Here is a 72089-nt window from a genome sequence, read left to right as displayed (position 1 = left end):
TTATGGAATCTTTCCAGAACATTTATCTGCATTCTCTTTCATAGGCCACAACTACCTAAACCCCAAATACTCCATACTAGTCCCATTTCACCAATAGGGCTTCATAGGGGGTATCACATATCCAGGTAGCCCCGACGATCCCCGAGTGCCCTGCCTTTGTCATTTCCTAGTTTCACTATGTGTTAATCTTTTAGTCACTGTTCTCTGCATAAAACAGTCCCCGGTGTCACAAATATGTGGCTGCGTTTGCTGCCATCGCCATGGGCAGAATTATCAGGTTGGCGGGTGGGAGCGATTGGCAGGTCCGGGAGTGGCCGGGGAATGGACTGCCTACCGTGATTGGCCCTCGACCGCGATTTCACACTGGCTGGCCAATTAGCGGCCAGCCAGTGTGAAGCACGTGCTAAAATGCTCAGCGCTGCTGGGGTGGGCCGGGAAGAGGATGGGCGAGCGCTGACAGAAAGCTCCCTGAAGGCAGAGAGCTGCATCAGGGAGCTGAAGACTTCAAAGGTATTAAATGAAGATTTTAAAATCAGAAAAAAATGTCCAAGAATCACAAACAGTTACCTGAACATATACATTATGAAAATTCTGTCCATAGACTTTTAATTTTTTATCCCTTGTGAAAGTTACTATTGAATCTGTTTTAATCACCCTTTCATTTAGTGCATTCCACATCATCATAATTGTATTTTTTATAATCCTTTTCTCTCCTCTGGTTCAATTACCAATCATAGGGGAGGCAATGGTGTAGTGGTATTGTGGCTGGACTAGTAATCCGGAGAACCAGGATAATGCTCTGGGGACCTGTGTTTGAATCCCGCCAAGGCAGGGAATTTGAATTCAATGGAAATCTGGAATTAAAAGTCTAATGATGACCATGAAACCATTGTCAATTGTTTGTAAAAACCTACCTTGTTCAGTAATGCCCTTTAGGGAAGGAAATCTGCCATCCTTGCCTGGTCTGGCTCCACATGTGGTTGACTCTTAAATGTCCTCTGAAATGGCAAACAACTCAGTTGTACCAAATTGCTACAAAGTCTCAAAAAAGGCACTGTGGGTGTACGTGCACCACAGGGACTGCAGTGGTTCAGGGAGGCAGCTCATCTTCTCAAGGGAAACTAGGGATGGGGAATAAATGCTGACCCAGTAAGCGAAGCCCACATCCCATGAAAGAATAAAAGAAAGCTTAAATCTATGTACTCTTTGAAGAGGGATTTCCTTGCCTCTTATTTGAAAATAAGTGTAGAAGTTTCTATAAGTGTAGAATGATTATTTTCAATAGATTTGAGGCAATTGTAAATGTATTTATTTTTAACATTTTAAAATATCACCCTTGCTCCCTGTGATAGGTAGCCATAGAGACTAATAATATTACCTTTGACTGGGATTTGAGCAATGTTGGTGATATCAAGCAAGGAAGATTGCTCCTGAGGATTTGCTATAAGACAAAAGGGCAACACTGAGACAATACATCATTGTTTTGCTCCCCAGGATGGCTATTGTTGAAACAGTTCACCAAGTGGCAACAGCACTTGCTGGAGTTTTTGTCTTTTTAATAACCCACTTCAGTTTAAACATCTCACCCTCTGCTCAATAAGGACAGCCAAACAGTTCCCTGATTTTTTTTAAAGAATGTCAAAATGTCTTTAGGGTGTAAGGTTACAAACCTGTTCTCTATAAATCTGTGACACAACCTTCCCTCTTGAATCTTGCCATTTCATCCATTCTGTTTTGTTTACCTGGAAGGATTTTGAAACACATCTGTTAGAAATGTCAAGTTAACTGATGGGATCCTTTTTTACAGGTTACTTTCTTTGTCTCTGTGGCAACTGCGGAATGACCTTTAGTCACAATGTCACCTGCTGCTGTCTGTTGCTCTTGATGAAAAGGGATTTTAGCCCATAGAATCTCTTGTAATAACAGGACCATGGAAGGCCGAAGAAGGAATTGTTGAGTTAAAGTAATGTTCATTATAAAAAGCTAGAATTTTCTTAAGATGTGTTGAATCTACTCTATATGCGCTGCCAGGCAACAACTTCATGATATTTGTATTAAACAGGTATGTGACAACTGAACGATGACAAACAGGAAGTGCAGATAAACATGCATTTCTTATAATATGGATAGAGTTTGATTTGGCTCTGCTCATCTTACTGAGTGTACAGTGTTATATTTGACAAACCAAAATATTTTAAAGACCTTAGGAGGAAAAAGGTTGGCTGTCCTCATCGGTCTTTCATCCTGTGACAGAAATAAATTTGGAATTACTGGCCCATTTGCATAATTATTGTTGAAGTGGGGGGAGACACTGACACAAAAAAATGATAGGCGCTGAAGAAAGTCATGTTTTTTACCTCCTTCCACTGCAATGCAGTGCTCCTAACTCAACTAACTACACAATTTTGAAAGAAGAGCCTTGTTACTCGAACAAATCAGAATCTCTCAATGCTATGGTGCAATCTGAAATGGAAACACCTCCTCTGTGTTCCTAGTTCTCACTATGCTGTCTAGTTGTTTTCTCTGACAAAGTGAAAGAGATAGCTGGTCCTAAAATCTCTAATATTGAGTCATATCTAGGTGAAAAACTAATAAAGAAAGAAAACAAAGCTACGCTCAGTGGGAGAAGGGTAGACATCTATGGAGAAGAGAACAAACAAGAGAGAGAGAGATGCATTTTGAAGGCAATGCAAAGTGCTTTAGGGAGACAATTTCAGAGGACAAAGGTGTGATGGCTGAATGATTAGCCCTGAATCCTGGAATGGAGGGAATGATGAACCAACAGTAATCTGGAGTCACAGAAGCAAACACTATGGCCTGAAATATAGAGTTTATTTAGTAATAGTGGGGAACTATGGAGGAATTTGATAATGAAAACAAGAATCTTGAAATTGGCTTGTTAGTTTCCAGAGATTCAATTGAGCCTTGAAAGATGGTGATGGAAGCACCCATATTATTAGACTATTAACTAATATCACAAAAATAGACTAATATAAAGACAAAAAGCAACAATCGGCTCTTTCCAATGTAATGACTTCACTTTCAGTGTTTTTACCTCTCTCCCTAATACTTGCTCTCCTTTATACCTGGTCTGTCTGATTCCTGAACTAATTGATCAGATACTAAAAATATTAAATATAGGGATACTTGATCTATATACTTAAAAGACTTGGGTTCTACTGATTCTCCCTCTGTTGATTATGATACTTGGATGTTACTTTTTAATTTCCTCTGTGTTTGACTTGGCTTTTTAAAAAATTAATTTATGGGATGTGGGCTTCGCTGATTGGGCCAGCATTTATTGCCTATCCCTAATTGCCCTTGAGAAGGTGGTGGTGAGCTGCCTTCTTGAACCGCTGCAGTCCACGTGGTGTAGGTACACCCACAGTGCTGTAGGGAAGGGAGTTCCAGGATTTTGACCCAGTGACCGTGATGGAACGGCGATATATTTCCAAGTCAGGATGTGGCTTGGAGGAGAACTTCCAGGTGATGGTGTTCCCATGTATCTGCTGCCCTTGTCCTTCTAGACAGTAGCGGTCATGGGTTTGGAAGGTGCTGTCTAAGGATCCTTGGTGAGTTTCTGCAGTGCATCTTGTAGATGGGACACGCTGCTGCCACTGTTTGCCGGTGGTGAAGGGAGTGAATGTTTGTGGAAGGGGTGCCAATCAAGCAGGCTGCTTTGTCCTGGATGGTGTCAAGCTTCTTGAGTGTTGTTGGGACTGCATTCATCCAGGCAAGTGGAGAGTATTCCATCACACGCCTGATTTGTGCCTTGACAGGCAATTGGTGAGTCAGGGGGCAAGTTACTTGCTGCAGGATTCCTAGCCTCTGACCTGCTCGCACAATCTTTACATCTGGCTTCCAATTTCCGAGTGCATTTTTTGAATCTCTGCTCTGTTTCCACTCCTTTTTATCTGGCCTTTAATCTCCTGGCGCACTTCTTGATTAATTTCTGGGCCAATTCTCAGCAAACTGTGCCAATACAATCAAACGAAAACTCCAGGCCCTAATTTAATCTTGAATAAAAAAAAAACTACTCTTGTGGAACTTTTCCTCTACTTCAAATTGATTAATTCAAATTGAAATATTTATAACCATAAATTATAAATTTAAATTGTGGGTTAAACTTAATTTCAACAGCAAACAATAATTGGAGGCATGATGTAAATTTGATTATGATTTTGACAGTATAATGCTATGTTAATATCAGCAGAGGTTATAGGAAATGAAATAACTGATAAAAATAAAGCAGGGGGAATGAAAATAGGAGCATATTAAATTACAGAGTATCAGGAATAAAATAGTAAAATTGGATGCAATTTTTAAAAGTGAAGAAATCAATGCAATAATGATCATTGAAATATGGCTGCAGACAGCATAGTATTGGCAGTTAGATCTTGCAGGCTACAATGTATTTAGACATGAGAGTAAAGGAGAAAGAGCTATCAGGGCAGCTGTGTTAATCAAAAATAACATAACGTCAAGAGCAAGAAAGAATATAACTGACAAATAGATAAAAACAGCATACACATGGATTGAAATAAAAGAGAGGAAGGGTTCAGCCACACAATTAGAGGCACCACAGACCACCAAATAGTGAAATTAAGCAAATGCAAGAAGAAATAAGTAGACAAGTATATGAAATTAGTATAAAAAACACAGAAAAGAATCATGGGGATAGAGGGAGCAATGTGGCGGATGAAAATGAAGGGTGGAATCTTGTGCCCTCCCCTATGGCAAGTTTGCTGGTGGTGAGGTTATTTAATCAGGCAAGAGGGTGGAGACCCTGTTGCCTTCCCACCTCCACCCCGATTAGGTCCGTGGGAAGAAGGCCCGTGAATGGCCTTCCCACCCCCCACCAATTGAGGCCCTGAAGTGGTAAATTAATGCCCAATTAAGGGCTTCATCTCGCTGCTGCTGGTATTAACTTGTTCAACCTTGACCACCCCTGGCCTTCACTAACCTGTGGCCCAGGATGCAGCAATAACACTAGGCCTTAGGTGGGTGTTCTATCAGCAGCAACTACCACCTCCTTGGATGCACTGTTCAATAGAGCTGCTGGCCCCTGATTGGCTGACAGCTCACAGCGGGCAGGATTTCAGCCCCTGGGGTCCTTGACCCCAAGAGAAGGCCTGCCGCTGGCCTGTCAAGTGTCTGAGTGGCGCAATGCGGTGGGCCTTCCACAACAGAGGCGATGTGAGGTTCTCACTGACTCTCTGAGACCTCCATCGCCTCCATAAGATTCTGCTTGAAGTTTCTACTGTGCATACAAAACTTACTTTATGGAAGAAACCCAACAAAGGAGGAAGTACTGTTCAACCTAATAATGAGAAATGAAACAGAGAAGGTTGCTGGTGAATATGGTTTAAAATATTGACTGAAAGAGGTATACATTGTAATAAAATATTAGACTGGAAGAAAAAAAAACATTGAGTGATTGAGGATGGAGTTAAGGAAGGTAAACTGGAGATAAAGGGTTAGAACAAAAGTGGACAATATTTGAAGGAGAGCTCGGTGGAGTTCAGGGGAAATATATCTCACTAAATAATAACTAACTAGCCAAGAATGAGATGCCATGGATAAATAACAAGACAAGGCTAACATTGAATCTAAAGGAAAGAGTACATGTAAAGCACATATACAATAATGGAGTGTGTGTGAAAGGAAATGTGATCAGCTAAGAACAGAGGTTAAAAAGACAATTAGGAAAGAAAACAGCAAATTAAAATATCAAAGACTATAAACAGAAATGGTAATGTATTCAATCAGCACATAACTAACAATTGGAGAATTAAAATATAGAGAAGGCCACTAAGGGATGAACAAGAAGATTATACAAATTGGAAGGGATTCTGAATTGATACTGGTCTCAGTTTTAACTGAAGTATCTGACAGTTAATGACAGTAGTAGAAGAAGTCAAGAGGGTTGCACCCTTTTCTCCTGTAGTATAAAATGTTGTGACCATTTGAAATTTGGCATTCTTGCATTTGTCCTTTTGAGTGCAAGATGGAAAGTTTTGGCAACATGTCTCTCATTTCAGCAATATCTAAGCGCGATAGAAAGTAGTTAAACGTAAATAGAATAAGACCCTGTGTCCAGATGGATTGCGCTCAAAGAATTACAAAAGAAACTGGGTAGGAGATAGTAGAAGCAGTTTCTATTTTAGCAGGGTGATTGAGACTGGTGCAGTCTGAAGAGGACCCTGATCCTCAAGTAAGAGTAAGGCCCTTTAATAACCTTGCCTTTAACAGGTAATTATAACTGGAATGGGGAAGACTTAGCTGAACATTAAAGGGTGAGGTCAAAGAGAATGGAAAAAAGGCTGAGATTTTTAGGACGATTGTTTGTAGGAGAAAGGAGGCCCTGAGATGATAATACTATGTATAAAAATGTAATTGAAAAGAGAACAGATCCAGGGGACTGTCAAATAACAAATGTAATTCCTATCTTCAAAAAGGGAGAAAGAACAAATCCAGGAAAATATAGATCAGCTGGCTTAATGTCAGTGATAAGAATTATACTACAATGTTTGTTAGCAGATCAAGGGGTAGAGTTTCTAGTAGTTTGCATTAGCATTATCAGTGCAAGGTAGGCGAAATCAGCCAAAACGTTGGGGAATTTTAAAATAAGTTATGTCAAGAATAAATCTAGTTTCTGTGGTCTTTAACTCTGGTTCAAAAATCATTGTCCCAGCGCTGACACAGCCCACAAAACTGCAATGTCCTCAGGCTGAGATCATGAGGATGACGAGTTTCCACCAATTTGCAATGATTTAAGGAGGCCTTTTAAATTGGACTTGTTTTCTTACATGTGCAGGCACTAGTATGCATATTTAAAAGTTTTTACATATGAAAAACTACTTAATTTACGAAGAAACTGACTGGTGTACATCAATTAACCAGTGAATAGTTCAGTAGTTTTATTTAAATTTGTTTTCAGTGGTTTATAATCAGTTTATTCACAAGTGGTAGACTTGACGTGTTTATTAAAAGTGCTTATTTTTTATGATAAACCCATTTTCAAGGTGTATAAATAATATCGCATCAGGTTAATACTTAAACACATCAGTTAATATTTTTAATGCAATAAAACATTATGTTCTATTATATTGCCTGATTTTGTTGGTTCATAAAAGATTTTAACATTGTGATTATGGAAATGAGAGAAGTAGCCAAGCGCAATGCAATGGCTGGGGTATGGATGGACTTTCAACTGGCCCTCATTAAGATGCTACGTAAGATTCATGGCAACAGTCAGGGCACATAAAGTCAGGGGCAAAGGAGCAGAATGGATTGAAAAACTACAATGAAACAGAAAACTGGAGAAGGGGAGTTTCTTGGACGGCAGAAAATAGGAAGTTGTATCGTGCACTGATCTTTGCTGAGACCATTGTTATTGACCATATACATAAAATACTTAGGCTTAGAAATTCTGTCAAAAATTGGAGATAGTATGAAGTTGAGGCTATTTCTAATCATAGCATAAGAAACAGGACAGGAATAGGTAATTTGGCCCTTCAAACCTGCTCTGTCATTCAGTAAAACCATGGCTGATGTTCTATCTCAATGCCACCTTCCCACACCATACCCATATTCCTTAATTCCCTTAGTACCCAAAAACCTATTGATTTCTGTCTGGAATATACTCACAACTGAGCATCCACAGCTCTCTGGGGCAGAGAATTCTGACTGAAGAAATTTCTCCTTGTCTCAGTCCTAAATGTCTGACCCCTTCTTCTGAGAGCATAGTCCCTAATTCTAGACTCTCCAACCAGGGTCATCCTGATATAAACTTGCTTTATTTATTTAATTTGTTTAATTTATTTAATTAAAACTAGAGTCTCCTTTTTAAATTGCTCCTGTTCCTGCTCTTTTGCTCTGTTCCTTATTTTGTTGTATATATTGGATCATTTATTTTATTATTCACTTAAAATCCGACGTATAAATAAACGAGTTAATTTAATGCAAGTTTGGAACCTTTCAATGTTAGTTCCCTCTATTTAGTTAATTTTACTTTTATCCCCCAGGATCTGATCAATTAATTAAATACTAAACCTAATGATATTATAAATTATACCCTTGATTTCGTTACAAAATAAATTAATCACTTAGCTGTAGTTCCTTGGCTCCACCACTTCTCTGAAGTAACTTTCAAATTTTTTTCAGAATCTTCCTTGTGTCACAGAATGACCTCTCACATTTTACAGCTTCTCTTAGCCATTTTTTTTCATATTTTACAGCCTCCTTTGGAGGACTGCACCTAAATACTGGAAGGCAAACTGGCTTGGAGAGTGGATGGAGAAATGAGAAATGAACTTCATTATATAGCAAAGCACATGTAACAAGGTTTATTTTGATAAGAGGAATAAAGAAAGCACTTATTGCTTGGAAGGTAAGAAACTAAATTGGTTTGCAGAGCAAAGAAATGCTGGAATTCAGATGCATTAATCACTAAAAGCAGCACCAGTAGGTTGATGAGGTCATAAAGAGTGCAAAGTACTGGGGCTCATTTCTAGAGGAACAGAATATAAAAGAAAGGGATGTTGTGTTAAATTCATATAGAAGCATGATTAGATCACACTTGGAGTACTGTGCAATATTCTGATCTCAATATTACATAAAGGACATTGAAGTGCTGGAGAAAGTGCAGAAAGGATTTACAACACTATTACCAGATTTGAGAAGATGCAACTGATAAGAAAGATTGAGCAGGCTGGCACTCATTTTTCTCAAAAAGGGAGGACCTGGAGCAGACCAGATAGAGGTCTTAAAAATTATGAAGGAATTTGAGCAGGTGTATGGGGGAAACTGTTCCCTCTTGTACATGAGTCAAGAGCATAAGGGAAATAAATAAGATAGTCACTAATAGATCACAATTTAAGTACCTGGGAAGCATCTTGTCAGAAGATGGTTACTGCCATAAAGAAATCAGAGTGAGAATAGTAATTCTACAAATATAAAGTATAACTCAGCATAGGAGTGAATCGAGCTGTTAAGAAAACAATTATCAAGAGTGTAATTTGGAGTCTCTTGTTGTATGGCCTGAAACATAGGCCTTGAGAAATGTGGGCATCTGGAGACTAGAAAGTTGTGTGAAATGTGGTTCTAGAGGAGGATGGAGCAGGTCAATTTGAGTAAACACAAGAGCAATGAAGAAGTTCTCAGCATGATGGAGGAGGAAAGATCACTGGTGACTATCATCAAGAAAAAAACAAGGTTGGATTGGCCATATTCTAAGGCATGAGGACCTGCTGAAGGAGATGATTGAAGGGTGATTAGAGGGGTGTAAACCAAGAGAAAGAAAGAGAATGATGATGCTAGACAACTTGAAATTAAAAATGGGAGGACCCTGAAAGCAGCTGAAGAGGAAAGCGGAAGACAACGAGGCGTGGAGAAATAGACAGCAGACCTGCCCTTAGATAGGTCACCATTGCTACTACTAATAGATCAAATGGACAACTTAGATGGAACTTCTTTGCACAGAGAATGATGAGCATGTGGAGCAGACAGCATTTTGTGCATGTGTAATGAGGAAATAGAGGGATATATGTTCAGAGCAGGGTGAGTTAATTTGACCGGAGGCAGCTCATTTGGATTGTAAACACTGAACTGGTTGAATGTCCTGTTTCTGCATTATTTAGGGGAGAAATTTATTCACAGAGCGCGACTTCTACACTATTCATACTGGTGGCGCTACCTCCCATGGGAAATTGATGCATGTCTACATAACACTGCTATATGCAAACAAATTTCACCCTTGTATATGTAGAATTTATGGCCTCAAAGGCCAGATTACATACAGCTGAACCTTAGCTTCAGAATTATGCATTGTGCATTAAAAGTACAATATCCTGTTTTTATAAAACTACATATCCTCTGACTAATATAAGCAAGTCTCATATTTATTAAACATTCTGCCAACCTGCATACAGTTTCAATGTTTCAGTAATGAAAATGGATAATAAAGAACCTCATCACGTCTTGAAGAAATAATCTCAGGCAGAACTAGAATTCACACCAGAGAATGCTAATACATAAGCAAAACACTGTGGATGCTGGAAATCTGAAATGAAAACAGAAATTGCTGGAAATACTCAGCAGGTCTGATAGCATCTGCAGAGAAAGAAACAGAGTTAATGGGTGGAATTTTCCCAGAATTGCACTAAGTGTGGTAGCGGACGGTTAAAATGGAGTCCTACCTGCCGATGAAATGGCAGATTTTCTCGCTGTATCTTCCTGAACCCGAGCCCACCTCATTATTTATTCACTCCTGTGAAACATGCCGTTTCCAAGGTGGGTGGGCTCACATTCGCCTGCTGGCCATCACCCCGCTGCTGCATCACACCGGCCGCCATCTTAAAAAGGCAGCCGCCAGCAAAGGGCTCATCGCCACCAGCTCACCACCGCTGCCTGGGAGACATGGCCAGCAAAGGGAAAGAGACTGCAGCCCCCCGCTTCAATGACAGGTCCCTCGAACGACTGCTGGATGCTGTGGAGGCCCGCCGGGATGTGCTTTATCCCCACTCTGGCCACAGGATGGGCAGCAATGTCACCAACCCGGCTTGGGAGGCCGTGGCAGCGGTGGTCAGCGTGAATGCCCTGCAGAGGAGAACAGCCACCCAGTGCCACAAAAGGATGAAGCATCTCCTCCATTCCGCCAGAAAAAGTCTTTTCATCACTTCCAATTCATAGGGCAGGATTTTATGGTCCCATTTCGGCGGGGACGGGGCCGTAAAATGTGGCGAGACATTCTAAACTTCATTGACTTCAGCGGGAACGTAAAATCCCACTGCCGTAAAATTCTGCCCATACACTCACAAACCCATCATACATCCACAGGGCCCTCTGTCACTTCCAGTGCAAGGAACATCACCATTCACTCTTTCACAAACACCGTCATTGTCCTCATTCCATCCATGGGACCACTTGCCACCCACACAGGACAGGCATATTTATCATCTGGCCCGGCAGGCATCCTAATAACCTCTCCCCATCTCTATCCATGCAGAACAAACTGGCTCACAACGGGAGGGAAAGGTCGCATACAGGTGGAGGAATGCCGGAATTCAAAGCTCTGATGGAATTCAAAATCACTCAGATGTGAAACCTTTCTGCACAAGATAAAAGGCAGGTGTCTCTAGGGCCTCTTCCCTGTGCTCTGAGCAGCCTTCATACCACAGTGATGGTCCAGCCTCACACTCCCTGGAAACATTACTGATGCCTGCACCTCGGCAGTGTTTGTCATTGCTGCCAGAATGTATTGGGAAGGCGCCACAGAGCTCCCTCATTCTCTCTGTGTGCTCTCAGCACCTTTAAGGTGGGGCTGACCCCCATCACACCAACATCTGTGATCAGTGATGCTGTGCACCAGCTCCTGAAGGGCTGAGGTGCTGAAGGCAGGCACAGCATCAAGTGTGTCTCAAGTTTCATGGTTGTGTCTCTGAGATGGCCCTGATCATGGACAGCAAGTGAGCTGCCCTTAGCCAGGCAGGAGTCAAACATTCTCAGAGGCTATGTGAAAATCTATGGAGTATCCTCACTGTATGTTGTCATCATCCTCCTGCGATTGAGCGACTATTAGGGCCTCCACTGCATCTCCATGACAGGAGCATTCTCACAGAGGGTATTGGTGCTGCCATAAGCCACACTGGAGTCAAACGTTCACAACTGCAATGTGAAGATCTACAGGGACACCTCACTGCATGTCATCATCTTTCTCCACAAATCTGGCAGCTATGAGGGCCTCCCAAGTGTGCCTGCCTCATCTAGCCAATGCAAGAGCCTCATCCCCACCATCATCACCACCAAGGACCCCCTCACCCTTGTCCCCGTCAGTGTCCTCCTCATCGGAGGAGACATGCAGTTCCTCCAGCTCCTCCTCAGCCAGCTCCCCAACCCGTTGCAGCGCCAGGTTGTAAAGGGTGCAGCAGACGACGATGATGCATGACACCCTTTGTGGACTGTATTGCAGGCTCTACCAGACCGCTCCAGGCACTGGAACTGCATCTTCAGTATCCCAATGGTGTGTTCCACCAAATTGAGCTGCTGCATGAGCCTCATTATACCGTCGCTCTGTTGCAGTCTGAGGCACCGCACGGGTGTCATCAGCCATGGCGTCTGCAGGTAGCCTTTGTCCCCGAGGAGCCAACCCTGCAGCCTCTGTGGACCCTGGAAGACTGCAAGGATCTGCGAGTGACTCAGGATGTAGGTGTTGTGCACACTCCCTGGAAACTGTGCGCATACCTGCAGGATGCGTTTCTGGTGGTTGCATACCAGCTGCATGTTCAGTCAGTGGAAGCCCTTGCGGTTGATGAAGTCCACCGAGTGTAGCGATGGGGACCTGAGCACCACATGAGTGCAGTCAATCACACCCTGCACCTGTGGGAATCCCGAGATCTGGGTGAATCCAATGGCCCTTGCATCCTGGCTGTCCCGGTCCCGGGTGAAATGCAGAAAGTTGTGTGCCATGTAGAAGATGGCATCTGTCACCTCATGGATGCATTTGTGGGTGGCAGCCTGTGAAATCCCACAGAGGTCACCCATGGGAGCCCTGAAAGGAGCCACTGGCATAGAAATTGAGCGCCTCGGTCACTTTTACAGCCACTGGCAATGGATGCCCTCCATGACCCCTTGGTGCCAAGTCCTGTAGTAAGTGGCAGATGTGAGCCACCAGGTCTCTAGACATGTGCAGTCATCGGCGACATTTGTCCTCAGTCATCTGCAGGAATGGCAGACAGTGGCTATTGACCCTGGATGTCGCTAGGCGCTGACCAGCTACGGCTCACTGTCGCTCTTGGGCAGCATGTGTGGGAGCCCCTTCTTAATAAGGTTGCTGCTCCTGCCTTTGTGCAGCCAGGAGCCTCAGTCACTCTCTCCTGTGTCTTCCAAGGTCTCTGTAGCCATCAGACATACAGCTAGGTCACCAGGATCCATGATTGTGATGTTGTCCTCCTGCAGCATGAAAGAGAGAGAGACGTGGTTATCATGGCTGTACTTAGCGCCTTTCCTGGCCCTGTTTGACTGCCCCTTAACGCTTCCCAGAGAGTGCTGGTCATCCCTCGGTTGGCCAGAGATGAGTGCGCTGCATGGCTGCCCTGTCAACCTGCGACATGGGGGACACTGGTCCAAACCAGGATGCTGAGATTGCAAGGGGCTGTGGGCACCTCCAGCAGTGACTGCTACATGGCCAGCATTGGCGAGGAGATTGTACAACGTGTGCAGTCCAACTGCTCCGAGGTCCAGTAAAGTGATGGCGGACTTGAAGCCTGTGCCGGGTGGGGTGTGGGAGGGGGGTAAGTTATAAGCGCTTAGTGGCGCTTTGGTGCTTCCGTGTTGCTTGTATGGGTGGGCAGGCTAGGAGCCTGATCCCAATCATATCACTGTGGCTGTGCCTGATCTGTCTCAGTTGCTGAGGTATGGTCAGTTTATACAGGTGTCCCTAAGGCATGGCCACTTCCCTCACTTACCCTGCCCACAACCTCAATTGCCTGTGCGCAGGATGCAGCGCTAGGGCACTTGCTCCCATACACCCCCCACCCCTCAGCAGTCGCCTGCAGGGTCAGACATCAGTTTCCCCCACCCCCTGGCGCACCTGAGGCCTGTAAACAATGGGTGAGTTGTGGAGAACGCTGCTGCTCACTCACCTCAGTTCCCCCAAAGTGAAGGCCGCCAAGTGCACGTTGCCTGCGTACTGTTGTGAAACACGTCGGTGTGCTTTCCCGCCGACATGGATGGCCGATAGAGTGGGCTTCCAAGATCCTGGCGGGATGGCCTTTTAATTATATGCTGATGTATTACAACTAGCTCCCCACCGACTGATGGCGGGAAACGTGACCCGCTGTCAGCAGGCTGAGTGGAAGATTGCGACCTGCCTTCACGCTGAAGTGAAGTGGGTCCTGCCATATTTTCCACCTATAGCATTGTCACCTATCACACCCACCGCCAGCGAGCTCAGAAAGTTTCGGCTAATGTTTCAGGTCAATGACCTTTCATCAGGACTCATTTTATCAGAGAATGGTTTGACCATCTTTTAAATAATTTTTAAAGAAATCTTAGCATTTAGGTTTTGCATACAGAAACACACTCTCAGTAATATTAGGAAGCAGTTTGATTCAGAGTGGGACTCCTATGCGAGGAAAAGGCACTGTGTACACTATGTATCTTAATATCAGCCCTTGACTTCACTACCAGGCAAAACACACTATAGCTTGTAGCATTTTTTTTTTGCATTATGACTCTTAAAACTGTCTACAGACTATAGTACTTTTAGCACTGCACATTTCTGACCCAATTTTCTTTGAAGGGAATCCATGTTTCTAGGGTAGTGATGGCCTTGTAGCTATATCTGTGAACTATTTTTGTTCAAATCAGTGTCAAACATCAAAAAGGCTATAAAGACTGTTCCTCTGTTACCAACAGTCCCCTGAATTGTCTTACTATATGTAAAAAGGACCTAATAAATGATAAAACCTAGATAAATCTTAAATTGGAACAAAAATCTATTTCAAACTTGTAGCTTTTTTTTAGTTAGTTTAATTTTGGATCATTTTTATTGTGCTCCGTGTCACATAGTTGTGCAACCCAGAAGGGTTTGTTTTGTGCTCTCAGTGACCGTTAGTCGTTTATTCTGCAACTCTGCCAACACACATTCTGTAAATTCCCCAACTGTTACATCATTCACTGCAGAGATTGGCTGTCTTCAGTTTGTGCAATATTATTTAAAAAGTTAATGTTGAAATGCCAACAACTGCAAAGCAAAAAGATTCCGTGAACGGCAGATTGCATTTGCAGATAAGAAAGCAGGTTATCAGGCAAACATTGCCGCATCATGTTTTTTCCCTTCAACTAAATAACAAGAAAGCTGCATAACTCAAATGGCTTAGTTCGTGGCTAAGTTTGTGTTTCTTTTATCTTTTGGAAGCTTTGGGCGGGAGCATCCCAGATTTGCACTAAGTGCGGTGGTGGGCGGCCGCAATGGCGGGTTTTCGCATTGTATCATCCCAATCCTGCCTCATTAATCATGCATTCCTGGGAAACAGGCTGTTTCGCTGGCGGGCGGCCTCCGATTCACCCGTCACACTGTCACCTCTCTGCTTCCTCATGTTGGGCGCCATATTTAAAGTGCAGCCGTGCACACACCTCTCAGTGCTTCCAGCCTTGGACTGCTGTACAGAAGACATGACCCCTGAAAGGCATGAAGACTGCATCCCCCCGATTCAGTGACACATCCCTGGGGCGTCTTCTGGGGATGTCTTCTGGACACCATTGGAGCCTGCCACAATGTCCTCTACCCCCACTCTGGCTGCAGAAGGCCCATCAGAGTCATCACTCCAGCTTGGGAGGCGGTGGCAGTGGTGATCAGTGCCAGAAGAGGTTCACCATCCAGTGCAGAAAGAGGATGAATGACCTCATTCGTGCCGCCAGGGTAAGGCAACCATCTCACCCATCTAAACTCACACACTCAAGCCCATCACATATTCACTAGCATCTCACTCACTGCCAGCTCAAGAGACATCACCACTCACTTTCTCACATGCGCCCTCACATCTCCATCTGGACTCATCTCCTCTGGAGACTGCCTCCTCAGCCCTCACCCTCTTGAGGCCACCTGCACAGATCAGCATGTGACCCCACACATCACCCTGGGATACCCCACTTCCCCAGTACAGCCCTTGCCTTGCAGCCTCTTCCTTTGCCTGAGGGCATTTCACCCCCTCCCCCAAGCAGGCCCTAACCTTGCAGCCATTGAAAAGCTACCCCCGCCTTATGGCTGGCCTGGTAGGTAGAGACAGGCCCCGGGTCCCTCTGTTGCATCGCCTGCAAAGCCTGACGCTGATGATCTCGAGTGCAGCCCGAAACAAACCTCAAAGTCCCAAGCGAAGTGCAGTTTTCCAGGTGCACGTCGATTATGTTCAGTTGTGAAACAGGTCGGCGTGCAAGTGCCCGGATGATCCAATAGGGGGGGCTGATTCTGGTGAGCGGGGCTTATAATGATATTCAGATGTATTACAATGAAGCTCCGACGTGTGGTGGCGGGAAACGTGGCCGCCATTGACAGGCAGAGTGGATGATTGCAAACTGATTTCATGACGTCGTGAAACCAATTTTTGGCCTTCCCGCCATATTGTCTGCTCACACCTGCCATGATGCCCAACGCCCACGGGCATGGAAAATTCCACCCTTTGAAAAGAAATTCCTGTCAAACTTAAGCTACTGATAGTGTTATAAGACACTGAGCTACACAAGTTACACACAGAGCCCTCTTATACATTCTGCTAATTTGCAATTTTGGGCATAAATTGTGCTGACGAATTAATCCTGTCTTGGATACTAATTACAGTGCTCTACTTTCACTTTTTTACTCATCTAGATATGCCATTGTATGTCTGCCAATCTTGTGCCTGTGCAAATAATCTGAAGTGGTAAATATAGCACTACTCTTGTATATTTATATAGCAATTGCAGGCAGTTGTCCATTATATTATTATATTATTAACACTATATTTTTGTTGTATAAACTTCCATTTGTGCTGGGGATGTCACATAGCCTTCCCTTTTAGACAGTATAGAGTGGAGTTACACACAATTAACAAAGCAATTTAGATCACCGTGTTTTGATCTGCTGAGTGAAAGGAGGATTTAGTATTGACACCGAATAGATTTCGCAACACCACCATTGCATTACTGGTAATCTTAAAGACATTGGTGCAGACACTACGGCCTTTGGTAAAGTACCAGTATCAAAATAAATCTTTCGAATCACTGCAGCAATATTCTACTCGGGAGCAGATTCTGGAGGCAACTGACTGATCCATGCGCCACACAATTTCACTGATTTAAGCAGTTTTTTTTACAATAAACAGGGGCTCCATATTCAGTTGGTACCCTATACACGTCCACATCATTGAGAGATACCTGGCAATTTGTCTTGTTTGATTCCTGCTGTGGCTTTTTCTTTTTCTCATAGTTTTCCTTGTGTAGTTTATGTGAGAATGAAACATTGGGCAGAATTTTCTGCCTGTTGGGCGGGCGGGCCTGGCCCAATCTCCGGCGGGCGGGGAGCCGATCCCCACCGGAGAAGCGGGGCCCGCCGCCATTTTACGTGGGCGGGCCAATTAAGGCCCACCCAGCGTGACATCCGGCGGGAAGTGCTATGCGCTTCCTGTGCAGGCCGGGGGGGTGGGATTCCCCAAAAGCGAGAGTGCGCTCTTTCGTGCATGCGCACAAAAAAGTGCACAGCTCCCTGAGGCTCAGTGCTGCCTCAGGAAGATCGCTTACACTTTAAAAAATATTAAAAATAGAAAAAAAAAACTCCCTAACATGTCACCCTCATGTGACAATGTCACATGAGATGGGACATGTTCATAATTAACATAATAACTTTATTACAAATTTTAAAACCCTACATGAAACCTCATCCCGCCGCTGGATGAGGTTTCATGTTTTATCTATTTGCCGCCAGGGCTCCTGGCCTACCCGCCAACCTTAAGGTTGGACGAGCAGGTCCTTTAATTGTTTAAATGGTCCTGTCAATGGTCTCAATTGGCCATTGACAGGTCGGCGGGCACACAGCTGATTTTGCTGTGCCCCCACCTTCCTGAAAATTTAAATGGGGCGGAATGACGTCGGGGGTTCCGCCTGACATCATCCCGCGTCATTTTACACGTCGGTGAGCGGGCCCCACCCCCTGCTCGCCGATGGCAAAATTCTGCCCATTGTCTTGTTTGTTGATGTTCTGTGTGGCTTCTGGGTACCTGATAATCCTTTATGATTCCTTTCACAATGTTTCAGGTGATCTAAGTTTTATGACAAGTGAACACAGTCTAATATAATAAAAGTTTCAATAGGGATATGAATGCACTGAAGCAAAAAAACTTCAACACTTCTATATAAATACAAAGAACATTAACCTCCGCTGCCCGGGATTGGACACCGACCGCGAATTCACGCTGGCTGGCCAATTAACGGTAGTCAGTGTGAAAGGCACGCTGAAACGTTCAGACTGCTGGGTGAGGGTGGGAGGAGGGCGAGCGTGGAAGTCTGCACATGTGCGGGGGAGTGCGCTGAAAACTCCCCGAGGGCACAGAGCTGCCTCAGCGAACTGAAGAATTGTACAAAGGAAAATAAAGATTTTAGAAATGATATGAACATGTCCCCACATGTGACTCAGTCACATGAAGAGGGACATGTTTAAAATGGAGTGGAAAAATGGTTTCCGTTTTTTAATTTACCGTTGGAAACCTCATCCCACCTGTGGATGAGGTTTTGTAAAAAATGCAAAGGCTGCCTGGCCTATTCACCCTCCCGCCAACCGAATGGTTGAACAGGCAGTGAAAAATAGAAATTAATCACTTGCTTAAGGGCCTTAATTGTCGGTGGGCGCACCGCCGACACTCATGCACGCCCACCGACTGAAAGATTGTGAGAGTGCGCGATGATGTTGGGACGCTTACCCGACGTCATCGCATGTGATTTTACGCCCGATCGGGTTGGGTGTGCGCCCGCCTGTGGGACGTAAAATCCTGCGCATAGTTATGGGTAGAGAAAGGATAAGAGATGTAACTCTGACAGAATGACTATTTTGCAAAGAAGAACCTATTAAATTAGATGGATGAATGGCATAATTCAAGGACAACATAGTAGAAATAGAATAATGGATATAATGGCAAAAGCAATACGGATAAAAATATCCAATGCAAGTTGTGTCCGGCATCTGTTATTTCGCAAGCTACTTGTTCAGTTTTTGAGTGCACTTTTTACTTTGTTAAGAGGCAATGTTGCTGCTCAAATCAAATGGTGGTGGAAAATGACCCAATGAGGTTATTCAGGTGGAAAATAAGTGCAAGGCAAAATGCCCTTTAAATCATTTTCAGCTTGGCTTATAGGCTTCTCTTATTATGACTTTGTTCTTCTACTCCTTGCTTAGACTTTCTGAACCTATCTACCTATTTATTCCCTTAGATATTCTGATATCCTTTGTCACGTTAGTGGCTTCTCCAATACATTTACAGTATATTCTGTATATTCAGTCCTCTACTCTTCAAATTCTCACCTGAATATGCTTTACATAGAAAACTGATCTTAAGTCTTCTCTAACTAATGTTATTGTTAGTAGTAATCTTTAAAAAAATCTCTCCTCCATTTGTGTTTTACTATCTTCCCTCACTTCTTCCTTCCTTCCTACTTATTACATCATTCTTCTCTCTCACGATTGTTTGTGTCTCACTCCCCTAATGTTTGGGTTTCTGTGGTAACCTGAGGTCTGATACACCTTTAAGAGAAGGTGAACAGATTGATCACATGACTGTAAGACCCAACAGAAGTGTAGCATGGGCTACCATGTTAATGTTAGTCTAGAGTAGGGTCTGGCTGGGGAAGCATACATGATGTTAATGCTCTGCTGTCTGTGTAAGTAAATAGCATCTGTCATTTCATATTGGTCTCTGTGCCTGCAGTATATTGTAATCGACTCACCTGCCGACAGATAAGCGCGCAACCGGTGTGCAAGGAAAGCAACCCTGTAGTAAAACATAACTAGTGACGAAGCAAAACATGACCAGTCGACGACACCAAGAAAAGCTGCAAAAACTCAACTGTAGTAAATCAGCTGTGTCTTGCAGGCCAATTGTAAGTACATTACAATTGTAAGCGCTCACCGTAGTTGTCCAAGTTCTCTCCCTCCAGTATGCCACAATTTGGCTGTATTGAACCGTTTGATCAGACCACCAATGACATTATATTTCTTTTTGGCTAATGACATATCGAGGAAGGAGAAGAGGTGGGCGATCCTCTTATTGACATGTGGCAGTAAAAACTACGGCCTAATTCGTAGTCTAATGGCACCCAACACTCCAGATTCCAAGAACTTTGATGAGTTGGTGAATCCTGTGAAAAGCCACTTTCAGCCGAAACCCTCGATAACAACGCAGCGTTTTAAATTCAATTTGAGGTGTCGCGCCCCTGAAGAGACAGTCGCTTGCTATGTAGCAGCCTTAAAACAACTGACAGAGCACTGTGAGTTCGGGGCGTCAATTAATAATATGTTAAGAGACCGATTAGTGTGTGGGATTAACAAAGATGCCGTTCAAAAAAGGTTGTTGTCAGAAACAAATTTAGACTTCAGTAAGGTGCCGGAGTTGGCGCTCGCAATGGAAAACTCAGTCAGCGACTCAGAATAAATCAAGGGAGCACAAAATGGCGCCATTCTTCACGTTGGGAGGGAAGCACCGGTTAGAAATGGTGCGGAAGTGCAGGGCTGCACGGAAAGGCGGGAAACAGCCGCCATTAACAGACCAGCAAAAAGCAATGGTTTAAAGGATAAAAACCATATTAATAATAACAAATTGGAACCAGAAAGCCTACAAAGGAACGACAATTTAAACAAACCGAGTGTTTCTACTACCATCGCAATGGGCAGATTATGCAATATTGTAAAGAAAGATTGAGGCACAATTTCAAACAAAAAGGCAGAAGCCGTGAAATTTATATAATGGAGGAACCAGAAGAAGCAGAGTCAGATATTTACTCGCTACTCAACTTAAAAATGGGTAAAACAGAGCCAATCTACATGACAATAGAAGCCAACAGAAAACCGAATGGAGGTGGATACAGGCGTATCCACGACAGTCATCGGGGAACAAACATTTAAGTATCTGAATGGAGGAGGCCACTCACTAAAGCTGGAAAACTCAGGTGCCAGACTAAAGACAAGTACTGGTGAAAACATACAAGTAAAAGTTATATGCAAGGTTCCAGTACAGTATGGAAGCCAGTCTGCTAACCTACACTTGTCAAACTCTACTTGGAACGTCAAACTCTACTTGGTCGGAACTGGCTCACGAAAATAAAGTTGGAGTGGACTGAGATTTTTCAACTCAGAATGAAAGATCTGGAAGAATTATTACAGAAATATGCCTCTGTCTTCAGGGAAGAGCTTGGGAAGATTCAGGGGCTGCAAGCTAAAATTCACATGGATCCTGGAGCAACCCCCAGGTATTTGAAGGCGAGGTCAGTCCCCTGTGCATTATGAGAAAAAGTGGATATTGAACTGGACAGACTGGAAAGGCTGGGAGTCTTACAACCTGTACAATTTTCTCAATGGGCAGTGCCCATTGTTCCAGTACTAAAGCCTGACCAGAGTGTGCAAATATCCGGGGACTACAAGTTGACCATTAGCAAAGTGGCCAGACTTGATAGGCACCCCATACAAAATTTGATGAATTGTACTTCAAGCTGGCAGGGGGAACCGCATATACAAAACTCGACATGAGCCACGCTTACCAGCAAGTCGAGCTAGAAAAGGCTTCTTGGGATTTGGTGACTATCGACACACATTGGGGGTTATACCTGTATACCAGGTTACCCTTTGGAGTCTCATGGGCTTGTACCATTTTCCAATGGATTGTGGAAAACTTATTTCAAGGTCAACCCCATGCGGTGGTTTATTTCAATGAAGTCCTAGTAATAGGACTAACGGCTGAAGGCTACCTGGCTAACTTGGAAGAGATATTGAAGCGTTTCTCATAAGTCGGAGTACGCTTGCAAAGGGAAAATGTATCTTCCAAGCAAAAGAAGTGATTTACCTAGGTCATAGGGTCAACTCGCAGGGCCTTCACCAAGTAGAAGACATGGTGAGAGCTATTCATGAGGCGTCTGCCCCGAAAAATGCCACAGAACTCAAGTCCTTCTTGGGAATGGTTAACTACTACAGTCCTTTTCTCCCAAATTTGTCAACAGTACTGGCTCCATAATAGGGGTTACTCAAGAAAAACCACAGGTGGACTTGGCAAACCCCACAGCAATAGGCTTTTACGGCAGTAAAGTAGTTGCTACATTCATCGGCCCTGTTGGTACATTTCAACCCAAAGAAAGAATTGACTTTAACCTGCAATGCATCCCCTTACGGAGTAGGGGCAATACTCTCCCACCAGATGGCGGATGGCTCTGAATGGCCCATTGGCCGCTGTCTCAAGAACACTCAGTGTGGCAGAATGAAGATACTCACAAGTAGAGAAAGAAAGCTTATCCATTGTATTTGGCGTTAAGAAATTCCACCAATACATCCATGGTCGCCACTTCACCATCGTATCCGATCACAAGCCACTACTAGGCTTGTCTGGGGAAGATAAGGAAATACCCCCAATCGCCTCGGCACACATACAAAGCTAAACCTAGCTGCTTCTGAATATACTTTTATCCACCGGCCGGGAAGCCAGCTTGCCAATGCTGACGCGCTGAGCTGATTACCCCTGAAGGACAGCAATGTGAACATCCCCATCCCTCAAGAACTTGTCTTGTTATTAAACTTTCTGGATCCATCACCAGTGAATGCCAAACAGATCAGGGAATGGACAGACCACGAACCAGTTTTGTCTCACGTCAGGGAACAAGCCTTGCAGGGGTGGTCTAACGAGCCAAAGTCAGATGAAATGAAGCCCTATTTTAACAAAAGATATGAGCTCACCTGCCAGGATGGCATCTTACTGTGGGGAGCGAGAGTCATTGTGCCTCTCAGAGGAAGACAGCCATTATTGATAGAATTGCATAGTGCTCACCCCGGCATTTCCAGGATGAAAATGTTGGCGCGCAGCTACTTATGGCCAGGGATGGACACTGACATTGAAAACATGGCCAAGAGCTGCATGCAGTGCCAACAGATGCAGAAATTGCCTCCTTCTGCTCCACTGCATTCTTGGGAATGGCCTGGAAGGCCATGGGTCCCCCTCCACGTTGATTATGTGGGGCCTTTTTTGGGCACAATGGCCCTCTTACTTATCGATGCTCATTCCAAATGGACGGATGTATACAAGGTGAGGTCACCCACATCAGTCGCCACCATAGACAGATTGCGTCAGAGTTTTGTGATATATGGTTTACCGGAGATAATATCTGATAATGGATTCCAAAGATTTACAAGTCTCAATGGCATAACACATGTCAAGATCTTGCCATACCACCCTGCATCCAATAGGTTAGTTGAGAGGGCAGTCCAGACCATCAAGGCCGAATGCACAAACTAGAGGGTGAATCTATAGTAAGGAAGTTATCACATTTCCTGCTCAGCTATAGGACTACGCTACATACGACCACCGGTATTGCCCCCACAGAGTTATTAATGAAGAGATGTCAAGGACACGGTTAAGCCTCATAAAGCCAGATTTAGGGGGAAGGGTAGAGAGAAGTCAGGGGGCCAGAAAAATGAACATGATTACCACAGTTGTGAAAGAAACTTCATTGTAGGAGAAACAGCTTTTGCAAAGAACTTTGGAGATGGGCCCAAATGGCTATCAGGTGAAGTCAGTGCAGTGACAGGGCCCCTGTCCTACCATATATCGGTTAAAGTTCGGATAATCAGGAGACACGTAGATCACCTCAGGAAAAGGGAAACAGATCCACAAGAAAAGGTATGCCAAACATTCCTGTTGGAGTCTACACCACAGGTAGAAGGAACTCCTCTTGCTTTAGAAGTACCTGTAGGACCCGTTGAGCCTGAGAGTCGAAGAGGCAAACTTACAGGTTCCTACTGGGGAGCCTAGTGGACACATAACTCCTGAGAGGGAGGCCTCAGATAAACCATCTGAAGTTGTAGAACTATGACAGTCAACATGTTTGAAAAAGCCTCCTGAGAGACTGAATTTGTAAATAGTTCATTTTTGTAAAAAGTTAAGATATTGTACAATGTACTTTCAAGTAAAGGGGAAGGGATGTGATAATCTGAGGTGTAGTACACCTTTAAAAGAATGTGAGCAGATTGACCACGTGACTGCACAACCCAATAGCTGTGTAGCGCGGGCTACCATGTTAATGTTAGTCTAGAGTAGGGTCTGGTTGGGGAAGTGCACATTATGTTAGTGCTCTGTTGTCTGTGTAAATAAATAGCATGTGATTCATTTCATATTGGTCTCTCCGTCCGCAGTATATTGTAATCAACTCACCCACCGACAGATAAGCATGCAACGGGTGTGCGAGCTAAGTGACCCCGTAGTAGAACATAACAGTTTCTTTATTTTTTCTCCCTCACTCTTCTCATTCTCATTAATTTTCTTCTTCCTTTCTTATCTTTTTCTCCTTTTTGCCTCTGGACCTGATCAACGAGGTCCTGTTCAGTTGGTTTCCTCGAGTCTCGCTCTGAACAGTCTGTGGTTGCTTTCTTCTAAGAACTTCTCTGCTGGTGCCCTGGGTGCATTGGATAAGAGCAGGGGAGAGGTCCTGAGTGAATAAAACACAAAGAATGCTGGAAATACTCAGCAGGTCAGGTGGAGAGAAAAATAAAGATAATGGTTCAGGTTGATGACCTCTCGTCAGTCATGGGAAAAAAACAGAAAGGCAACAGGTTTTAAGCAAATACAGTGGTGAGAGGAGACAGGATAGAACAAAAGGAAATGCCTTTGATAAGATGGAAAGCAGGATAGCTTAAATGACAAGATGATGGTGCAAGGCAAAAGGGATGATAAGGGGACAAATATAAAAACAAAAGACGGGGCAAGATGTGTAAATGGGAAATAGCAGATCCTGATTGGTTGGTTTCAGACACATAGGGCTCGCCACCCCCCCCACCCCCCCTCCCCACCCCCACACCTGCACCATTGTAAGAGTCAGCCAGTAGCCGATGCACCTAAAAATAAATCCCTGCCCCACAGCCATGATGCACTGACAGTGGGCTAAACAGGCTGAGAGTGGAACTTCTGTCCCTTCGTGGGAGGAGGTCCTCCCTGAGAGCTGCCGGCCAATCTGATAGGCTGGCAGGTCTAGCAGTTCCAGCAGTGCCAGAGCTCAGTGGTGGGCACTGCTGGGACTGTAAGCAGGCCTGCACAGAAATTCGCTGGATCCCGGAGCCAGGTGAATTCCTTGGTTTTAGGGTGAGGAGGGATTGGGAAACCTAGGGAGGGGGCGAGGGGTGGTTTTAGGAGGCCAGGTGGGGTTGGAACAAAGGGGTGGAACATCTTTGGGGTGTGCCCCCAATGCACACAGGGCACCCCCCAAAGGACACCCACCCTTCCTGCTTTCAACCACTTGTGTTTATAAAACGGCCTGCCCACTCCCACCAGCCTGTCCATGCCAATTGTGTTACGGCATGGACAGCATAATATCCAGGTCAATTGGCTTGCTAAAAAGCTCAATTGACATTAATTATTTATTTTAAAAAAGCAAGCAGGCTGCCGATTTCAACGCCTGCCCACCTATTGTATAATGAGGGACAGCTTGGGTGGCAAGTGGCAAAGTGGTGGGCTTGCCACCCCTTGTATTTTACATGCCCCCTTCCGCCCCTGATGAAATCACGCCCGACAGGGAAGCCATAAAATCCAGCCCATAGAATCTTTGTACGTAGATGTCTTGAAGTACAGTTCCCTGATGTATTCCTGTCTTGACACCGCCCCTGTTGGTCTTCCTTTGTCCTCTTACACATCTTTTGTTTCTTCCCACACTGTCTCCAGGGATCAGCTTTCATCCCTTTTAGTTGCTGTTATCATTGCAATTTTTCCTTTGTTGGTTTTTTTTTGCTTTTAATTTCCCACACTCCCAGCACACATGTACCAGCTGCCTGCTGCCCAGCTGATTTGGGTACCCCCTCACCCTCAATCTTTACCAGTACTGTTGGTTTTCTCTTGCTGGCTTTCCCTGCACCAAATGTTTGTCCACTTCAACCTTTATGCCAATTGATGGTCAAGTTTTTTCTAACTAGCTGAAACCGTAGTTGTGAACTGAGCACTGCATGTGCTACTGTTATTGGACAATGATTAGATAGTTTACACACAATAAAGAAATGTCAGTAAATTTATATTTCTGGTTGCAGCAACTCACTGAAATACAATTCACGGTGGAGTTAGTTCACCTCACAATTGTTGGATTGCTCTGAGCCAGAGCTCAGCTGCTTATTTGCTATACAATTTGAGGGAAAGATTGGGGAGTTAAGTAGAAAAAATGCTAAATTAGCTGTTTCCTAGTACATGATGAATGTTTGCTTCTGTGCTAACATTACTTGAGAAGTAAAATACACCAATTATTTTTGCACAGGAGCAAACCTGCCTTTTGCCTCAGAGAAGAATTATATTTTTTCCACTAGTGTTAATAATTCACTGCTCCACCATATGGAAAATGCCCTACAAATATTTAGGCAACGATTTAATTTCCAATGAAGTATTAACCAAGCCCGTGATTTTTAAAGCTCACTTTTAAACAACCAAACAACCCCTATTATCTATAAATTTATTAGCTAATTTTGAAGAATTCTGATCTAATGAGGATTTTTCTGGCTCCATGCTCTTGGTGTGCTTGAATTTTCAAAATTAGCTATTAGTGTGTGAGGTTTCTTGCTGGGAATGCTAACTCCTAATATATCCCAATAAGTAGAATATTCACTCCCAATGGCTTTCATGCTTCATGTGAGGGCATAAACAGAGGGTGTCATTGTGTTAATTTAGTTTAATTGGTTTAAGTCAAAAGAGTAAACAGTGGCTGTTAGTAGGCTATCTTGCCATGAGACAGGTACATTAAACTGAAGAGGTGTCAGCTGTGGCTCAGTTCATAGCACCCTCGCCTTTGAATCAGAAGGTTGTGGGTTCATGTCCCACTCCTGGAAACCAAGAACTGTGAATGTACTCGAAAGAGTTACATGCGATCTGTTGATAACTCGAAAGAGTTACATTAAACTGAAGCCCATTCTTCCTTCACCACATGGGCACATTTTCCATCAGGAATTTCCTCTGTCAGAAGCAGAAACCCTGACCTGTTTATTTGTCTCCTTTTTTTCCCTCATTCTGGAGATAATGAGGCTAATTGTAGTACTTTTCAACTACCTTGGCTAAGCCAAGTTAATTCAGTACAGACCAGGGAATGCACCCTAATTGGTCAGTGTGGCTCAGTACCACATGAAGTAATTAATTTCTCCACTCTGGAGTTTGGAAGAATGAAAGGTACTTTCATTGAAACATAGAAGATTCTGAAGGGCCTGACAGGTAGACACTGAGAGGTTGTTTCTGCTGGCTGGGGAATTGAAAATATGGGGGCACAGTCTCAGGATACAGGAACGATCATATATAAATGCGATGAGGAGAAATTTCTTCACTCAGAAGGTTGTGAATCTCTGGAATTCTCTACCCCAGAGGGTTGCGGACGCTCCATCGTTGAATATGTTTAAGGCTGGGATAGACAGATTTTTAGTCTCTCAGGGAATCAAGGAACATGGGCAGGAAAGTGGAGTTTAAGTCCAAGATCATCCATGATTTTGTTGAATTGCAGCATAGGCTCAACTGGCCATATGGTTTATTCTAACTCCTGTGTTCCTGTATTGAGAGAAGCTACGCTTGTGAAAAATTAAATGATTGAATTGAGTGCTGGCTATTGTACTCTTGTCCTTTCCGCCCCCACCCCACCCCCACCCCCACTCTTTTTTTCTTGAAGATATCGACATTTTGCTGGCTTATTGTTCCACAGTCACAGGTTATATGGAATTGTTGTTAAGTGCAGGATTGGAAACTACTCTGCAATTCATCTGGCTGGTTATATTTAAACTGGACACCTTCCTCCTTCCAAGGAGACCATGGCCTGAATTTTATGCTCCTGCTGGTGGGTTTGCAGGCAGGGCGTGAATGTAAATTTCCTTGCATGGGCTTCCCACTGGGTTCCTGCCCACCCCGACTTCTCTGCAATTTTACGCTGGGGCAGGCGAGGCCTCAGACAGACCGTCTTCCCTTGCCCCATTTGAGGACCTTAAGTGGCCAATTATTGACCACTTAAGGGCCGCCCTTGCCCATCCTCTATTTTCAGGCTGGCTGGAGGAGTTTCCAGGTATGGAGGAAGCCCAGAAATAATCGGGTTCAGGCGACAGGTGGGAAGGGGAGGTGCCTCCATCAGCAGCCCGCTTTTAACTTCGGGCGCCATCCACTTAAGAGCCAGTAACTGCAGAAACTCCTGCACCCCCTCCGGCCTCTCCCCCAACACCCCAATCCCTCACTGTCCATCCCTCCAGGACTCCCCTACCCTCCCTGCCCCGAGGCCCCCAAAATTTCCCCCTTCCTGGAATCCTTAGGCTCCTTCAGTCCCAGTCCTGCCCACTGCAGCTTCTGACGCTGTAGGGACTAGAGAGTTGCCTGTGGCTTCAAACCCCAGTGAGAGGCGGAAGTCCCGCCTGCAGCCAATTCACGCTCATTGGAGCGTGAAACGGCTGCGGGGCAGGCAATGTCAGAGGGGATGTGTTCCCCGCCGACTCTTTGGATGGCAGGTCGGGAAACCCCACTATCCTAAAAATCCTGGCCCGCGTCTCCTGTTTCTAACTTTGTGGTAAGATTGACCATATTACTGAGATTTAATTGAACTATTTCCTCCAGAATCTTCTTGTATCTCACCCAAAGTGATGTATGCATGTACGAACCTTGACAATGACTATTGTGATTAAAGTATCACTTGTCTTGGAATTTTTGACACAGCTTTGCCATTTTGGTTTTGTGTTGTGTGCTTTGAACAGATGATGCTCCCCACTGGGAGCTTGAAGGTTAAAAAAAAACACTTTGTTATATTAGGTTTAAAGTGGTTTCAGTGCAGCTGCCTCAAGAATTCTGTGATTGAAAATACGTGTGAAGAATGATGTTTGGGATGACTCACTAGAAGGTCACTGTGGAACTGGCCTCGGGAGCCAAGGTAAATCGTGGGAAGAGCGAGGCCATGTTCTTTGGGAACTGGGCTGACCGATCCTTTGTCCCCTTCACTGTCAGGGCTGACGGCCTGAAGGTGCTGGGGATATGGTTCGGAGGGACCAGGGCATGCGTTAGAAACTGGAAGGAGCGAGTGTCTATGGTGAAAAGGAAACTGGGCATGTGGGAGCGACGCTCCCTCTCCATTGCGGGTAAGAACCTGGTCATCAGGTGTGAGGCACTCTCGCTGTTGCTTTACGTGGCGCAGGTCTGGCCCATTCCACACTCCTGCGTGGAGGCGATCACTCAAGCCATCTTCCGCTTTATCTGGAGGTCGAAAATGGATCGTGTCCACAGGGATGCGATGTACAAGCCTCTAGATAAAGGGGGAAAAAACGTGCCCAACATCGCCCTCATACTGATGGCCACCTTTTTGTGTGGCTGCATCAAGTGGTGCGTAGACCCTCAGTATGCAAACACCAAGTGTCACTGCGTGCTGAGGTTCTGCCTGTCCCCGGTGTTGCGAAGGATGGGTCTGGCCACGCTGCCGCGGAACGCTCCAAGTAGTTGGACCGTGCCGTACCACCTGTCCCTCGTGGAAAAATTTATGCAGAAAAACACCTTTGACCACAAGTCCATCAGGCAGTGGTCGGCACGTAACGGCTTAGAGGCCCTGAGGGAAAAGGAGAAGGTGGATCCTGTGGGATGGTTCCTCGAGCAGACTGTCAAAGTCATTTGGCAGAATGCCTCATCACCAGAACTTTCCAACAAGCACCAAGACGTAGCTTGGCTGGTGGTGAGAAAGGCCCTCCCCGTCAGATCCTTCCTACACGCCAGGAGTCTCACCCCCTCGGCACGTTGCCCTCGAGGTGGCTGTGGTGGGGAAGAGACTGTTGTTCACCTCCTTGTGGATTGTGCCTTTGCAAAGAAGGTCTGGAGAGAGATGCGGTGGTTGCTGTCGAGGTTCATCCTGAGCAGTTCTGTGACACAGGACTCTGTGCTCTATGAGCTGTTCCCAGAGACACACACCGAGACAAACATCAACTGCAGCTGGAGGATCATAAACTCGGTGAAAGACGCTCTTTGGTCTGCCCGAAACTTGTTGGTCTTCCAGCGCAAAGAGTTGTCCCTGACCGAGTGTTGCGGACTGGCATAATCCAAAGGGACTGGGAACTGTTTAAATCCCCTCGGGCCATACAGCTCAAAATGAAAGGCTGTAAATGATTGTAATATTGTTTGTACTGATGCACCTGGTGATACATTTTGTAAAAGTTGAACCTGATTGTACCCTTGTAATGGTGTTTTTGAAATGGTTTGGAATGTGGTTGAAGATATTTTATGAATGAAGTATATTTTTGCAAAAAAAAAGGTCACTGTGGAACCAGACACAGGGTTTTGCCCTTGGCGGGGGTGCTTGGCAGGGGCAATCAGGAAGCCGCCCGCTGCCTGCCGCCCGCGATCGGCACTGCACCACGATTTTATGCGGCGGGCCAATTAAAGCCCTCCCAGCGTGGAACGCGAGCGGTGTTGCTCAGCGCTACCTGTGCAGGCGGGGGGAGGAGGTGAGCAGGCCTAGTGCGATCGTTGCGCGTGCACGCGAAAGAGCGCTTCAATCTCCCTGAGGCACGGAGTGCTGTTTAAAAAAAGTAACAAAGAAAATAAAAATGTCATAAAACATGGCCCCTAATGTGACTCTGTCACGTGAGCAGGGACATGTTTTTAAATTCAAGTGTAAAATTTTTATTTTATTTTTATTTGCTTTAGGAAGCCTCATACTGCCCGTGGATGAGGTTTCCTAAAAAGCACAAAGGCCGCTTGGCATCTTCGTCTGCCCGTCAACCGTTAGGTTGGACGGGCAGCATGAATTTGAATGTAATTACCCGTTAAATGGCCTTAATAGGCCAATTAATTGCCGGCAGGCACACTGCCGACTCCAGCGCGCGCCCACCAAATGAAACATCGTGGGACTATGCGATGATGTTGGGACACTCACCCGATGTCATCATGCATCATTTTACGGGTCGGGTGGGCGCCAGGATGTGTCACTAACTTCAGGACAGAAGGGGAGTCAAACTGAAGGGGGAAGACGCAGCTTGTCCGCTGCATTTTATGTTCTATTATTATGTTCTAATCTCAACATCTTTCTCCCATTTTGTAGTTTAAATTAAAGAATTCTTGGGACAGCTATACTTGAATTACTCTGAACTAATTATATGAGGGAATGTAATTTTCTGGTTCCTATTCGTTATTTTGAACTTTACCGTTTAGAATCATTTCTTAACGATCTTTCTACCTACCATGCAATGTTCTGCTATTTGATTTGAAAACTGTCATGCTCTTAATAAATATGCATCCATGTTTCCATGGTTGATAATTCATTTTACATGTGGAGATATTTGGCGCAGCTCTATACTCATGAGGATATCTGTTCTTTTTGAAATGATTTTGTGTCAGCGTTCAAGATATTTTGAGGAAATTCCTGAGCATATCAACACACAATTGAACAAAGATTATTGCGGACAACCTAGTGAAATGTGGGGAAATGAAAGAATTAATTCCTGACATGAAAGAATTCGAACATTTCGCTTTTGGAGAGGGATCAGTTGGGGGTGGGGTCGGATGGTTGATGGGGTGTTGGTTGGTGGGGTAAGTTGGGTAGTCGATGGAGCAGGGTCAGTTGGTTGGTCAGGACGTTGGTGGAGGGGTGATCAGTGATGGGGGATTTGGGAGGGTAGTTGGTGCGGAGATTGGTCGGTCGGTGGGGGGGTGATCAGTGGGGAACATTGGGAGGTTAGTGGGGCAGGTTGGGTGGAGCGGGTTCGGTTAGTTGGTTGAGACTCTCAGGAGAATGTGGGAGGTTGATTAGTTGCGGGGGGGGAGGTGGTGTCGGGTGAGTAGTCGGTTTGGAGGGGCCAGTCCGGTGGTTCGTGGGTGGCTGATCAGTGGGGGATCAGGTGGTTAATGGGGTGGGGTTGGGTGGTCTTTGGGGGGGTGATCAGTGGGGGAATGGGTGGTCAGTGTTGGGAGGTGATTGGTTGGGGGGGCGGATAGTGTTGGAGGGGATTGGGTGGGGGAATTGATCAGTACTCGGTGGGTGAGGTTCGGGAGGGTAGTCAATGGGGGTGGTTGGCTGGTCAGTTGGGGGGGGTCAGATGGTCGGTGAAGGGTGGGGTCAAGTGGTCAGTGGGAGAGGGTTGGGAGGGTAATTGGCTAGTCGGTAGGGGATAATTGGGGGTCGGATATGGGGTGTGGCGGGTGGTTGGGAGGGTAGTTGGGGGGGTTAGGAGGGTAGTCAGGGGGTAGTTGGGGGTTGGGAGGTAGTTGGGGGTGTGGGGGTTAGTCGGGGGGTGGAACATTGTCGGGAGGTTCGAGGGTAGTCGAGGGGTCGGGATAGGTAGTTGGGGGGGGTTGTTGGAAGGGTAGCTAGAGGGTGGGGGGAGTTAGTCGGGACATCCACTGGGGGGTCTGTGGGGTGGGGGGTGTTCACTACTATAGCTACCCAGGAGTTAGAAGTGGTTTTAACCTTTCTAACTTTCCCTGGGTAACTAGTAACCTGATAATCTTACAGATGTTAATTATATACAGGTGGATGGTATTGATTGAATGGTTACTCGAGCACATAGAAGTCTCAGATTTAAATCAGGGTATTGGATGGTTCCCAGTACAGGAAAATTGCCCAATGAAAGTTTTAATTTCCCGAGCAATCGCCGTGCAATCCTCACATGGGGACTTCCAGGGGTGGGGGGTCTCCAGCACATTCTTGGGCTATTCCCAGGTACAATGCCCCAGAGATCAGAAGTTATGGGCCAGTTTCTATCAATGGTTTGATATTTTGGTCTTCGAGCCTCTCTCCCTTTATCTCTACCTTACCTCTTGTCTTGTCTCTGCCATGAAGAAGTCACACTCAGGATATCCTTTATTCTGGCTGCTATCCAATTAACCCCTCACTCACCCCAATCATCTTCAGCCCCATTTATCTGGACACTTTCTTAGATCAACCAGGAATAGTTTATGTGGCTGTTGCTAACCTTACATATTTATGTAAATAATGTCCCTTGTATCTTAATGCTTTACATGCCATGGTTTCTTATCTGATAGAGAAAGGCATCTTCATTCCATTCTCATATAAGCAGTTTTTTTACAGACGGTCTTCAACATCTTGTCCGTTTGCTGTGAATTAGGTCTTAAGGTCTTTAAAAATTGATGCAAACTCCCAGAAACCCTCTACTTTTCTATACTGTGCCCTAGTTTGAAGTTTTCTTACTTTACTATTCTACAAAGAAAGGTATCTAATAAAGCAATTGCTAGTAAATAACAAGGTTAGATGTTAGTTTTTAATAATAAAGATAATCTTACAGATGTTAATTATATACAGGTGGATGGTATTGATTGAATGGTTACTTGAGCACATATAAAGAGACACTTACTAACACAGGGTGTGCATCAAACTAGGAAGTATATAATGATCTGCTCTCTGAATAAATCTATACCAAGTAAAGATTGGTTCTGGTTTCTTCCTTCACTGACTGACTATCAGGAGTATAACAGGTTGCAGTGCAAATAGCCTTTATAATGTTATATTGATTCGGAGTACTTTGTGGTAAATCTTTATCTGAGCCATTTACCAACTGCATCAAACTGCTACCTCATCAATCTATGCTATGTAAATTTCTGACATAAAAATATGTTTTGTTGCTGTTTGGGATTACAAGATAATTCATCATCATCATGTGTGTTCTGCCCGAAGGCAGGTCCTTGGCCCATACTCTTTCCATAACTCTCTGTCCTCTGCTAGTCTGTACAGTCAAGAGGGGTGCTTTGGTGTCCACATAGCCTAAACATTAAGGAGGTAAAACAGTGCCTTAAGACCAAAGGTTCAGGTATGATGGCCACTCTTACAAGTACGTAGCATGTTTTGAGATGTTCAGTGGTCCTAGGGAATAAGGAGGATAAACTACATGTCCCATATTAAGGACGGCCCCAGAAATGGTGGGCTAAGGGTTTCTTGCTCCAATCTATCATTCCTGGCACTAAACAACAATGGTTTTAACATTTGGTTGTTTGAATATGAGAATATGAGGAATTTACAAGAGATCCTAGAAACACTTCTTCAAAGGTATAAGCATGGAAATCTCACCCACAGAATACAATAGACGCTAGCTCAATTAATAATTTTAGATCGGGGGAGTTGATGGGTTTTTGCTAGACCAGGGCATAAAGAATATGGAGCCAAGGCAGGCGGGTGGACTTAAAATACAGATCAGCCATAATCTCACTTGAGTGGCAGAACATACTTGAAGTGCTGAATGACCTACTCCTGTTCCTATGTTCCTTTTTGATGCAACACATCCCTCCTCTTCTGAACATAAGAATTTATTGAATCAGAATTATGACCACAACATAAATAAACTACCACCAGACAATGATCTTATTCAGTTGGAGATTTTAATGCCAGGGTCATGAGACTTGGCTGCTTTGCATTGGCCACCATGGAACAACAATGGACAAAGACTACTGAAGTTCTGAAACCACTACGGACTCTACATTCCCAACACCTACTTCCAAGGCACTCCACGCCAGAAGGTTGCAGGGAGACATTCCAGATCTGAATTCCGGCACCAACTAGATCTAGTTATTATTCATAGGAAGTACCGCCAGATATTCTTCATACTCAAGAGTTTTTATAGTGCATATTGTGTACTACAATCTAAGGTTTTCACTAAAAAAAGTTGTTGTCCTTGTATTAATATTACAAACATATAAGTTCATGGAAGGCATTTCTGATTTACTGCAAATTTCAAAGAGGCTGTTATTGATCCCAGTTCCCCAAAATGCTGAGGCAGATGGGAACACACTCTGAACGGTATATCTGTTAGCTGCAATCTTATGTTAAAAGGATTGTAGAAGATTAAAAACTGGCCTATGGCAAACCCTGAATTAATAGTTCAGACTGCTTGTCTGACCAATCTCAGAGGAAGTGCAATTTCTTTCAGTTAAACATTCGGAGGACCAAAGTCTTCAACTCTGGTCCCCTCCATCACTCCTGTACCCTCGCCATAAATTCCACCTCCCTTCCCAGCCACTGTCTCTGGTTGAACAAGACTACCTCCTTCCATCTCCACCATATTGCTCACCTCTGCTCCTGCTTATTCATGCCTTTTTCACATCAGTCCCGACTATTACAATGCTCTCCTGGCTGGCCTCCCATTCTCCACTCTCTGATAACTTCAGCTCATCCAACTCTGACCCCTGTATCTCATCCAACATAAAACCTCCTCCCCGTCATCCTTGTCCTTCCTGACTGACATATACTCCCAGTACCCCATAACCTCCGAATTAAACTTCTTAACCTCATGTTTACATTTCTTCATGCCCTCATGCCACCCGTGGGGCGGAATTTTACGGTTCCGTCGTGGCCGGTGTGGGGTTGTAAAACACAGTGAGCCGTTCAAAACTCCATTGACTTCGGCGGGAATGGAAAATCCCACCAGAAGGAGGGGCTGGAAAAATCCGCCCTTAGAATCTTTCCTGAACTTTCAGTTCCTCTGGCTCTGACTGCATGCACAAGCCCTATCCCTTTGCTCTAACATTGATAGTCATGTTTCAGCTTCTTGGCCCCATGCTCTGGAATTCTCTCTTTAAGAAATTCCTCTGCATCTCCACTTTCTTCTCTTTGGTTAAGACCCTACAAAAAACTTACCTCTTTAACTATCTTAAAGTCAGTCCTTCTAATACTGCATTTTCTTAATTTGGTGTCCATTTTTGTCTGATTCTGCTTCTGGGAAGTACCTTGGAATATTTTTTCTATATTTAATGCACTATATAAAAGTAAATTGTTGCAAGGTAAGGTCATTTTAAATTGTTCTTATGTGATAAAAATGGTGCGTTTGAAATATATGAATGTCTCAAAGAAGAAGCACAATTTCCACATCATCATCCAACTGTTTACTGAGGTGTTAAGCTGATCAGACTCTTTGTGAAAGACAACCTGAAAATTCTGCTTCAAATGAATTCAATACATCAAAGTGCAGCCTTGTAGTAGTTCAACAGTTTCTGTTCATTTTCATTATCAATCTACAGAAGTTACAGAGAGCTATCAGTAAAACCTGGTGGACATTCGGCAGAGGCTCTGTATGTTAAGTGTACAACTTATCTTTGTTGGGCCTGCAGGGCCACTCTTCCAGTCCCTACTAATTAAGTTTGGGCAGCTACCATCCTGGGCTCCCCTTGCACTTCCTCAAATCCCTCTTGAACCAACCCTGTTACCTACCTGACTCCTGTCCTGGCACTCTCGTTTGTCCATGTTTGTAGACTAACAATTGGTGAGTTGCCTCCAGATGCTTATTTCAGGCTGGTAGCTGGGCAGCGGAATGCTAATGATGCCTCGCCGCTAAGATAGGACTAGACCTCACGTTACAGCTCCCGGGCAGGCTGTCTGCCAAAATTCCTCCTGTGGAGCGATTTATATGTTGACTGGACATTGGTTGGGATAGGGCAAGAAAAAAATGTTTAAAGCCATTTAAGAAACGGCTGTAAACTGAATGCAACTTGTTTTGGAAAGAAGAGCAGAGTGGGCTGAATAGCCATCCTCGTCTCTATTTACTTGTGATCTTCTGAAGAAATGATGAGAATGCCTGGTGTCGAATTTCAACCTACATGATAATCCAAAGTTTCCTGTAACTTGTTTCCTATATTAAGAAGTGAAATATGAAGCCTGGAGAAAAGAACTCCTTTACTTCGTGTGTACTAGGCACAGACAATTTTCAAAAGTGTTTGTTTGACTGTAAAGTGTTTTGGGATGTCCTGAGGCCATGAAGGGTGCTATAGAAATGCACATTTTCTGTTTTTCTTTTCAATGTATAAATACATTTAATAATGGATTGAAGCTGAACAGGTAAATAATAAAACTAATAATTTGGGAGCTGTGCTTTAAACAAAATAATAATTTCCTTTCCTCCCTTTGAGCAACTTTAATGTAACTTGAATTCACTTAAAACCATAGATATTACAGAAAGCAGTATCAGGGAATTTTGTACAATCAAAAAGCATTCACTGAAGACTATTTCAGTCTGTCTGTACCTAGCATGCAACATATGAAGTAAAGAAGCTCTTTATGGCAGACTATACATCTTACTTCTTAATCTATATGCCAAATATTTTAAAGTGATCCAGTGATTATGTGCCTGACTCTACCATGATTAAACAAATACTTCTGGCTGTAGTTCCAGTTGCATAACTTACTTAAAATAAGTTGGGGTTGGGTCATACTGTGATTACTGAATTCTTTACATTTTGTTGTTCTTTAAGAATGGATTTTGCTTTTACGGTCCCCACCACTGAAAGTTGGTGTAAATGCAGTTTTCCTGCTTTACACATTGAAAAGCTTAAATTGCTAGCATCTTTAACATTGGACAAGACTGTAGTAAATCACTATTGAATGAACCAAACAAGACAGACTGAAGTGGATAACAGGCATATTAGGACATCCAGACTATATTATTTTTTAATTAAATGGGACATAGAATAGCTAGCTAACTGAGGATGCTATTGACCATGGAGACCAAGTTTCATTCTGATTACTAATTGGGCAACAGGGGAGGTCACCTGAAGGAGTCAACTGAAAACCTGATCCATTTTTGTTCAGGGTTCCCATTATAATGTGGTCGGCAAGTTTCCAGTACGAAATGTGCTTCCCAGCAGCTAACTAATCTGGTGATAAGAAAACTAGGCAGGGCAGCAGAATGTGAAGGGTCTACAGCAGTACCTTAAAGGAATGGGCAGAAATGAAGAAAGATACACTTTAGAACAGCAGCCAACATTCTTGCAAAGCCTACAGCAGTAAGTGCTTTAGATTTGAAAGCTTTTAAGGCTCAGAACCCACAAGTAACTGCCGCAAAGATCTGACCCAATCCAGTTGACTGAATTTTTTTATATGTGAACTTGATAAGAGACTGATTTTAAAATTCTGCTGGCCTAAAGACTTCATTAGTCAGACACGGTTCAGTTGTGCTTGCCAGGAAAGAGCCAAAGTAGGGAATTGCTGTGGAGATAAAATACATAATGAAAACATACTCAGCCAAAGGCATGAACATTGTGCAGAATAAAACAGTGCAGCTGGTTAATTACCTTGGTTCTTTCTAACCAAGAAATTAGCTGCGATGACTGATAATCTTCAAAATTGCATGTTTTTCTTTTGAAAATAACAACAGGTGATTGTGGCATAATAGAAATAAATTACCTTAAGTGAGTAATTGAAATCAAATGAACAGTATTGGTACCTTTAACCTTGCAGTGTAGTGCCTTTTAAGTAAAGATAACTACTACAAGTCCTTACAAGCATTGTGTTGGCAGAAATACTTTATTAACTATACGTGCCGAATGCTGCATTTTAAAGCCATGTTAGACCAGTCAGCCACATATGCCATCTAGGAAAACAATTCGCTAATTAAATATTTACATTTTGACACATAACAAAATCCTCCTAGCTTTATAAAGAAATAGTTTTGTTTGTAGATTAAATGCTGAAATTTATGTTGTTATTGTGCCAATTCATAACTTTCGAACTTTCCTGTTAGGATCATGGCCAAAAGGCAGATCCCATGATCAAACTAAAATTCCTGCAAACTGAAACGTACAGCTCTGAACATTTATCTGTGTGGGATACTGGGCCCATGTTCAATAAATAACCATTATTTAAAGTATTTACTTTCCTGGAAAATACCATGTCTTCCCACTACTTTCAAAAGGCATCAAAGAACACGCCAATGGATTAATATATATAAACTAAACTATTTGGTCAGATTTATTTACTGAAGCAGCAACAATGTATACCTCACATAAACATTCAACATGGGAAAAGAGTTCAAAATCCCTGAGTTCTTTCTGTTACCTACTGACTGCTGGAAGTTAGGAGAGAGGAATCTCATGAAATCACTTTTGATCCCTCACATGGTAAAGCAAGAGCAAAGTGTAACGCATTCCTCAGTTTTACAGGTGCTTTTATGACATAGCAATTGCATTTGATAACCAAGTAATTTATTTGATTAACAGGTGATTATGATGTTAACCATTGTTTAACACATATATAGTACGTAACACTTATCAGCCAATTTGATTCACTCAACATGATACCAGAAACAGCTGATGGTATTGGATACTGCAAAGGCTATGGACCCTGACAACATTCCGGCAACTGAAGACTTGTGCTCTGGAACTTGCCGTGTCCCTAGCCAAACTGTTCCAGTACAGCTACAATACTGGTACCTACCCGGCAATGTGGAAAATTGCCCAGGTATGTCCTGTCCACAAAAAGCAGGACAAATACAACCTGGTAAAATTACCATCCTATCAGCCTACTCTTCATCATCAGCAAAGTGATGGAAAGGGTCTCCGAAAGTGTTGTGAAGTGGCACTTACTCAGAAACAACCTGCTTACTGACAGTTTGGGTTCTGCCAGGTCCACTCAGCTCCTAACCTCAATACAACTTAGTTCAAACATGGACAAAAGAGCTGAACTCCAGAGCTGATGTGAGAGTGACTGCCCTTGACATCAAGGCCGCATTTGACTAGGTGTGGCATCAAGGAGTCTTAGCAAAACTGCAGTCAATGGGAATCAGGGAAAAAACTCTCCACTAGGTGGAGTCGTACCTAGCACAATGGAAGATGGTGTGGTTATTGGAGGTCAATCATCTTAGTCCCAGGACATCACTGCAGGAGTTCCTCAGGGTAGCATCCTAGGCCCAACCATCTTCAGCTGCTTCATCAGTGACCTTCCGTCCATCATAAGGTCAGAAGTGTGGATGTTTGCTGATGATTGTACAATGTTCAGCTCCATTCATGACTCCTCAGATACTGAAGCAGCCCACGTCCAAATGCAGCAAGACCTGGACAAGGTTCTGGCTTGGGCTGACAAGTGGCAAATAATATTTGCACCAAATAAGTGCCAGGCAATGATCGTCTCCAACAAGAGAGAATCCAACTATCCCCCTTTGACATTCAACGACTTTACCATTGCCGAATCCCCCACTATCAACATTCTGGGTGTTACCATTGACCAGAAACTGAACTGGACTAGCTATATAAATACTGTGGTTATAAGAACAGGTCAAAGGCTGGGAATTCTGTGGTGAGTAACTCACCTCCTGACTCCCCAAAGCCTGTCCATCATCTACAAGGAATAAGTCAGGATGAGTTCAGCTCCAACAAAACTGAAGAAGCTCAACAACATTTGGGACAAAGCAGCCCATTTGATTGGCACTCCATTCACCACCTTAAACATCCACTCCATCTACTGCTGATGCACAGTGGCAGCAGTGTGTGCCAACTACAAGATGCACTGCAGCGACTTACCAAGGCTCCTTTGACAGCACCTTTTAAACCTGAAAACTCTACCACCTAGAAGGACAAGGACAGCAGATGCATAGGAAAACCACCGCCTGCAAGTTCCCCTCTAACACACATACCATCCTGACTTCGAACTATATCGCTGTTCATTCACTGTACCTGGGTCAAAGTCCATAACTCCCTCCCTAACAGCATTCTGGGCGTACCTACACCACATGGACTGCAGCGGTTCAAGAAGGCGACTCACCACCACCTTCTCGAAGGAAATTGCAGATGGGCAATAAAAATGCTGGCCTAGACAGCGATGCCCACCTCCCGCGAAAGAATCAGAAAAAAAGATGTTGCGTTCTTCTTCTTTTCAACATAAATGTACCAATCATGCATAAGGATTGCGGAAACAATAATATGGGTTCTTTATTTGAAGATAAGACTACATGCAGATAATGTTCACTGGGAGGCTGTGAGGTACATAGCTGACCTCAACTACTGCTGCTTGCAGACTGTCTACAAGTCATGGGACGAATACATCATATCCTGTCGAGGTAGTAATGATTGACAGCAGCTTAAGAAATACCCTCTTAAAGGTATATGCACATCATATCACAACATTCCCCCTTTTTTCTAACTGAAGGTTTATCTTTAAAAAATCATGAAAACATAACAAAATGCGTCTGATTGAGCTTTAACACTGCAACAAATTTACAAGTCTCTGAAATGTATTGGCGGTTTGCTTATCTATCCAGCTTTAGTTCTGATGGATCTTTACTAGAATGCTGGTTAGGGTTGCTTTGTTTCTGTTGCATCTTAGGCCATATTGCACTAGGATTATTCAGTGTGTCTGGTTGTGGTATTGTTTCAGTTTGTTATTTGTTTCATCGCACTGTCATGCTGTTTGGTGTTTATATTTGACATGACCTTGGCTCTTGGCATGGGCTGATGATTTCGGCTGGATTCCAGGTACCATCAGTTGGGTGCTGTCCTCGAACGTTCTGCCCAACGTTCAAGTTGGGTAATTTCTTACCTGCATGCAGGCCGTGGGCATCTTTCAGCTTCGCCTGTTCTTTGAGTAATGCATCATGTACTCCTGGGAGTATTGACGACAAATGACTGGGGATGACTGAGCTCTGAATAAGAATCATACGGACTCGAAATGTTAACTCTGTTTCTGTCTCCACAGTTGCTGCCAGACATGCTGAGTTTTTACAGCGTTTCCTGTTTTTATTTTCGGTGATAGGGGAGGTTTGTGTACACTTGTCTGCCGAATAGCAATTCTGCTGTGAGGGAATGATCGTACTGAATGATGTTGGTCTAAGATGCAATATAGCCACGTGTAGATCATGTTTTGTTTGACAGCGCTTGATGATTAGGGATTTTACTGTTTGAACCATACGTGCACCGTTCCATTGGATCTGGGGGTAATGTGGTGATGAAGTGGTATGGTTGACTCCTCAGTTTTCACACATCGCCTTAAAGGGTCTTCCAGTGTATTGGGGTACATTGTTAGAAACAATCTCCTGTAGTGCCCCAAAGAAACTGAAGATCGAACTTAATGGGGAGAATTTTCCCCCCCCATTGGGGAGGGTTGTGCAGGGGTGGGCAGGGGCGGGCGTGGACCCTATCGGCGCTTTCCCACAAGGTAACAGCTTGAGATATTGCGCGTTCACCTCTATATGGCCAAAATGGTCTTACAGCTAGCTGGAACATGCTGGAAAGACTCCAGCCATCTGCTGGTCACTGTAGTGCAGGATCATTGGTTGTTTCCTGGTGCAGTGCTTACCACTTAGATTGGCTCATATGCATAAAGTCAATGTGTAGAAAGTCTTCTATTTCAATGTCTACAAGGTCTACTTGCAGGTCTCGGGAGGTGTCTGCCGTTTTTGATGGGTTAGGTAGACGGCTTAGAGTATTAGATGTGACCATGGAATTACCCAGCTTGTGGTATGCATCATGATCGTAGCCTCGTCTTTTGACCAGTAGGCGCTGTAATCTTGGTGGTGTACAAGTCAGGGGTTTGTGCCAGATCATTTCAAGCGGCTTTATGGTCAGGTCCCACAATGAATTTCTTTCCAAATAAGTAGATATGGACCTGCTGGATGCCAAATACCAGTGTCAACATTTCACATCCTATATTTGAATGATTACTCTGGACAGTGGACAAACTCTTGGGGGCAAAAGCAATAGGCTTCCCTTTTTGTAGAAGGCACGGTCTGAGTCCTTTTTGGGATGCAACAACCTCAAATGTCGTATCCTCAGTCGAGTCATAAAACTGAAGAGTCGACGGTCCTTCCGTTAAAGTTTTTAAAAAGTGTTGATGGTTCTCTTGCCAAACAAAAGGTCGTTCTTTCCTCAGAGGTTCACAAAAAGATGAGGCTTTCTGGGAAAAGTTAGGTAGGTATATAGGGTGAAAGGAAATTAAACAAACCGAGGCAACATTGCAGATCATTTTTGTCTTGCGGAGTGGGCACTGGACTGTTGTGTTCTAGCTTGTTAGGATCAGGACGGATGCCAGACTAGGTGGATCCGAAAAAATGGACCTATGTTGTGTTGATGTTGCATTTCTGTCTGTTAAACAGAAGACCTTCTCTGCGTGAAGCTTCCACCAGAGGATGCAAATTTCGATTGTGCCCCTGTTTTGTTGTACCAACAATGGTGGTGTTGTCTGCTATGCAGATGCATACCACGATCTGGCATGTTGGGATCTTGCAAATGTTGTAGGAAAATATCCTGGCTTATGGAAAGCCCAAACAGTAAACTTTGAAAACAGTGGCCTGAATCTTCTGATCGGCGTGCGGGGGGCGGGTCCCACTCGCTGGCATGTAAAATGATGCCCGGCGACGTCGGGCGTATGTCCCGACATCACCACACGTCATTCCGATCTTCAGTTCGGCGGGCGCATACTGGAGTCGGCTGTGCGTCCGCCGAACTGTCAAAGGCCTATTAAGGCCATTTAACAACGAATTAAAAGAATTAACAGAGCTGCCCGTCCAGTCTTAAGGTAGGTGGGCAGGCGAAGAGCCCAGGCGGCCTTTGCATTTATCATGAAACCTCATCCACGGGCAGGATGAGGTTTCATGAAGTGTTTATAAATCCAGTAAAAATTTTTATTAAAATTCATTGACATGTCCCAGCTCATGTAATGCTGTCACATGAGGGGACATGTCTGAATAATTTTTCCATTTTTTTTTGATGTTTTAATAATGAAAATAATCTCCCTGAGGCAGCTCCATGCCTCAGGGAGATTTCTGTGCTCTTCCGTGCACATGAGCTCAGGCCCTGACTCTCCCTCCTCCCCCCGCCCGCATAGGGAACGCTCAGCACTAAGATAAAAGCAAAAAACTGCGGATGCTGGAAATCCAAAACAAAAATAAAAATACCTGGAAAAACTCAGCAGGTCTGACAGCATCTGCGGAGAGGAACACAGTTAACGTTTCGAGTCCGTATGACTCTTCAACAGAACACTGGTGCGCGACACGCTGAGCGGGCTTTAATTGGCCCGCCCATGTAAAATGGCGGCACACAGCTAGTCACGGGCGGTGATTGGCTGCGCACCTGCCTGCGCCCACTTCCGCTCAGCGCTCCCGACGGGGAGAAAATTCTCCCCCGTATCTCCCAAATGGAGTACGGAATGTCGTTAGCTCCTGATATGTCTTCTCCAAATGCACTGACCTGTAGCAGTTCTTGGTGTTGAGTTTAGAGAAGAATTTGGCGTCAGCAAACTTGGGGTTCAGCTCCTCAAGTTTGGGAATTTTGTGAGCACATCATTTTAGAGCAGCATTCAGATGCCTTGGGTCAAAACAAACGTGTGGAGAACCATATTTCTTATTGATGCTCATGATGGAGCAATACCAGTCTGTGGTACTGGACTTTTCACACTATGCCATCTCTCTCCATCTTATCCAGTTTGGCTTTCATCTTGTTCTGGATGTGAATGCAAGAAAGTGGCAGCATGGTTTTGAAGATTTGACTGCAAAATATACAAGCCTCAACCCTTTACATGCAGTAGAAGAAAAGAATTGCTGTGTAAGTCAAACAACCATCAAGACTCAACGTGCGTAAGGATTCTGCAGCTTTTGTAAGGATTCTACACACTGTACCTCCGTTCTTGGTTTTCACCTCACTCCAGCCAGCAGGACATTGGAAGCACCAACGCAGAAAGCAGAGACCAATGCAAGTAATTCAACATAACAAGAAGCCACAAACTGAGGCCAGACAGATACAGCTTTCCAAACAACCAAGAGCAAGTACCAGGTACCATATCTGAGGCACATATCTGATCTCAACCATAGCTGCTTGTAGCCTGCCTTCAACTCATGGGACTAATACATCATATCCTGTTGAGATAGTGATGATTGACAGCAGTTTAAGATACATCCTTTTAAAGGCGTATACAACAGTAGACAGGGTATGAATTGTAGTCTCCTGGATATCTAGTAGGATTAGTTTGTAATGTAAGTAATTGAAACCATAACTTTGGCTGAGAGGAACTAATTATCCTCATTAAATTTAAGTAGTGGATGCAAATGGGGTGTCCAAGCCAAAGTTCCAAGAGTTTTTGAACTGTGAGAAAAAGCAGGGCAAGGACAGAATGAGAGTTCCAGGGAGAGTCGGGGCTTTGAAAAAAAACAGTGTGACGACAGAGTGAGTGTCCCAGCAAGAGTCAGAGATGTAAAAAATAACCGGCGTGAGGACACAGCGAGAGTTAATTAACATTTTATTGTGTTTACTTAAATTCCAATTTCGGTGCAGTAAATAAATAATTTGAGGCATGGCAGGGCTGCTCACACCCATCGAGTGCACATCCTGTGCCATGTGGGGACTACAGGATGCTACCCATGTCCTGGACAACCAAATGTGTAGAAAGTGCCACCAAATGGAAAAACTCAAGCGCTGTATCTTGGAACTCGAGGAGCAGTTGATGACACTGGGGAGCTTTTGCAAGGATGAGACCTACGTGGATAGCACATTTCAGAAGGTGGTCATCCTGCAGCTTATGAAAGAGCAGGCGGAGAGGGGCTGGATGGCCATCAGACAGACAAGAAAGGCAAAGCAGGTAGTGCAGCAGACCCACTTTCTAACAGGTACTCAGTTCTGAGTACCAATGGGGAGAGGGTTCTTCTGCAAACAGCGGTGATAGTCATGACCAGAGCCCCATGGGTGGTTCAGCTGTGCAGGGAGGGAGGATAAAAGACAGGAGAGCAATAGTGGTAGGGGATCCTATAATTAGGGGAACAGACAGGCGCCTCTGTGGTGATTCCAGGATGGTATGTTGCCTTCCTGGTGCAAGGGTAATAGATATCACCAAGTGGCTTCAGAGCATTCTGGAGGGTGAGGGTGCACACAGCAAGAGGCCGTGGTTCACGTTGGTACCAATGATATAGGTAGAAAAAGGGATGAGGTCCTGCAGGCTGAATTCAGGGTGTTAGGAAAGAGATTAAAAAGCAGGACCTCAAAGGTAGTAATCTCCAGATTTCTTCCAAGGCCACGTGCTAGTGAGTATGGAAATTGGAGAATACACCAGGTGGATGTACGGCTGAAGAGATGGTGCAGGAGGGAGGTCTTCATATTTCTGAGGCATTGGGACCAGTTCTGGGGAAGGTGGGATCTGTACAAGCTGGACTGTTTACACCTGAATAGGACTGGAACAAATATCCTTGCAGACAGATTTGCTGGTGTTGTTGGGGAGGGTTTAAACTAGATTGGCAGGGGGATGGGAACGTAAGGGCAGATTCAGATAGGAAAACTCAGAGCAGGGAGTGGGAGATAAAAAAATAGCGGGTGACTCTGAAAGACAGGAGAAGCAAAGGTTAAAAGGTTTTACAGCACTGGAATTGTCAGTGTTAAAAGGCATTTATTTAAATGCAAGGAGTAGAGTAAACAAATCCAATGAGCTGAGAGCACAGACAGACATATGGCAGCATGATATCTTTGCTATAATGGAAAATTGGCTTAAAGAGGGGCAAAAATGGCAGCGGAACTTCCCTGGATATAGGGTTTTCAGGCAGGATAGAGAAGGAGCTAAAAAGGTGGCGGTGTAGCATTATTGGTTAAAGAATCAATTACAGCTGTGAAGAGGGTTGATATACTAAATGAATCATCAAATGAGGCCATATGGGTTGAGCTCAAAAATAAAAAGGGGACAGCCACACTACTAGGAGTGTACTATAGACTCCCAAATAGTGAGAGGGAGATATAAGAGCGAATATGTAGGCAAATTTCTGAGTGCAAAAACAATAGGGCAATAATTACCATAATATCAACTGGGATACAAACAGTGTAATTGGCACAGAAGGCACAACATTTTTGAACTGCATTCAAGAGAACTTTTTTAGCCAGCACGTAACAAGCTCAACAAGAGGGCTTGCAATTTTAGATTTAGTCTTAGGAAATATATAATTATTTGGACAGCCAAGGGCTGATTAAAGATAGTCAGCACGGCTTTGTGCATGGTAGGTCGTGTTTAAAGAACCTTGTAGAGTTTTTCGAGGAGGTTACCAAGAAAGTAAATGAAGGAAAGGCTGTGGATGTTGTCTACATGGACTTTAGTAAGGCCTTTGACAAGGTCCCACATGGGAGGTTAGTTCAGAAGGTTCAGACACTTGATATCCATGGAAAGGTTGTAAACTGGATTCGAAATTGGCCGTGTGGGAGAAGACAGAGAGTGGTAGTGGATGATTGCTTTTCAGACTGGAGGTCTGTGACTAGTGGTGTGCCTCAGGGATCTGTACTGGGACCATTGTTGTTTGTTGTCTATATCAATGATTTGGATGATAATGTGGTGAATTGGATCAGCAAGTTTGCTGATGACACTAAAACTGGAGGCGTTGTGGACAGCAAGGAAGTCTTTCAAAGCTTGCAGAGAGATCTGGACCAACTGGAAAAATGGGCCAGATAATGGCAGATGGAATTTAATGTGGAAAGTGTGAGGTGTTTCATTTTGGAAGGTCAAACCAAGGTAGGACATACACAGTAAATGGTAGGGCACTGAGGAGTGCGGAGGAACAAAGGGATCTGGGAGTTCAGATACATAATTCCCTGAAAGTGGAGTCACAGGTAGACAAGGTTGTAAAGAAAGCTTTTGGCATACTGGCCTTCATAAATCAAAGTATTGAGTATAGGAGTTGGGATGTTATGGTGAGGTTGTATAAGACATTGGTGAGGCCAACTTTGGAGTATTGTGTGCAGTTCTGGTCGCCTAACTACAGGAAGGATATCAGTAAGATTGAGAGAGTGCAGAGAAGATTTACTAGGATGTTGCCGGGTCTTAAGGAGTTGAGTTACAGGAAAGATTAAACAGGTTAGGACTTTATTCCTTGGAGCGTAGAAGAATGAGGGGAGATTTGATAGAAGTTTACAAAATTGTGAGGGGTATAGACAGAGTAAATGCGAGTAGGCTCTTTCCACTTAGATTAGGAGAAATAAACACGAGAGGACATGGCTTAAGGGTGAAAGGGGAAAGGTTTAGGGGGAACATTAGGGGGAACTTCTTCACTCAGAGAGTGGTGAGAGTGTGGAATGAGCTACCATCTGACGTAGTAAATGCGGGCTCACTCTTAAGTTTTAAGAATAAATTAGATAGATACATGGATGGGAGAGGTCTGGAGGGTTATGGACTAGGTGCAGGTCAATGGGACTAGCGGAATAATATTTCGGCATGGACTAGAAGGGCCGAATGGCCTGTTTTCTGTGCTGTAGTGTTCTATGGTTCTATGAAGCTGGGCAAGTGGATGAAGTGGTGACCATTTTGGAGATAATGACTATAATACAGTTAGATTTAGTATAATTATGGAAAAGGATAATGATAGAACAGGAGTAAAAGTTCTAATTGGGGAAAGACAAATTTTACGAAGCTAAGAGGTGATCTGGCGAAAGTGGACTGGCTACAGCTGTTTGAAGGGAAATCAATGACCGACCAGTGGGAGGCATTCAAAAGGGAGATTCTACGGGCACAGTGTAGACATGTCCCCAGAAAGTAAAGGGCAGTACTGCCAAATCTAGAACTCCCTGTTTACCTAGAAGCATACGAGATAAGGTAAAGCAGATAAAGAAAGCTTATGACAGTCACAAAAAAGCTTGACACTGTAGAAAGCCTAGAGGAGTATAGAAAGTACAGGGGTGAAGTAAAAAAGGTAATTAGGAAAGCAAAGAGGGGATATGAAAATATATTGGCAGGTAAAATCAAAGAAAAGAGAATAACTACGGAAAAGGTAGGGCCTATCAGAGATGTACATGGTAACTTGTGTGCTGATGCTGAAGATGGGGGCAGGGTTTTCAATGAGTACTTGTTTTCGTCTTCACTAAGGAGAGGGATGATGCAGATATTCTAGTTAAAGAGGGGGAGTATGAAATATTAGATACAATAAGCATAGTGAGAGAGGAAGTACTGGAGGGGCTGACATCATTGAATGTGGATAAATAATCAAGGCCAGATGGATTGTATCCAAGGCTGCTAAAGGAAGCCAGAGAGGAAATATCAGATACCCTGAGGATCATTTTACAATCCTTACTAGATACAGGCAAGGTACTAGAAGATTAGACGTCAGCAAACATTGTACCATTATTTAAAAAGAGTGCGAGGGATGGACCAAATAACTATAGGTTGGTCAGTCTGACTTCAGTGGTGGGCAAATTATTAGAAACAATTCTGAGAGGCAGGATAAACTGTATGAATCAGGGATACTCAGCATGGTTTTATTAGGAGAAGGTCCTGTCTTACTAATTTAATTGAATCTTTTGAGGGAGAAACAAGGAGGATTGATGACGGTAGTGCAGTGGATGTTGTCTACATGGATTTTAGTAAGGCAGTTGGTGGAAGGAATGTGGCGAGTTGGATCCAAAATTGGCTCAGTGACAAGAAATAATGGGTAATGTTTGATGGATATTTTTGCAATGGAAAACGGTTTCCAGTGGTGTTCCACAGGGCAGTTGGATCCCTCGCTGTTTTTGTATATTTATTAATGATTTGGACTTGAATGTGGGTGGCATGATTGGGAAATTTGCAGATGACACAAAAATTGGTGTGTAGTTGATAGTGAAGAGGATAGCTGTTGTCTCCAGAATAATATCAATGGTTTGGTTGAGTGGGCGGAGAAGTGGCAGATGGAATTCAATCCAGAGAAGTGTGAGGTAATGCATTTGGGGAGAGCAAACAAAGCTAGGGAATACATAACAAATGGGACGATATTGGGAGGGGTAGAGGAAGTGAGAGACCTTGTTGTGCATGTCCGCAGGTCCCTGAAGGTGCCTGGACAGGTGTATAATGTGGTAAAGAAAGCATAAGGAATGCTTCCCTTCATTGGATGAGGTACAGAATACAAAAGCAGGGATGTAATCATGGAACTGCATAAAACGTGGTTAGGCCACAGCTGGAATTTTGTATACAGTTCTGGTCACCACATTACAGGAAGGACATAATTGCACTGGAGAGAGTGCAGAGGAGATTTACAAGAATGCTGCAGCAATGAGGAAAGATTGGTTAGGCTAGGGTTGTTTTCCTTGGAACTGAGGAGTCTGAGGAGTCTGAGGGGTGACCTGATTGAGGTGTACAAGATTATGAGGGGCCTAGATAGAGTAGACAGAGCTGCCCTGTTTCCCCTAGTGGAGAGGTCAATTACCAGGGGGCATAGATTTAACATGATTGGTAGAAGGATTAGAGGGGATATGAGGAAAAACTTCCTCACCCAGAGAGTGGAGGGTGTTTGGAATTCACTGCCTGAACTGGTGGTGAAGGCAGAAACCCTCAACTCATTTAAAAGGCACCTGGATCTGCACCCAAAGTGCCGTAACCAATAAGGCTATGGACTGGGTGCTGGAAAGTAGGATTAGAATGGGCAGCTGATTTTTTTGGCCAGCGCAGACATGATGGGATGAATGGCCTCTTTCTGCGCCGTAACTTTTGTAAGGTTCTATGAAAAATTGATCAAATTGTTGGGCCTTTATAAGATGGGGTATTTTATTTGATAACTCAATCTCATACCAATCAAAGTTGTGATTTCAATTATTCTCATTCTAAAACATACATGAGGAAGGAGGGAAAAGAGGGGATATGGGGTGATTCGGAGTGGGAAGAAGCCCATGCAGAGTATAAACACTGACATAGACCAGTAGGGCCTAATGGCCTGTTTCTGTGCTGTAGATGTTATGTAATTTATTTAGAAATACATCCCATAAGATGCATCTCAAGTCCTTGTTTAACATTTAATCTGATATCAAGTGGCACCTATGACAATTCTGAGCTGGTGATTAAATGATTGTTATTGCTACATGAAGGTCACAGTACAAAACAGGCCCATGAGAAATTTGGATTGCAACTTAGTGGATACTATGGGTGGAATTTAATGCCCTCCCTGTAGCAAGCTTGATGACAGAGGCACTAAATCAGGCAGGACGGTGGCGGCTAGGAACCCCCATCCTACCTTCCTGCCTCTACCCTGATTAACTCCGTGGCAGGGAGGCCCATAGGCAGCCTTCCTGCTCCACTGCCAATTGAGATCATTAAATGAACAATTAATACCCACGCAAGGGCCTCATCCTAGTATTAGCCCAGTGGCAGGAAGGAAGCTCACCATCGTGGACAATAAGCAAACCTGTGCAGGTTGATTGTGGGCTTCTTGGGGGAGGGTCCCTGGTTCAAAGACACTCAGTGCATGATCAAGGGACCTGGCATCGGGAAGTCGGGGGTGGGCCAACTGAGAGTCACCCCCATGCCCTTGATGTTGACTCCGTCCCCTCTCTCCCATGACCCCCACCCCACGACCCCCTCCTGTGGCCTGGATCCATTGACAATACTAGGCCTTGGCAGCAGCCACCACCTCTCTGGTGGCACTATTGTTCAATAGAGTTGTTGGACTCTAGCCAGCAGCTTTCGGCGGGTGGGACTTCTGCCCCCGGGGTCCTTGATCCCAGGGAAGGCTTGTCACTGTCCTAAGTGTCCAGGTGGCTCTCCAGCCAGTGGGCAAGACCCCCCATTGGCTCCATTTAATATTGCCCTGTATGTTCATTTAATGAGATTTTTAACAAAACAATAATATAGAAAAATATCCCAAGGCAAAGGAAGGAATGAGAGAATGTGAAGCCTTCACAGAAAACAAAAAGAAATGACGGAAGGCTTGAGAGGGCATTTAATAAGACTTTTGAAGGTAAGGAGGAAATAAAGAGGAGAGGGTTTTAGGGTGGATGTTTGAAATAGTATTGAGCATAGTATGATAAATTCAGTAACTACGGAAAGAGAAAAGCTTTGTGCTGATTTTGTGGAAATATTGATTTCATAGGGATTTATTTTAGTGGAATTAATTACATCTGATATTTCAATGATCTGGTAGTGCCTGAGGGTACTGTTATAAAATGAGTTCCAATTTTTCATCTATTTAATTTATAATTCTGTATATGGTTGATACAAATGGGATTTTATTGATTGTACATGGTTATATAACTTTCCATAGTGCAAGCGATGTCCGGGAGGTATATCATGGTGAAAATTAGTCGGCTGTCATTTTGCTCTCCTTTACACACACAACTCCTTAACACAGCATTCCTGCTTTGAGAAAATGCAGCTACAAAAATATACAGAATCACTGCATATCTCTAAAGATTAGAAATTACTATTGGTGATACAGTACTAGCAGATCAGTGCTCAATGCATTCATTCCTCTACCACTGTACCAAAAATTTTACCCTGTTTAATACCCCTTTTTAAAATAACACAAAATAGAATGCCACGTGAACATACTAAGCATTCACCTGTTAATATTAATTTATAGTTTTTATAGTTATCCTCTAATATAATATCAGCCATGTTATAAATAGTGAACTGAAGTTAAACGATGCAATGCCAGAATATGTGGAAACAACAATATAATTTATTGAAGAATGACATCAATAAGAACAATAGCAAAAACCATGCTATTTATATTCCAAAATTTATAAATTTAAACCAAATTTATATTCCATCTTTACAGTAGAAAAACACCTCACAATGGATTTCACAGAGGTGTAATAAGACAAAGTGTTCAATTGTAAACTGATGAAATTAGCAATTCAGACATTATCGTCTAATAAGAAATGATCAAAACTGAAGAATTTCACAGCACTTAAACTGGCATTCAGCTCATTAAGACAGTACCAATGTTTTTGTCTGCATGAGACAGTTGTTTAATCCCACTATCCTGCTCACTCCCAGAATCTTTAACATTCCTCTTCTAGCAACAATATAATTCTCTTTGAAAATAATTTATGGACAGAGCTGGAACAACATTTTGAGACAGAGATTTAACTTTCCAATCATGTTCTCTGTAAAGGGTTATTTTTCTAACCTTTTTTTCAATTATTTTTTATAATTTAAAATCTGTACCTTCCCACACACCACTTTCACTAACCAATAGGAAGGATCTATTGCTAGTGTCCGTATCACAACCCTTCATAACATTGAAGACCCTCCTTAAATTTTTCAATTCTTGTGGAAAAGATCTTTGGCCCTCAAGCTTCTCTTCATAGCTGTAACTCTTTATTCCATCTAAGGTCCCAGTGATCTACACTATACCTTGCCAATGCTTTTATATTGTTTCTATAATCAGGGGTCCAAAATTCAACACAATTCTTCAACTAAGTTCTTGTACAAATCAACCATTAAATACTTACTACCTATCAATTCCTCTAGATGTAAAGCAAACTGTTCCATTTGTCGTAATCTGCTGCCCACCTTTTAATAATGTCTTTGCACACAAGCCCCTCTGCTCCTCTTGCTCCAATTAAAACCTTACTCTTTAAGATTTCTTTCATTTCTCAGTTTTTACTTCCAAATGCACTTCACATTCCTCCACATTGAATTACACCTACCACCCATACTGCTATCCTGCTAACTCTTGGATTTCACATTTCCTTTAAGACTTTGCAGCATCATATTTCTGAATAATTTGCAATTAAATAAAACATTAGCAGACATTCTATAGTGCTGCTTACAGTGAGGTAGAACACATGTTGCTGCTTTGCAACAAAAGGGGTGTTATCAACAAAGAACATTAATACCTTTAAAAAATCATTTTTTTTAAACATCTTTAAAAATCATTAAACATCAAAATGAAGAGTTTCATTTGTATTTTACTGATATAAGACCAGGAATTATTACTGGTGATATTAACAGATAAGCACTTAATGTGTTCTGAAGACATTCCTCTGTCTGCTATTTTAAACCATTTAAAATATGTTTATTTTAAAATGGCTTTTACTTCTTCTAAAATAAAGGAATGTCATGTTAGTACATTAAACGCTCGGATATAATTTTTTTAATTCATTCACGGAATGTGGGCTTCGCTGGCTGGGCCAGCATTTATTGCCCCTCCCTAGTTGCCCTTGAGAAGGTTTTGGTGAGCTGCCTTCTTGAACCGCTGTAGTCCATGTGATGTAGCTACATCCACAGTGCTGTTAGGAAGGCATTCCAGGATTTTGACCCAGCGACAGTGTAGGAGCAGCGATATATTTCCAAGTCAGGATGGTGAGTGACTTGGGGGGGAACTTCCAGATGTTGGTGTTCCAGGTGAATTCCTGCAGTGTATCTTGTAGATGGTACACATTATTGCTACCATGCGTCGATGGTGGAGGGAGTGAATGTTTGTGGATGTGGTGCCAATCAAGTGGGCTGCTTTGTCCTGGATGGTGTCAAGCTTCTTGAGTGTTGTGGGAGCTGCACTCATCCAGGCAAGTGGGGAGCATTCCATCACACTCCTGACTTGTGCCTTGTAGATGGTGGACAGGCTTCAGGAAGTCAGGAGGTGAGGTACTTGTCACAGGATTCCTAGCCTCTGCTCTGCTCTTGTCGCCACAGCATTTATATGGCTAGTCCAGTTCAGTTTCTGGTCAATGGTAACCCCAAGGATGTTGATAGTGGGGGATTCAGTGATGGTAATGCCATTGAACATCAAGGGGTGATGGTTAGATTCTCTCTTGCTGGAGATGGTCATTACCTGGCACTTATGTGGTGCGAATGTTACTTGCCACTTGTCAACCCAAGCCTGGCTATTGTCCAGATTTTGCTGCATTTGGACATGGACTGCTCCAGCATCTGGGGAGTCGTGAATGGTGCTGAACATTGTACATTCATCAGCGAACATCCCCACTTCTGATCTTATGATGGAAGGAAGGTTACTGATGAAGGAGCTGAAAATGGTTGGGCCGAGGACACTACCCTGAGGAACTCCTGCAGTGACGTCCTGGAGCTGAGATGACAGACCTCCAACAACCACAACCATCTTCCTTTGAGCTAAGTATGACTCCAACAAGAGAAAGTTTTCCCTCTGATTCCCGTTGACTCCAGTTTTGCTAGGGCTCCTTGATGCCACACTCAGTCAAATGTGGCCTTGATGCCAAGGGCACTCTCATCTCACCTCGGGAGTTCAGCTGTTTTGTCCATGTTTGAACCAAGGCTGTAATGAGATCAGGAGCTGAGTGGCCCTGGTGGAACCCAAACTGGGCATCAGTGAGCAGGGTTATTGCTAAGCAAGTGGCTCTTTATAGCATTGTTAATGATCCCTCCCATTACTTTACCGATGATCGAGAATAGACTGATAGGGCGGTAATTGGCCTGATTGGATTTGTCCTGCTTTTTGTGTAGAGGACATACCTGGGCAATTTTCTACATAGCCGGGTAAATGCTAGTGTTGTAGCTATACTGGAACAGCTTGGCTAGGGGTGCGGCAAGTTCTGTACCACAAGCCTTCAGTACTATTGTTGGAATGCCCATAGGGTTTGCACTGTCCAGTGCCTTCAGCCATTTCTTGATATCACATGCAGTCAATCGAATTGGATGAAGACTGGCATCTGTGATGCTGGGGACCTCCGGAGGAGGCCGAGATGGATCATCCACTCAGCACTTCTGACTGAAGATTGTAGCAAATGCTACAGCGTTATCTTTTGCACTGATGTGCTGGGCTCCTCCATCATTGTAGATGGGATATTTGTGGAGACTCCTCCTCCAGTGAGTTGTTTAATTGTCCACCACCATTCACGATTGGATGTGGCAGGACTGCAGAACTTAGATCTGGTCCGTTGGTTGTGGGATCGCTTAGCTCTGTCTATCACTTGCTGCTTATGCTGTTTGACATGCAAGCAGTCCTGTGTTATAGCTTCACCAGGTTGACACCTCATTTTTAGGTATGTCTAGCATGCCCTCCTGCACTCTTCATTGAACCAGGGTTGATCCCCTGGCTTGATGATAATGGTAGAGTGGGAGACATGCCAGGCCATGAGGTTACAGATTGTGTTCGAGTACAATTCTGCTGCTGCTGATGGCCCACAGCACCTCATGGATGCCCAGTCTTGAATTGCTAGATTTGTTCGAAATCTATCCCAATTTGCAGGGTGGTAGTGCCACACACCACGATGGAGGGTATCCTCAATGTGAAGGCGGAACTTTGTCTCCTCAACATTAAAGTCACCAACAGTCATTTCTAGTCTTTCTCCCAGGTTTATCTTTATAAAATTTTTGTGGTGAGTAATTTTTAAAAAATCTATCAATTTAAATAATTATAATTATGCAAAAAAGTATTTCCAAATTATTTTCTCTGGAAAGGGTCCTACACAATTGAGGTGTGGGTGTTCGTATGTCTGATTCGCAATTGGGTTTCTGTAACTTAAATTTAACGGACTGTGCAGTCCTATCATTTGATGTTCTGTGCTATGAATTCTGACTTGTAACATAATCACCAGTGTAAATTCTCACTGTGGGGGCAACAGCTTGCATTATGTTTATATTTCTGAAGCCCTTCAATTTTAAATCGTAGCTTGGGATGGTTTGGTAATTCACTAAGTTTAAATTTTATCAGTTTCCTTCAGCTTAATGTCTGCAACATCATGATTTAATGGATCCAGTACAACAGATATGAAATTACAGGTTACATGTCAAGCTGTAGTAAAATCTTATCTTAGTTTAAAATTGTCCAAAAAACTTCTTAGAGAATAACACATTTTTGTAGCACCTGCTTGCTATATATTAAATTCATTGCATGGGATCATGTCTCATCTCAAACTTTGAGATGCACTTCCTGACATGGCACGGCGAGCTACCTGACCCACCATTAAAATAGGGAGCAGAAAATTTAAACATCTTTTCACACTGGCTGGAAACTGACTTTTGGCCGCACTCCAAATTTCTCATTCCACCTGCCACAATGCCTGTCACTGGTGGAACCGGAAAATCCCACCCTACGAGACCCATCTCCTCTGCTGTCCACCTCCTAATTTACAACAAGGCTCATTCACCTTTACCGCTGTGCTCACTGACTTATGTTGGCTCCCGGTTAGGTGGTGCCTCGATTTTAAAAGTCTCAACCTTGTATTCAAATCCCTCCGTGTCCTTGCCTCTCCCTGTATCTGTAATCTCCTCCAGCAATACAGGATATGTGAGCTCAGCTTCAATTCTGGCACCAGAGCATTTCTGATTTTAATCGCTCTACCACTGACAGCTGTGCCTTCAGCTGCAAAGGCCCTAGCTCTGGAATTTCCTCCCTAAACCTCTCTGCCTCTCCACCTCTCTTTCCTCCTTTAAGATGCTTCTTAAAACTAACCTTTTTGATTAAGTTTTGATCATCTGCCTTAATATCTCCTTATCAAATTTTGTTCAATGATGCTCCTGTGAAACACCTTAATTGGAACATTTTGCTATGTTAAAGGTGCTATATAAATACAAGTTGTTGTTGTTACATATTAAATATAAATAATTAGAGAAAAGGAGCAGGTTAGCCACAAGGCTGCAAATCAATTGCTTCAGGAGTGTTTCTCTCAGTGAATTATAATTCAGTGATGTTTAATTTTTTTCATGTGATGTGGTCTTCACTTGCAAGACTAACATTTATTGCCTATCCCTAATGACCTTGAGAAAGTGGTGGCGAGCTGGCTTTTTGATTTGCTACAGTCCATATGGTTACAGAATTCCTGGCAGTGCGGTTGGGTAGGGAGTTCCAGAATGTAGACTGAGTGATGATGAAGAAAAGTGATATATTTCTAAGTCAGGTGTTATGACACAGCAGTTGGTAAAGGCTGAGTTGTTGAAATCCCAGAGGGACATGTGAACAACAGTCATAAGCTACATTTTCAACTGGTATGTTTGAGTCGCAGCTCTGAGTTCAGGAATAAGACCACCGAGCCTCCAAAGGTTTTTTATATAAAACTAAATCAAACATTTATTAATTTAATAACAAATTAAACACATACACATGTCTACAAATTACTACTATAATGACTTTTAAACAAATCCCCAAATTAATCACTCCCAAGTAAATCTTCATCAGTGCAACAATAACCCACAGACTTTAAACAAACACCAGGCGAAGCACATTTGACCTTACAAATTCAAAATGAGGTTCCTTTCAATTTGGTTCCTTTGCAGGCACAGTTGTAGGCTTACAGGCTGGTTAGATCTTAAATGCCTCTGACCTGCACACACAAACTCCTTTCTGTTTATACCTTTGAATGTAAATTTTCTATTTTATTACCAAGTTTTTAATTTTACCTCTCCTAAGAATAATATCTTTTCATTCCACCAATTTTATTAGTAATATAAACATACTGCTTGGAGTCTCCCAGCTAGGTGCAAGATTTTATCCATTCTTTTGAATGGTTTCTTCAACAATTGCAAATTTACATTTTACCTTCTCCTCCTTATGTTTATCTAATTAATATCTCAAAACTACTATACATCAAAGCACCCAGACTAGCTGGCTTTAATCCAATTAAGCCACAAGCAGACACACATATAGACACAGACCCTACTACAATTCCAATTTAAAAATAATTTCCAATAACATTATAGACATTAATATCTCTTCATGACACAAGATGATGTGTGATTTGGAGGAGAACTTGCAGATTCCCTGCCAATGCCTGCCTCATAATGCACCTGTAGTGCAGGGAATGAATGTTCAAGGTGGTGGATGTGATGCCAGTTAAGCAGGCTCTTTTGTCCTGGATGGAGTTGAGCTTCTTGAGCCTTGCTGAAGCTCCACTCATCCAGGCAGTTGGAGGGTATTCCACCACACTCCTAACTTGTGCCTTGAAGGTAGTGGATAGGCTTTGAGATTCAGGAGGTGACCACTCACCGCAGAATACTTAGCCTCTGCCTTGTTCTTGTAGCCATAGTATTTATACGGCTGGTCAGGGCCTCGGAGAGGGGGGTGTACACAGTGACAAACACCGGGGCCCGGGGGGGTGGGGTGCTAAAGGAAGCCCGGGCTCAGTGTTGTAAATGGAGTTCTCATTGTTCAATCTGAGCAGCCAGAGCTGCAGACCTGAAAGGCTGCCTTAAAAAAAATCACATTAGTCAGCCGGGCAGTTCCGATTTTTTTTTAAAAGCCAATCTTTCAGGTCAGTTTCACTGACATTTGCTGCGCTGCTGCTTCCAACCTTTGTGCAGCTTTGTGGTTCTAATTTTATTTGAAAAGCCCACCAGAAAAACCACAAAGCTCCCGAACGTCAGCAGCAGCAGTTCCTATTTGCCGTAGCACTCATGAGAGTGTTCTTGGTTGAAAATCTGATCGATAAATGGTAAATTAAATCCCTGGAATCATTTTCGAGTCAATTGCATGGTGGGGGAGGGAAGGGTGGTGAAGGAGTCTTTTTTTAAAGTTTAGTACCTCAAAATTAAAAACTATGATACTTCTCAAAATTCTGTTTTTAATTTAAACCGGCATATAAATAGCATTCTAAATTTTTATCATGCGGTTAAGTAGATACAATTCTGAAAACATGCTGTGTTGATGTACCAGAGGCTTGAGAATCTTAGGCCTCGTCAAAATAAATGTAAGAAACTAAAAATTGGGAACAATGCAAAACAGGGTGTTGACTCACTATCACCCATTGTATTACTCTTGCAAAGTCTGGGAATGAAAACCCTAGTTGTCACTAAGAGATTGCTTAATGAAAGTTTTTACAATATTCTACTGTAACCTAGTTTCATCCCACTCTGCACCATCTAGCAGAAGGTGATGACATTGTGGGACTGAAATTTCTCTGGGGGAATGATTCTCCTGATCATCCATTGTAACTTTGGCAAACAAATCCATTGAAATCCCAGAGGAATGGCATAAAAGGCTTTTACCATAAAGGGCTTTTATAGAAACCCAATCCTGTGACTTAAGTGCTTCTAGAAATGATTTCTATCAGGATATTGCTATCATGCATTTTTTTTGCTGTTGGAGTTTCTTATTTATTAAGTACCTTTTCCACTTAATTTGCCTGTTTCTCACACAACTCAAACAACAATTATAATTTCTAAAAAATACTATTTGCATATTTATTTAGCATAAATGCAATGCAACATCATATGAAACATGTGGGGATAGGCTGTAAATTTATAGTCTACAACATAATTTGAATGACAGCTCCTGAGATAGGGGAAACAATCCAGTTCTTGAGTTAAAGCCGTAAGGAATTTTTGTACCATGTATCATTCTTCTCTGAAAAATTTAAATCAACAGTTCAATCTACATTTTTTCTGAGCTGTGATAGGTGTCTGACAAATCCTGTGGATAGTGTCAATAGTGTTAAAGGGGCAGATGTGGTATATTGTGGATTGGTGGCAGAGAAGTCAGAATGGTAAGGTTGTATTAGTTACAGAGTTAAATTGTTTTGTAAATGTAGTGATTTATTTGTGGCCACTTTCCTAACATCAGTTGATTGCTCTGTGATTAATTATCCTTAGAGAATCAGCATTGGGCCTCCAATTTCACCATTGCTACAGTCATTCTGCCTACTGCATGCAACTGTAATGAAAGAAAGACAAAACCTACATTATTCAGCACCTATCATGAAGTCCAAAATTGCTTTACAGCCAATTAAGTACATTTGAGCAGTAGTTACTGGTATAAAGTATGCAATGTTATCAAATGGCAGAGCAGGCTTGAGGGGTTGAATGGCCTACTCCTACTATTAATAAGTGTGGTTTTTATGTTCATTTGTCATTCTGGATGCATAAGATGAGCTGGACTAGTTGGCCTTTGTCATCCCTAATTATTTTGTGAACAGAGGGTGGAATCATGGCTGGAATTCTGTTCCTTATGTCACTAATGGAAGTTTACAGTGAGCAGGCTTTGTGGGGTGCATTTGCCTGGACAGGAGTGCATTAATGAGCTCATAGTGCATCAATAACCTGTTTTACACTGCACACGATTTTTCAGAGCCTTTTCCATTGACTTCAATCTTGTCCTTTTGTCTAATTACCTATTATCCAAATCTATCTTGTTGCTTTTATAAGTTTTTTGATGAATGAAATGTTGTGATAGTAGATATTGAAAATATATTGAAGTGATTAGCAGCAATCAGCAGAGTCTTCAGACTTCCATCAAGAATACACAGTTGTGTATTGTGAATTGTGAACCTTTCAGTCTTTGTCCTCTGGCCTCTTCAAAGTTGTGTCACATAGACACACCTGAGGGCTCCAACGCTTCTCACTGACAATGAAAATCTATGTTGTTCAATCATTCCACTATGTTGCTCAGGAGTTATTTGATCTTTCTACCCTGTGAGATTACTGATAAAATAGAAATCCAATTACATCCCTTTTATGAAATAATTATATTGAATAATATCATGCACCCAGGTAGGGGAAAGTCTTCTACTTCCTCCACAGAATTGATAAGACCTTGTGCAGTTTATCTGGGTTTCAAGTACTAAATCTTTCCCCCAAATATGAATTTACAGTCACCGTGTCCATATGATGCAATGTGCAGAACATGTTAATGAGGGCTGAGGTAGTCACTGAAATCAGTGTTGTCATCTGCACAGTGTTATAAATGACTAATGGGATATTTTCATGTCAAGTTTATAATATTACATGATGCTGTTAATGTAAAATTTGTACTCTTTTGTTTGTTTAATAGTCATGATGGGATCACCTGTATGGTACACACAAACTAACACTGCATTACATTGTTGCTGCTTGTAATATTAAAGGCCTATGGTGCATGGGTGATATTTGTAACCACATGCCAATGATGGGTGTTATAATTTTATTCGGACCTTTCTGTAATTATTTGGTTGATTAATTGGTGAATCTTGAAAGGGGAAAATATATAATGCATGATTGAGGGCGGGGGTTAAGGGTTAGGGGAACAGGGTGTGACTAAGGGGCCTGGAACCAGGAGAAACACCAGGGCCCATGATTTCTCTCCCTGGCCCTGTGGCTGGTCCAGTTAAGTTTTTTGTCAATCATGATCCCCAGGATGTTGATGGTGGCATGTTTGGTGATGGTAATGTCATTGAGGAGGTGGTTAGGCTCTATCTTTGTTGGAGATACTCGTTGCCTAGCACTTGTGTGGTGCGAATATTATTTGTTACTTATCAACCCAAACCTGAATGTTGTCCAGGACTTTTTGCGTGTGATCTGGACAGCTTCAAGTTTCTGAGGAGTTGTGAATGCATAAATAACTGGCTGTTTCTCTGTATTTTGGAATGTGGGAATTGGGGGTGGGGGGCGGGGGGTGGTGACGATGTGGGAAGAAAGAGGGGGGATGTATTTTTCTAACAGTACAGTTTTTGGATATGAAACAAAAGCAAAAAGTACTGGAAAAACTCAGCAGATCTGACAGCATCTGTGCAGGGAAAGACAGAGTTAACGTTTCGAGTCCGTATGACTCTTCTTCAGAACTGAAGACTGAACTGCACAAGTACTTCAGAACTGAAGAAGAGTCATACGGACTCGAAATGTTAACTCTGTCTTTCTCTCCACGGATGCTGTCAGACCTGCTGAGTTTTTCCAGCACTTTTTGGTTTTGTTTCAGATTTCCAGCATCTGCAATATTTTGCCTTTATGTTTTTGGATATGACTTGGCTCCAAATGTTTTGCTATCTTACACACACCTGCCCACTTTAATATATGCCGTTAATGACTCCAGAGTTGAATGCATTTCCATGTGAGTTTCTGGTTTGATAACTTGCACAACATCCTTTTGTTTAGCCTTGCTACCACATCGCATCTGCCCATGGCTGATCTACATTAGCTCCTTTAGTTGTACTGCTGCCTCCCAATTCAATCAATATTTGAAAACTTTCACTGCTCTGCCCCTCCTACTCCCTGTCCTGGGCTATATTGTATTCTTTTATCCCTACACCTGCCTGCTCTTTGCCCAGAAAGATAAAACAGTTTGGACCTGTATCCTTGTTTCCCAGTTAGTACTGTTTTTTCCTCCTGGGTGCCCTTTCCCCTGTGTTTTTACAGATGCATTCATCTGTTCTAATTTTCTCATATAAAGCTAATGCATATCATACAATGATCATGGTTCACTTACTCTTCCTCTCTCAGCCTTGTTTTTACCTTCGCCCTCACCTCCCCTCTTCTCATCTACCTTCGCCTTTTCTTCCAACTTCCTCTCCTGTCTCTCACCTCCAGCTCCACTTTGACTGACCTGCATAGGTACTTCTCTTGGGCTCCATCCACACTCCCACATCCTTCAGAAATGTTCCATTTTCTTTTCCCCTTCTGCTCAGGCCTCTGATTATCTTATAGTTTCTCAGTACACTCCACGTTTCCCTCTTTGTCCTCCTTGGCCTCTAACATTGCTGCACTTTGCATCTTATCCTGGTAGCTTGTAACCCTGCTCTAACATCTGCTGGCCCACCACCCCTAACCCTCCCCCAATTGGCACCTTTAACCCTGTACTAATTTTCTAAATGCCTTGCAGCTCTGTCCTCTCACCATTCTAACTTCTCCCCCTAACCCCTTCAAACTTTTCAACCATGCAATCTTCCTGCAGCCTTGGCTCAACTGCTGTATCCTCCACCCTCTAACCTTGCATGTCCTGAGGGGTACAGCTTTTCTTGACTTTCTTTATCTGTGTTATGTGAATAGTGGATACCACTGCCAGTCTGTTGTTACTGCACTGAAACTGAGTGATATTGAGGCTTGGGTGTCCATTAAATTCAGCTGGTGAGCTGTGGGCACCAAATCTGTGCTCCCAGACAGCTCAATGGTTGGGGATGGTGTGTAATCTACTGTCTCCTAGGCAAGGCTGGCTGACAGTTGAAGTCGTTTGGTGGGGTGGGGGAGGCCGGCAGCAGAATCAGGGGAGGCACCTCGAGGTCTATTTCCTTTGACCCAGGAAGAGTAAAATAAAGGTGAAATAGAAACTTGGTTCAGAGCAGCCCCTAGTGGTCTTTCTAAGACTGAATTCAACTGGCCATTCAACCCTATATAAATGGGTGGAACATGTGAGGTGACATCTTGTCCATTTTTATGACAAAAATTGCCTGTACATCATAGGACACTGATTTGTATATTATGGGCAGAATCTTCCGGTCGACGTGCAGGGGCGAGCCCGACATGTCGACACGTAAAATGACATACGTCCCGACGTCATTGCATACCATCGCGACATTTCATTCAGCGGGCAGGCGCCGGAGTCAGCTGCGCGCCTGCTGAAATGTCAATGGCCTATTAAGGCCATTAAGAAATTAATTAAAGCACTTAAGAATGCTGCCCATCCAACCTTAAGGTTGGCGGGCAGGCGAAAAGCCCAAACAACCTTCGCGTTTTTCAGGAAACCTCATCCACGGGCGGGATGAGGTTTCCTGAAGCTTTTATTAAGTAAATAAATAAATTGTCATAAATTTACAAACATATCCCCACTCATGTGACACATTTCTGTCATGATTTTATTATACATCCAATCTCCCGGAGGCAGCTCCATGCCTCAGGGAGATTGCTGCGCTCTTTCATGGGCATACGACTCTCCATCCTCCTCCCACTGAGTAAAATGGCGGTGCGGAGCCGATTGGAGCAGCGATCAGCTCTGCACCCGTTCCCCGCCCGCTCCCGCCCAGCCTGCCCGCCATAGGAAAAATCCTGACCTATAAGTGGCTCCCACCTGAAACAACAGGGTACTTCAGCCATCCATTTCAGGGGACCCTATCCAAGGTGATGGCCAAGACACTGAGGCAGCAAATGGCCCAGCATCGTTTTTAGGCCCCTACCATAGGTGAACAGGTGTGCCTTAAAATCGGCTCCCACTGTCCACATGCAAAGCCTATTGAGATTGCTTAGTTTCTCTAACGTTCCACACAAAGAACATTTGAAATTAGCGACTTAATTTGACTTATTTTGATGGCTGTAATAGAAATTTAATCCAACAAACATTTACACCCAGAATAAAGTAATAGCTTTAATTTTGTTTTCCATAAACATGTAAAAAATAATTTGTTTTATTTTCAAGCAGCTGTTGAAATCAGGAATAATATTTGCATAACAGTGTGAAACACAGCAAAATATTAAAACAAAATGAAGTTATTGAATATATTAGTAATCATAAACCTTCTTGCACCATCAGGGGTGCTATATATGAAACACTTAAAAAAACACCCATTAAATGTGTCCTGTGAGGCTATGACTTCATTAAAATTTGGTAGGTACAGTGACCACTGGGGAACAATTACTCCTCGATTAACAGTGTGCTCATCAGGCAGTTAAATCTAATCACTATTGAAATTTGCTGGAATAATTACTTTCATTTTTAGGATTTTAAGGTGTGCTAGAGGAAGCTTTCTGCACAAAATCCCTGCTTCTAGTAAATTTGCCGATGGTTGTGTACATTGCGGAATGCTTTAGAACTATATATTACATATATTCCAGTATTAAACGTGGTGTCAACACCAAAATGCCCGAGGGCTGCTTTGAAGTTTCAGTCATGCCCATTTTGTACAAAACATGGAATGTGAGGACCAACATTGTTGTATTTCCCCTTTGCTCCTGCAGTAGGCCAATAAGCCTATATTTTGTTAACACAGGTAATGAAATTGTGCAAATGCACAATTTTGAAATATGTGGCTCCTGGGTGGATTTTCATTAGTGGAACAAATCAAAAGGCACATCACACCCACAATAATGATCCTTTAATGCTTCTCAATGCGACTAAAGATCTTACATTTATATAGCACCTTTCATGACCTCAGGATGTCCCTAAGTACTCCACAGCCAATGAACTACTTTTAAAGTGTGCACATTGCTGTAATGTAGGGAAACAATTAACCATATAAATGCCAGAAAATTCATTAGCCCTGCAATGGGTAATAAAATCAGTGCAAAATATTTGATAGCCAAAGAATGAAAATCACATTTTACCAAACAGGCCATGTAAATTCTAATGAACTTTTTTTTTCAAACATTGGATCCAATCAACCTTGTAGGTGTGTTATAGACATCTCAGAGTCTGTTCGTCAATACTGTCACAGGATCATTGGCAAATATGTTCCTGAAAATAATTGTTTCTTCTGAAATTGAGAATCATTTGAATTGTTTAATGCACTGCGAAGTTCTTGAGTGATGATCAAGTGTTGCCATTGGGCTGCACACTTTTCAGTCTGGTGCTTCAGGTGAAAGCTTACGAACAGTACCAATCAACCAGAACCATCAAGACTTCAATTGTCAAACGCTTGACTTCAACTGAGAAGCACCAGACATCCAGGCTGTCATTGTCAAGATACTATTTAATTGCCTTCAGCAGTCACACACTGATTATCTCATGATTTGCCTATGCAAGTCTCAGTTACTACTGCATTCTTGGGAAGACAGTGACCACTGAGTTCTGTTCCTCTGCTGTTGTGTAGACTTCTTCCTGGATTTGCTTTGTTCCCTCCTGCCCACATTATTTTTCTCATTTTCATACCACTTGTTTTATTAATTTACACTCTCCAGGAACCACCACCACTGCCCGCCACCCAATGTACACCAGCTTACTTTCTACATGGGCCCAGAGCTCTTGCCTGATCCAAACTGGGCAGCCTCTGTCATAACCACTGCAGCCACAGCACACAGTACACTCCCAGAGCAGCATGGTATTTTTATTCCACTCTTCTGTTACACATCGCCTCCATCAAGCCTCCTAAGTTCAAACCCTTCAAATCTTCCTTTCGCTCCCAAATCACAGAAGAGCGAGTGGTCTCCTGTCACTGTTTAGCCTGTAGAGCCTTGAAAATATTTCCTGTCTTGTGAATAAGATCTTTCCCATCCATGGCTTCGCAGGTGACAGAACCTGGCTTACTGATGTTGATGCTGATTGTGTCCAGGCATCCAGGATGATATGAATAAATGTGTTTATTTACTCATAATGTAACATATGTTCTTTTCATAATTGCCCTCTACACAAATTCAAAGTGCATCACTCACTGTTGCACCGACTGAGTCCTACTTGAAGCAGCCATTAAAACACTTACACATGTTCTTGAGGCAGTGGTATGTTACCAATGCTAACATGACATTAACCCAAGTACTCTGCCACTCAAAATATTTGTCTGGTTTAGAGCATTAAATTTGGAGGAAAGCTTTATTTTAATTCAGAGGCCTGCAGAGCCTTAGTGACTGGATAGATCAATTACAAATGCTTGTAAATATGAAGTAATGCACAGTGCTTAGCAATCATAATTATAAAATTAGGGCCACTTCAAATAATGGTGAGTCAGAAGAAAAGATCTAGACGTAATAGTTAATTAAACATTGAAAGTATTGCCACATTTTGGGGCAGCAGTTGCAAAGGGAAATAATGTTGGAGTTGTGTCTGTATCTCCAATGTATGCAGCAGAGAAATTTCATGTGCGGTGAGTTGTGCCAGTTGGGGGAGGTGTTTGCACCAGGAATTCATGGGGCCGCTCATTTTCATATTCATTGGAGCACTGTTTGTGTGAGAAATACAGTAAAGAATATTCATCATGGATTTCAAAAGGGAAAATCTTGCCTGACCAACATTATTGAATTTCTTGAGGAAGTAAAAGAGAAAGTAGACAATGTGTTATGGCACAGCAGATGGTAAATGCTGAATTGCTCAATTCCCAGAGGGAAACTTGAAACAGCTGCCACAGCTGTTTTTGCAATTTGTATTTTATTTCAAGATATATGACTTGAATTAAGTAGTAATAAGTCCACCAAGTCTTAGAGGTTTTTTAATTAAACTAAATGAAACATTTATTAACAGAAGAAAAGATTTTAAGCACATACATAGGTCTACAAATTATTACTATGATAACTCCTAGCTCCCCTAATTAATCTAGCTTTCAGTTACACCTCAATTAAGGCAACTGTAAAAACAAATAAATTTTAACAGACCCAGACAAAGCACACAATACCCTGGACAGTGATATTCACAGTGAGTTTTCTTAGCTTTGGTTCCTGTAGACAGCAACTTGATACCTAGAGGCTGGAAGCTTTTCACACTTGGTAGATCTTAGAATGCCTTCCTCCTTACACATAACCTCATCTCCTTTTTACATGTTTCTCCCTTTTTAATGTAAATTACATTGTTTCAATATGTCTTTACAACTTTACTTTTTCCATAATATTATATTATGTTTCCATAGTTCTCATATTATCAGTAATCATTGGGAAAAATAAATACATTTTTTGACTTAGCTTCACGTGGCTAGGTGTAATATCTCATCATCTCTTTAAAATTCAAACTTCTCTGGTTTATCTAAAAATGCAAATGTTCCTCACACCTCACATTCTAAAACTTCAGCCAGGCTTACATCTTTAACATTTCAAACTTAGCTTCCCTTCTGATCTCTCAAAAGCTCCAGATGAGTTGTATCTAATTCAATTAAATCCCTCACACACACATACACACAGCGAAACCCCACTACCTTTACACTACCTTTACAATAAATCACAATAATATTATGAAAATTATTATATTTTCATGACAATAGTAATGCAGTAGATGTAATTTATCTGGATTTTCCAAAGACCTTTGATGAGCTGCCCCATAACAGACCAATAAATAAGGTCAGAGAATGTGGAGTCAGGAGACAAGTTGCAGAATGGATTGCTAGCTGATTTCAAGAGAGAAAGCAGACAGTAGGAATAAAAGGTTCAGGTAATTCAGAATGGCAGAAGGTGGGAAATGATGTTCAACAGGGATCAGTGCTGGGAGCACCGCTGTTCAGAATTTACATTAGCGACTTGGACTTTGGAATAAAAAACCCAATTTCTAAATTTACGATGATACAGATGGAGGTATAGTCCATACTGAGGAAGACTGCAATAAATTGCAAGAGGACATTAATAAACTTGAAAAATGGGAAAATAATTGGCAAATAAAGTTCAATATAGAAAATTGTGAGGTAGTGCGTTTTAGTAGGAAGGATCAGGAGGTCACTTATTACTTGGAAGTTGCAAGTCTAGGTGGAGTAAAGGAACAAAGGGATCTCAGAGTACAAATACATCAGTCCCTAATAGTTGTGTTACAGGTTAGCAAGGCCATAAGGAAAACAAACCAAACACTAGCTTTTATTTCTAGCTAGACAGAATTGAAAGTTAAGACAGTCATGTAAATGTACACCTATACCTTGATAAGACCACACTTAGAGTACTGCGAGCAGTATTGGTCTCCATATTATAAAAAGGATATAGAGGCATTGGAGAGGATGCAGAGAAGATTTACAAGGATGATACCAGATATGAGTATATCAGGAAAGGATTGACAGCCTGGATCTCTTCTCTCTTGAATAAAGAAGGCTGAGGGGTGACTTAAAATTATGAAAGGTGTGGAGAGAGTTGGTACAGAGAGAATCTTTCCTCTTGTGGGAAAGAACGTAACCTGGAGCTGTCAGTCTAAGATAATCACCAAGAAATTCAATAGGGAACTCAGAAGAAATATCTCCACCCAAAGAGTGGTAAGAATGTGGAACCTGCTACCACAAGGAGTGGTTGAAGCAAACAGTATAGATGCATTTAAGGGGAAACTAGACACGCATATGAAAGAAAAGGGAATAGATGGTTATCATGGTAGATTTAGATGAGAAAGCTGGGAGGAGGCTGAGTGGAGCATAAACACTAGCATGGACTGGTTGGGCCGAATGGGATGTTTCTATGCTGGATATCCTACATTATCCTAGGTAAACATATGGAAGCCTGGAACAAACTTCTGGGATGTGTGGAAATTTGAATGTGGATTCTAAAAATACTAGAATACAAAGGGGAAAATTAAGCTGTAGTTAGACAGAGCTTTGGTCAGACCCCATCTGGAGATCTGTGCTCAGATTTGTGCACTGTGCCTCAAGAAAGATATATGGATTTGGAGACAGTACCACACAGATAATGGGATTAAAGCCTTAATTTATAAAACATAAATATACCAATAAGCTCTCCCAAATTATACCAACTTCAGGAGAAACAGACTCCTGGGTGGCAGTGGCAGGAAACTTGCCAAAAGGCCATTCATTCCATGTGGAGAGAGTGGCACTGGCACCAAGTTTTTTTGCCATGAGTGCAGAGCAGTGCCACAAGAAATTCAATGACCTGGCAAGGGCAGGTAAGATAACACAGGAGCAACTTGGGCACCAGCACAGTGTTCACCCTCTAAAGGTAATAGGTATTTAACTAACCCTTCTCAATTCACTCTGCTTAAATGGGCACTAACTTGGGAAATCACAATGCAATTACTAACCTCCCTAACAACAATTAATTGAAGGAGGAATGCATTGTAACAAGTTCATGGATGTCTTGAATTGATGTGCAGGATCCTTTACTGTTACTGATAAAACTCCAATAATTTCCAGAAATCCATCCTGAATTTACATGTTAATAATACATGGGCCATTAAGAATTTGTCTGTTGAGGTTAGAATGCTTGACGAGATTTAATTTTCTGATAGCCAAGTAATTCATCACTAAAGTAATGGAAGGGGTCATCAACAGAAACTGAACTGGGCTAGCCATATAAATACTGTGGTTACAAGAGCAGGTCAGAGGTTAGGAATCCTGCGACAAGTAATGACTTCAATTCTGACTCCCCAAAGCCTGTCCACCATCTACAAGGCATAAGTCAGGAGTGTGATGGAATACTCCCCACTTTCCTGGATGAGTGCAGCTCCCACAACACTCAAGAAGCTTGACACCATCCAGGACAAAGCAGCCCCTTGATTGACACCACATCCACAAACATTTACTCCCTCCACCACTGACGCACAGTAGCAGCAGTGTGTACCAACTACAAGATGCACTGCAGGAATTCACCAAGTTTCCTTAGACAGCACCTTCCAAACTCATGACCACTGCCATCTAGAAGGACAAGGGCAGCAGATAGATGGGAATACCACCACCTGGAAGTTCCCCTCCAAGTCACTCACCATCCTGACTTGGAAATATATTGCCATTCCTTCACTGCCGCTGGGCCAAAATCCTGGAACTCCCATCCTAACAGCGTTGTGGGTGTACCTACACCACACAAACTGAAGTGGTTCAAGAAGGTAGCTCACTACCTCCTTCTCAAGGGCAACTAGGGATGGGCAATAAATGCTGGCCCAGCCAGTGAAACTCACATCCCGTGAATGAATATTAAAACAAATCTGATGTGCTTTTATTTAGACCATGAAGTCTTTTTATTGTGAAATAATATATCTTATTCTACTGTTGACCAAGGGCAAACTCCTGTTGGAATTTTCATAGATGTTTAATGACTTTTAGATCGGGTGATTCTTTGTTTGAATCAAGCCATGGTATAATACTATAATTGGTCAGGGGAAATTTTATAGCTGGTGTAGGATACATTATAGCATCTCATTATTGCAGACCCAAGTGACTGACAGACTGACTTGGCACGTGAAACTAATGGTTACATATTTATAGCACAGAGGATTCATATACATCAAGCAGACATGACAGGGGTTTTCAGGCACAAAAATAAATTAACACTAGCAGAACTCTGACCAGAATGCTCATGTCAAATGTGAAATCTATCCCATTACATTTCAGTTGGTTGTGAACAATGGTACATGCCCCAAGCTTTTTGTCACTGTGATTACAGATAGAATCTTGTTTGTTTTTAGTACAAATGGAAATGGATTCTGATTAGGTACAAAGTTAAGTTACTATTTTTTTCCACCCTGAGAACACTAAACTGCCACATAGGTTTGATTAAAAATCACATGCCAGTGGTACATCATCACAAGTTGTCCTCTTTCATTTGATGATGTCGGAGTTGCTGGGCAGGATTTTCCGCTCGGTGTGCAGGCGCGCGCCTGACATGCACGAGTGTGAAATAATGCGCGATGACGTTGGGCGAGCATCCCGACGTCAATGTGCACTCCGGCGATATTTTGGTCGGCAGCACGCCCGTTGACAATTAAGAGGGCCATTAAGCCTTTTAATCAATTAATTAATTACACTTTTCACTGCCCATTCAACCTTACAGTTGGTGGGTGGGTGAACAGGCCCGGCGGCCTTTGCATTTTTTGCGAAACCTTATCCGTGGGCTGGAGGTTTCCAACAATGTCTGAAAAAACAATGAAAATTTTTAAAACTCATTTTTCACTTGCCCCTGTTCATGTGACAGAGTCGCATGTGGGGACACATTTTCCTTATTTTTCATATCTTTATTTGTCATTTAAAAAAATCTTCAGCTCCCCGAGGCAGCCCTGTGCCTTCGGGGAGCTTTCAGTGAGCGCACCTCCATACATACGCAAACTTCAGCGCTCGTGCTCCTCCCGCCCCCACCCTGGCAATGCTGAGGCTCCCATTGCGGCCAGCCAGTGTGAATGGCCAGCCAGTGTGAACGGCCAGCCAGTGTGAACGCCAACCAGCGTCAAATCGCGGCCGGGGCCTGATCGCGGGCGGCCGACGAGGGGAAAACCCTCCCCGCTGTCTTTTAGCTAAGATATTAACCCAAAGCCCCATCTGACATCTCAGATGGTCATTAGAGAATCCATGGCATTATTTTGAAGAAGAGCAGGGGGGTGGGGGTGGGGGCGGGGGAGGTTTCCCTGGTATTCTTTCTCCTAGTTATCCCTTAATTAAAATAACAAAAACATATTATCTGGTTATTATTGCCGTTTTGTGGAAGGTTATTTTGCACAAGTTGGCTGCCACATATCCTACCTTACAACTGTGACCAATGCTCCCTTTAAAATTTAGTTGTGCATGGCCCGTTTTTTTCAGTGTGCTTTCCCTTCAAATTCTTTTCCGCACGGATACACATATTATTTATCACAGGCTAAGGCCTATGTGGTGCCTATGCAGGCTGCTGATTAGCTGCACATTTTAGCAGGAGCACTGACAATGACAACACTTCAAAAGTATTTCATTGGCTGTAAAGTACTTTGAGTTGTGCAAGACGCTATATCGTTCTCATTCTTTCTTTCTATCACCTCCTCATCTGAG

The sequence above is a fragment of the Cetorhinus maximus genome, chromosome 13 (genome assembly GCF_964194155.1).
Source record: "Cetorhinus maximus chromosome 13, sCetMax3.hap1.1, whole genome shotgun sequence".
Taxonomy (NCBI): Eukaryota; Metazoa; Chordata; class Chondrichthyes; order Lamniformes; family Cetorhinidae; genus Cetorhinus; species Cetorhinus maximus.
Note: the sequence above shows the minus strand (reverse complement) of the source record.